The sequence below is a fragment of the Perca fluviatilis genome, chromosome 6 (genome assembly GCF_010015445.1).
Source record: "Perca fluviatilis chromosome 6, GENO_Pfluv_1.0, whole genome shotgun sequence".
Classification (NCBI taxonomy): Eukaryota; Metazoa; Chordata; class Actinopteri; order Perciformes; family Percidae; genus Perca; species Perca fluviatilis.
In genome coordinates, this window is record NC_053117.1 from 9,856,953 (window position 1) to 9,913,226 (window position 56,274).

At 40.2% G+C, this 56,274-nt stretch overlaps 1 protein-coding gene across 1 annotated transcript; it reads right to left on the bottom strand.

The window, feature by feature from the left end:
- Window positions 1-18,363: 18,363 nt before the first annotated feature.
- Window positions 18,364-31,581, bottom strand: sfrp1a (secreted frizzled-related protein 1a). Its single transcript, XM_039804472.1, has 3 exons — window positions 31,062-31,581; window positions 27,724-27,804; window positions 18,364-19,765 (listed from the first exon to the last, which is right to left on the bottom strand). The coding sequence occupies exons 1-3, from the start codon at window positions 31,579-31,581 to the stop codon at window positions 19,440-19,442; spliced, it is 927 nt and encodes a 308-aa protein (XP_039660406.1). The 3' UTR covers window positions 18,364-19,439.
- Between the last annotated feature and the right edge of the window lie 24,693 nt (window positions 31,582-56,274).

The following is a 56,274-nucleotide window of genomic DNA, read 5'->3' on the forward strand; positions in this document are numbered from 1 at the left end:
GACGCACACCAGTAAGGACATACAACATCCAAAAGATAAAATAAAAAAATAAACAAAGTCTAAGCTGGCGTCTAGTGGAGCAGACCAGAAGGAGCTCAGTCCTCCAAGTCAGGAGATAAGCTGAGGGAGTCAACGAGTTCTAGGAAAGGGTTCCATGTCTCTAGGAATGTCAAGATAGAGCCTTTCAGTAAAGATCTAAGCTTCTCAAGCTTCAAATTGTTGAGCACCTCTTTAATCAAACGGTCGTGTGTAAGGGGGGGAGGGCGGGAGAGACTCCAGTTGAGCAAGATCAGTCTCCGGGCTGGCAGAGATGTAAACGCCAGGGCCCGCCTTAGTGCAACAGGGAGGTCAGCGTCAGAGGAAATGCCAAAAAGGGTTAGGGGGGATAATGCAAGCATATGTCATATCATGGTGTCAAAAATGCTCATCCAAAAAGTTGATAATTTAGGGCAAGACCAGAACATATGATTATGGTTGGCAGGAGACTGGTTACACCTGTTACAGGCGTCCCGGACAGTGGAGTATACTTTGGACAATTTTGAGTTTGTATAGTGGACTTTATGAAGGACCTTGCATTGGATTAAGCCATGACGAGCACATATGGAGGAAGAATGAACCATAGCCAGAGCAAGGTCCCATTGCTGGTCCGTAATAGTCATGTTCAGATCGCTCTCCCGTGCAGATTTTGTCAAAGTGCGAGGGTTCGTGGAGGCCGAGCATAATGGATCGTACGATACAGAAACGCATTTCTTTCAGTTCGGGTCTGTCGCTAGGAGGGAATCGGTCAGGGTTGGAAAAGTGGGGGAACGTCTACTTGACAAAGTGCCTAATCTGGAAAAAGGTGTGAGAGGTGTGACTTTGGCAAACCATAAAGGGAAGCGAGCTCTGTGAAGGACGCAAATATGCCATCTTTGTATAGGTCTTTGACACTGACGACACCACAATTTGTGGACTTCAAAATGGAATGAAGGGTTGGAAAAGTTTGAGAAAAAGTGTAGAAGAATATGTCAATGAGGCATTGCTTTCTCTATAGTGTGTGTGTGTGTGTGTGTGTGTGTGTGTGTGTGTGTGTGTGTGTGTGTGTGTGTGTGTGTGTGTGTGAGATGAAACAGAGGGCCCCAGGGATTTTTTCCCCCTTAAGTGTACTATATAAACAGATAGAGCTGGAAAAATCCTCCCACTGGAATATCATTCTGACATCAAATTTCTGAGTGTTTTCTTAGCAGCTTGTGATTTCAAGTTTATTTAATCAGAGCAAACACAAAGGCCCAAATCATCAGACATGTTGTGAACAAGCCACTGTCAAAAGCCGTGCCCAGACTTGATATGCTCATCACAGGGTGCCAACCAGCCTCAGGTTCTTTTTCATGAGCTTTGACTTGGCAGCGACTCGTATTGTTAACAATGGTGGTGGTGGTGATGAACAAACCCTAACAAAATGAAAATAATACATGATTTTGTGTAGTACAAATTGAAAAGATGACACATACGTATCCTGTATGAAATAAAGTTTTTCACAAGAATAATTGAGAAAGGAAGTCATATTAGGTTTGTGATTGTTTGAAGAATGTTAAAGGTGCAATATGTAATAATGACAGCAAGCGTGGTGTATGGTTGTAATGGTTACTGCAGTCCAAATTCAAAATACTGGAGAGAGTCGTCTCCCCCGGCTCCTCCTCCCCAGACTCGAAGTTTACGGGTGTTGCCATGTTGAGAACGCTGGACCCAATGTCCCACAATGTCAGTGTTAGCTAGATGCTAGTCTTGCATTGCCAGACATTACTACACAGCGCAGTGGAGTAACCAAATGCTGGCTATGTTGACAGTCATAAACAACCGCTTAACCTCAGAGTCGTCTGTACCCAGGTCACAAGTCACGTTTCCATCAACGTATTTTTATGCGCATTTTGAAGTATCGCATTAGTAAATGTTGATGGAAACGGCAAAATTCAAATAAAAAAACTTCCTCAAATTTGCAAAAAAGTGTTTACGCTTGCTTGAGGTGCTTTTTTACCTTTTTTGAAAAAGAGTTAATGCGCAAAATGGGAGATGGAAACAGCTTTGCCGAATAAGTTGTGACGTAGCAAACATGTAACTCACATAACTATAGTCCCGGTACCCATCGGATGGGGTCCCATCCATTGCACCGTACATTGGTTGCACAAGGTACGTAGTGGAGTTGCGGTGTGCTATTGCCTGTGCCTCAGCCACTTCGGGTAAATTGACGAATTGGTTCAACAGCTTGAATCGTATGGGCCATGTAATTCGTATAATTCGCTGACACCAAATGTCTCTGCCACGACCCTGTATTCTGCACAAGTGGCCAACTTGTACAATGCTACCTCTCTCCATTTAGCTCAAGAACTTCTAAACTATAAGCAAGCTGGTTTGCAATCTACAACCATGCGTAACGTCAACTTGTGACGAAACTACGCTTTGCGTAGTCTAGTTTATTCGCTTTAAACCAGTTGATGGAAACGATTCTAATTCGCATTTTTTTTCTATTTTACGACATTTAAAAACTTTGCTTAAAAGTCGCTTGACAATTAGATGGAAACATGACTACAGTCACTGTTTCTCTGCTACGGCTGCTAAACAGAAGTGGGGGAAGAATTCCGGCAGGGGGGAGATTTTCAGTGCTATTACTTTCCAAACCCTGTTACAGTATGTGTGTGTGTGTATGTATATATATATATACACAAAATTAAATAAACATATATGCCTTTATTCCGATTGGAACTTTTTCTACACTTATATGTAGATGAATACAAATATTTGTTGTTGCATGATCTACAAAATTATTTACCAAAAGAAGCTTGTCACTGTACATTACTCATTATGTGTACCTGCTCCACCGCCACAATCCCCTCCGTAACCTCCGCTCCTCTGACACAAACCTCCTCTCTCTACCACTCAGGACCAAGCACGGTACCTGGTGTTACAGAGCTTTGAGCATTGAATTACACCCTGGGCGAGACCCCCTTCTGCACAAACAGTTATATTTTATTATAACATTTGTTGTCATTTGTTGACAACAAATTACATGAAAAGACCAAAGCTGTCTCTTAATACTTTCCAACATTCCTAAGACTAGGGTTGGGCATCGAGAACCGATTCCTACTTGGAATTGTTTCAAAAATTACGATTCCATTGGAATCGTTTCTTTATTGGAATCGTTTGGAGGATTTGGTTTCAAATCTGATCGTGGGTTCCAAATTTAAAATGCGCAAGTTTTGGTTTCCGAAGCGGCCAGGCGCTTGTTGTGTTGCAGCCATGGGGGTCTTTAATGGGATTTATTGATTAAAAAATCAACAGACTATCACCAGCCTTAACCTTAACTAAGCTTTATTTATCTCTCTGTATAATGACAGATTCAAGTAACATTAGTTACATTAGTTACGAACAGGGGCAGGCAGGCACTGAGCTGTCACTCAAACTCACTCCAAAAACTCATTAGCCAATGGGAACGCACCCCCCTGTAAGACCCGCCCATGCGAGATGTTTGTGTCAGAATTGCAAACAAAGACTTTGGAAGCGCAAACGAGAAAGCTGGGAGCAAAACTGCAAATGTGATGGAAAGAGCAAAAGACTGATCCTTGAGAAAGAAGCAGAGGGAACTGTAAACAAAAGGACATAATATCAAGCGAATAAAATACACAAATGTTTTGTTTGCAAGTTTTAAGTTTTACCTTTGAAGTGACAATTGTTTTTTGAGTTAGTGTTTTTTGAGTTAGTGTTTTTTGTTTGATACTTGAGAAGTTTTGCTTGGAATTAAAGGCACAAAAATAATCCCATATAGGTAAATTTTTAATTACTATATATCTATGTACTATATAATTTTGACTCACCATTATATCATTTTGACTTATTATTTCTCAATTATGACATATCTTATAATTTATTTTTTATTTGTTTTTATCCTTTTCCTGGCAGAAAAGGGTTTCCATAGCTTTTGGAGCATTACATTTAGAGTTCCTGCTTAGCAGTACAATCCACATCATGACTCACACAACTGATCCAACCCATGTACAGAATCATAATATTAGTTTTAATTTGCTTCAAAAATCACAATTATAGCCCTCAAAAATCTAAATTGTAGGCCATTAAGCAAACAGACACTAGACTGTCTTTCTACCATCACCTGCAACCATTATCAACCATAATTTACAAAATTATCTGAGTGTCTGTAATCAAACAATCATATCTTTGCCCTTTCACATGTCTCTGAATGGTACAAGAATCCACTTTTTTTAATTGAAGTTTTTACAGTGACTAATGAAACCTTTGGTCCTTGATCCTGCTTATTGTTGCACGGTTAAACATACAAGACATACATGATCTGAATGCTATAATTTAGATATACTAAATGCTGCAAATTAAACATTTATTTCTCTCACCGTTTCGAAGTGACTTATGTAAATTGTTTGTTTCCTGGTAAGAGTACATTCAGCGTTACAGCTAGTAAATAGGTGCATTCTTTTCAAAGAACACTTGTACCTTCAACATTTTCAAAAGGGAACCTTGCCAGGAAAACTTAATATGCAATGTGTGTTCATTGCAGGTGGAAAACCCCTATAAAGCTGTCTTTTTTGCATAAATATATCATGATAACATAATAAGTAGGCAGCCACAGTTCAAAGCCACCCCCTGGACTGAGAAAATCAACCCAGAGAATAATCACTTATGTGCTGGAGTTACAAAGGGCATGATGGAACAACCCTGGCAGAAAGATAGTAGTCAGTGAAAGCTGCTATTATACATGAGTAACTATCCTTCAATCACTGCTGGCTTGATGGATCTACTGTTAATTTTCCAGTAGGCTGTGTGAAATAATCAAAGACGTATAGTCAAGGGATGCTTGGTGTGTGAATTTTCTCATTGATGTAGAGTTTCTGAACTGCCCTTGCATGAGACACTTGTCAATTAATCTCACATTGCCAGACCTATTTCCACAGCTTGTGTGCCATGAAATCTTGAACAGACATTCATACATGACTTTGGTGATCCTCTGACCTTCGCTCTGACTCTACCTCCAGGTCAGAGTTTACACTTAATCTAATATTTCAACATCTACTGGACAGATTTGAAAAGAAATTGGAACAGACATTCATGGTTTCCTGACAATAAAGCCTATTGATTCTGGTGAACCCCTGACTTTTCCTCTGGCGCCACCATGAGGTTGACATGTGTGAAGTGAAACATCTCAACAAAAATTTGATGTATGCCATACTTACCTCAGGATGAACTCTCATCTAATCACTTTGGTGGACCTGACTTTTTATCTAGTGCCATCATCAGCAGAGGTGGAAGAAATACTGTACTCAAGTATAAGTACCAATACTTTGATGAAATATTACTCAAGTACAAGTGAAATTACCTATCTGAAACATTACTAAGTAAAAGTAATAAGTAGTTCATTTAAAATGTACTTTGAGTAAAAGTTACTTAATTACGTAAAATAAACTGTAAAAAGATCTCTCCCATGTAGTGAAAATAGGACAAGGGGTCATAAATCCAAAACTATTACACACCTAAGTAGCCCGTATGAGCTAATTAGATATATGTGAATTAATTTAGCCGGTGTCCTACATACGTTGTCCTACGGGTTGCTAGTACTAGACAAAAATTTGCAATGCCACAAAACATGTTTTTTGGCTTTTTAAATGGCAATTTGCTATTAGTCATGAAAACTTAGTTTGAAGTAGGCCTACCAATGCACAAATACTTACCAAAACATGCTTCTGCAGATTAGATGTGGAGTCATTGAATGCTGCCAGTTCAGTCACCTTTGGCAGGCACATCTGGCATTGCGTGATGATATTATTGGCCCTCTTGAATTTAAATGAAAAACTTTCAACTTTCAAATGTGACCAAGGATTTTCGTCGTTTTGGGCAGCAGAATTCGATGTTTCACTTAGCATTTCTACTGAACCATCGTCGTTCACCTGATCCACCTCCTTCTCGTTCTCAATCTCCTACAGAAAGACTTTGCGCCTGGTAGGCAGCCTAGATGCTGATCATTCGACACTGTAGTGGCTCTGAGCGCAATTGTTTTTCTTCCTTTCAGTTTTCGTGAGTCAAAGTTGTTTTTTTTACTCAGTAACTGGTGGGATTTGTAATGTAGCAAAATACAATACTTCACTCAAAACGTATTCAAGTACATTTTAAATTACTGATTTTAAAAACTACTTGAAAAATACAAAATACACAACAAAACAGTAACGTGAGTAAATTAAAAAGAAATGACTTTCACCAGCCTCAGATGCACTTTGTTTGTGTACTATTTTTCGCCATTGAGCAAGTGTAGGATGCTAACATGTTAAACTTACAACCTAATCTCACAGAATTCCGTGAAATGAACACTGCCCCTTAACTCAAAATCTGTGGAAGTTTCACGGAATCGCAAAAATTTCTGTGATGGGCCCACAGAAGAATTCTGTGAAATGAACATGGATCGCCCAAAATTCCATGATGGGCCCACGGAAGAATTTCGTAAAATGAACACAGCCCCTTAAGTTAAGGAAAAGGTCGTGGGTGGGCTTACGTTTCCATGACACGCGGGGTTTAGGAAAAGAAGAACGGGATGGTCGGGTTTAGGAAAACAATAAACGGTTGGGTTTAGGAAAACAATAACGGGACGTGGGGTTTAGGAAACGTGACATGATCCCCGGTCTCCTGGGTGAAAGTCCTTTGTTTGATCCATCCACCGCCCCAACCAACCTCCCAACGCAGATTTTCGGGCTTTCATACTACCGTAGTCGCTCCTAATGCTACGTCATCTTCTCATTGACTTTACATTGGCATTGTTTTCCGTGGTTTCCACACAGAATTTCCACACATTCCGTGCCACCACCACGTAATGCGGTGTTAACAGTTTGTGATAATTTCACGGAATTCGGTGAGACCAGGCTATAAACGTAGATGGTGAATATTGAAGGAGAAATACGGCCAATTTTTACTTTAATCTTGATCACTATAACTATGCGTGTACTTTCGATACCCGACCCGAATCGGTGCAGGCAACACGGAGTAGCTGCAGCTACATGTACACTCACCTAAAGGATTATTAGGAACACCTGCTAAATTTCACGTTAATGAAATTATCTAATCAACCAATCACATGGCAACTGCTTCAATGCATTTAGGGGTGTGGTCATGGTCTAGACAATGTCCTGAACTCCAAATTGAATGTCAGAATGGGAAAGAAAGGTGATCTAAGCAACTCTGAGCGTGGCATGATTGTTGGTGCCAGATGGGTTGGTCTGAGTATTTCACAATCTGCTCAGTTACTGAGATTTTCACACACAAATATTTCTAGGGATTACAAAGAATGGTCTGAAAAAGGAAAAGCATCCAGTATGCTGCAGTCCTGTGGGCAAAAATGCCTTGTTGATGCTAGATGTCAGAGGAGAATAGGCCGAGTGATTCAAGCTGATAGAAGATCAACTTTGACTAAAATAACCACTCGTTACAACTGAGGTATGCAGCAAAGCATTTGTGAAGCCACAACACGCACAACGATGAGCTACACCAGCAGAAGACCCCAATGGGTACCGCTTATCTCCACTAAAAATAGGAAAGTGAGGCTACAATTTGCATGAGCACACCAAAATTGGACAGTTGAAGACTGGAAAATGTTGCCTGGTCTGATGAGTCTCGATTTCTGTTGAGACATTCAGATGGTAGAGTCAGAATTTGCCGTAAACAGAATGAGAACACGGATCTGTCATGCCTTGTTACCACTGGGCAGGCTGGTGGTGGTGTAATGGTGTGGGGGATCCCTTTTGCCTTCAAAACTGCCTTAATTCTTTGTGTCATTGATTCAACAAGGTGCTGGAAGAATTCTTTAGAAATGTTGGCCCATATTGATAGGATAAGGTCAAACACGGTATTAGTATGGTGTTCCTAATAATCCTTTAGGTGAGTGTATGAGCTTCCACTGAGCTAAAATGGCAGTTGTCGGGGCAAGTTTTAGAGTGCCTTTGTGCCTCTTAACAGACATAAAATGCAATTAAAATGTCCGTGCAACATGAACAGGGCCCTTACGTGACAACAAGATGCGCTTTTACGACATAATTTAACTTTTTTTACCTACTTCGATCCTGCCCGGTCGCTGCCGTGCGTCTGGTCAGTGTGTTCATCTAGGCTTCTGTGATAATCATCCCGACAACAATCCACAGAGCGGTGGTGGTGTGGCGGACAGGTCATATCACGTCTTGAAGTTTATTCCCCCCTAAAAAAAACAGTAGTGTGGTAGTAGCTGCTAGCTGCTAGCTGCCATCCGGTGAGTGTGTTCAGCCAGGCTGTGATAATCATCCCGACAATCCATCGAGCGGCGGTGGTCTGGCTATGTCCTCCAGAGGACAGGTCATGTCAAACTTCAAGATGTGAAGTATATTATAATTTTTTTTTTTACATGTTTTAGTAGAAACAAAAAATAAAAGTATGAACCAGAAATTGTATATGTCCCCTTTAAGTCAATGACAATAACAAAGTGAACTAAGTGCTAAAGCCTTCAGTAGATAAAAAGGAAGAAATGTAAAATATGTATTGTAAATGTATTATAAGTGTATTTTTAGACAGTGGTGTGATGACAGGATTGATCAGAAAATGGAAAGTTCAAAAATTTGCTATTTGACACCCGTCTGTGGATCTGTTCATATTATTGTGTTAGTAGATTAGTAGGAATGTGCACTGTCAACAGCGCCACGTGCATAACATCAGTCGTATCATAGCGCAGCATACAGTTTTCCCCTGTTTTTTCCCCTTGACTAGCTTTGAGGTTGTTAAAATGATCCACTGACAGCAATATATACATTTGCTTATACATACAGAGTGTTCCAACTCTTCATTGAAGCTCCAGGTTCTCCTGGTTTAGTTGGTAACTTTGGAAACCTTGGCATTGCCACTGAGAAATGAAATATAAAGTTCTGTGGAATTGAACAGAGTTATAATAATAATACATTTTATTTGTATTGCACTTTACACGTGAAGGACACATCTCAAAGTGCTACAGGTGCACAGATAAAAACAGTAAACGTTTAAAACAGTTAAAAACAGCAAAAAAACAATAATTATATTAAGAAAATGCAATACAAAATAAGTGGGTCTTTAATTTATTTTTAAAAACCTCTATAGACTGTGGTTCCCTCAGGTTGTTTGGGAGGGCATTCCACAGTCGAGGCGCAGCCGCCTGGAAGGTCCTATCTCCCATAGTGCGGAGTTTGGACTTGGGGACCTGGAGTTTGTGGCTGTCAGGGGAACGGAGATGTCGGGTTGGGTTATGTCTATTGGTAAGTTCTTTAAGGTACAGGGGTGCGCTGCCGTAGATACACTGATAGGTCAGGAGACAGATCTTGTACTCAATCCTGAACCTAACAGGAAGCCAGTGAGAGTTTGGCTGACTTAATAATGACTGGCCCACCACAGGTCAGTGGGGGGTTTTAAGAGGTCAAAAGACACCACTTCCTGTGCAGCAGGAGAGGTTTCGAACCATCAAGACCTATATGATATGTTTACAGCAAACTTGCTTACAGTAGCAAGTTAAACCATTACTGTGTTTTTGCGATCAGTAGTATAGAAAACAAATGGAATATTAACCCTGTATAAATGAATAAAAATACATTAAAGAAATTGCTCAGTGGGATTGCAATTGTTCCAAAGTTGCAATTTGATTGACATTTGTCTGCATAATTTCTTAAATTATTTGGGTGGGGACAGAGCCTGGACCTATTCAAAAGGTAAGGCTCTCCCAGTGTTGGTTCCCACGATGTCCCTAGATGACATTTTTACTACTTTGGTGAACCTCTTTTCGGACCTTTCCTCTATCACTACCAGCAGGACAAAGTTTTCACTTTTCCTGTTAAATATATATAATGTAATAAATATAAAATACATCTACGAATAGATTGGCACATTTGGAACAAATAATTATTGTGCCCAGAAAATGTATCCTGCTAACTTTGTCGTCTGACTTTTTCTCTAGCGCCACCCAAGGTTGACCTCTTTAGTTCTTTATTGAAATAACTTGACTATAGAATGGTTTACTGTGAAATTTGGTGCAGACAGTCAAGGTCTCCAGAGGACGTATTTCAATAACTTTGATCTCCTGACTTCATCTAGCGCCATTATCAGGTCAAAATTTCTTCTAATACCTGCATAGCTTTCCCCTAAGCCTCAGCTCTATTGTGTGTTTAATGCTAATTAGCAAATGTTTATATTCTAACACACTAAACCAACACGGTTAACATGATAAACATTATTCTTGCTTAAAGTTTTGCTGAAACTGACCCTACGTTTGAGTAGAACTACATGAAGCAGGTAATAAAAATAAACAAATCTGGCTCCTCTGGCACCACCTACAGCCTGTAGTGCGATTTGAAAAAATCCACAGCTCCCTGTTGAGATGCACCAATCAGGGCCAGGGGGGTGGTGTCTAACTGCGTGTCAATCACTGCTCATGCACATGCATTCATTCTCCCTTGTGGGGGGAGGGGCTTAGGAGACAGTTTTGGGCTTTAGCGGAAAGGGGGAATGTTCAAATTTTTTGGCTAAGTCCTGGATCTTCGCAATCCTACCTACAGCACCTTTAACATCAACATGCTAGCATTATTTTTGTAAGCATGTTAGCATGCTGATGAAGGATTTAGCAGCCCCACAGAGCCACAAGCCTGGGTTTAGACTCTAGTCTTGTTTTACAATAAAACTCAAACAATGTATATTTCCAACAGTGATTTATAATGGTTTAGAAGGCGCAGACAAGTGATGTTGTCCTGTTGATACAGGTGTCAGATAATAAAGCACTATGTGTCATTCCCGAGGGCATTGACAAACAAAGGATTTTGTCGTTGAGGACTTGTGGTCCCTTCAGCAGAAGCAAATACACACAAACCTCCCCCTTATTTTGTATATATTGGGTGGATTTGAGATAAAACTGTTAATTTTGATGTGAGATGTTTGCAATCACATGACGGTATAAAGAATAATGTGCATTACTGGAAAGTAGGTAATGAAGGTAATGACGATGCATGTCAGAGAAATGAGTGCAGTTAAAACCTGGTGAAAGTGAGTTTGGGTGGGTTTACACTCCCCGACATCCTGGTCATAACTTTGCTAAGTAACAGATGCTTGTGGTTTATAGGGGGAACAATTTATGAAATTCACTTAAAATTGTTGGCTTTGGAAGCAGGAGAGGCATTTTCGAGAGCAACAACTGAACTTTTAACAGGCTGTCAGGATGGATTTGGATGATTCTGAGCTGTGGAGCTTTCTCCTCATGCATCAAGTAAAGCACTAACACAGCCAAAGAATTTATTGTAAATGTGCCTTTTGTGTGTTGCAAACAGGGAAAACCTATCCAACTCAGTTTGCACGCAGTTTTACTTGCAGAATAGTTTGCTATGTTTTAAATCTTTATAGTGCGTAATAGCAAACTGATTGGCGTTATGTGAATTTATGGTATGTGAGAAAAGGTTAGACAAATGCTTTATGGAAATGTAGAATAGATTCCTTTTGTTTTTGATGACCAATTGTTAATTCTCCTCAATCATCCAAAAACATTTTAAGATCAGAAACCGAAGCTGCTTCCGTTACAGCACAACTTTGAAATAAACTCTGTGGTTATTTCTGACAGGTCTTCATGGTTTTTAATGACCAGTCATAAATTCTCATTTTTTCACCAAATGTTTTTACAACGTGTGGCTGGTGGCTGGTCACTGGTGATAGCTAGTGAAGTGCTCCCAAAACAGTGCAGCCATGTTGACACTGGCATCAAACAACTTTATTTGCTCAAATCTTTGCCCAAATTCATAGACAAAGAGGATACGACTCAGGGAGAGGTTTCTAAAGATGAAGAGGTTTAATTGCTTGCTGAAAGCTTTGAATTAAAATAGGGAGTGAATAAAAAATCTACCACTGCTGGAAGGAGACCTGATCCCCCCCCTCATCCTTGAGACCAATCCCTTATGCAACAAAAGCCTGATTTGATTATAACTTTACTTTATTTATAACGTTATGCGGCTGAGGTAATACACTCGCCAATGTATCAATGTTTATTGCAAATATTTGCTCACCTTCCTTAGTAAAGAATAAGAATCATGCATTGCAGGAGTCATTTCAGGGATCTGATCCAGGACTTTAGGAACATAGTTACTGGAACAGCAATCGTACACTGACGTCACCCTCTTAAAACTAATGGCTATTATTCAAAAACATATGGCTGCCTGCCACATGTGTAGTCTATCCCCACCCCCTCCTCTTGCTCACTTGTGGTCTGAAAAAGAAAACAATTGTTTCTCTGTTTCCTTTTCCTTTCAGGCTATTCCCTTTTCCCCCCTGGATTCCAATGGTTGATATAGTCGTAATCGTGTGCTGCAAGCTGTACTACCGAGAGGCAAACAGCCTGAGGTTTTGGCCGTTGAACAGCCAGAAGATTGATATGATTAATCTTTTGATTTGACTGTGATCACAGAATTCCAGAGGAACCTGGTCTCTAAAAGCAGTGTGCCGACTCATCCCTCTTCCTGAATCCTGCAGACAAGCCAGAGACATTAATGGTTTGCTCTGTAGCACAGGGTCTGCAAAAGAGCCAAAAGATCCTGTTTTTATAGTGCATTCCTTTTGTACTTGGAAATCGGATTTTCCGAGGTCAAAGTTGGTAACGCCCCCTGACCTCGGATTTCCGAGCTCGGAACTCGGACAACCTCGCAGTACCCCGAGTTCAAAATCCAACATGGCTGCCACCTGCGTCAACAGTTGTGAAAGCTGTAGTAACATACAGTTATAAGCACTTCTGTCTTATTTGTGTCTTACTAAATCGGTCGTACACACACTGTTGCCCATCTTCTATCTGTGGACATGTTGTATGCACAAAAACAGCGTAATGCGTTGTTAACAACTGGTATTGCTAACAATGGCTGACCTGGCTAGAGCTATCCCCCAATGAAAAATCCGACTTGTAAATGGAACACATTAAACTCGGGTGTGACGTCATTCCCAGCTTCGGCCGAGGTAAATGGAACACACTATTAAAAGGCTTTGCAAATGTTTGCAGTCACATACTCTGAATGCTAATGTTGTATTTTAGAATTTCAAAACCCAGTCCAAACTGAGTTAAAGAGGATGTATTTCATATGTGTAACTACAGGAAATCCTTTAAAAGTTACATTCTAACTGTGATTTGTATATATGTTCCTGATTTACGATGGCGCATAATATAGCTGACTGAGCTGCCAAAACAAAATCCTCAAAAATGGCCCTTTTAAATTGCTGACTACTGGTGGTGCACCATAAAACAGAGAATACAGCTATACCATTAAATAAAAAGGATGGTTTTATAGCAGTCGGGGCAATGGCAGCAGCTTTGAAGGCATATACATGAATTAAGAACAGAGAAGTGCCTCACTTTTTAAAACCTCAAGACATAGCCATGGTTCAGAGATCCATAAAACTAAACATTTGGACCTGGTGAGGAGAAATAAAAAAATAAAGTCATGTTAGGGTGGCTTATGTGCTGCCAATATTGCACTATACGTCTTAATAACACTTTATTGTTTCCTCCTGTTAATGTGAGGATGTGAGTTGCATTTAAATGGACAGTGGTGTCTAAAAGTTATCCAGATGTGTCTTTGAAACGCAGAGGGGAGAAAGATGTAAGTAGAGCCTCCTGTATGGAGTTATTAGTCCCAGACTCACTGTGATCTCAGAGGTCGGAAAAGTCTTTGGGAAGCAGTGTTCTGAAATGTTAGAGTGGTAAAGTTTTTATAGGAAGTACATTTAAAAATGTACAGAAAATGCTTCAACACTTGTGAATAATGTGGAGAAAATAACACCAACTTCTGTACACATTTAAGTTATAATAGGATAAGCCCAGCATTATTATATTGTTCTTATTGTAAAAACTTACATGAAAATACCCAAAGTGCATCAGTCCTTTTATTAGTATATTGTACAGTAGCCTATCATTGGTTCCTAATAAAGCTGTAATATATTTTTTTTAAAGTTCACAAATATAGTTTCATTTAAAAAATAGGCTCAGTAATTTCCAAAATCGCTGGGCACTGTAGTTTTTAGCAAATGTTACACAAACAGGAATTTGGCATCTTCAATTGGCATTTGATGCTCTATTGAGTAGGACTATTAACTGGCAGCAGGACGGTATATGTGGGATTGAGTCAAATGTGTGTGTTCATGGTAATTAAGGAACAGTGTGTCTTACAGATGTGTTTGATAGTTTTTGGACAACCATGGAGCTGCGGCACAGAGGAATAAGATATATAAGGCTTTAGATACACAAACAATACTAGTTAGTAGGACCAATTTATTGTTGGTTTTGGTATTTTCATGGGAGTTTTGAAAAAATATAGAATATCTGCTGTGTTTTTTCCACTGCATGGAACAATTTGACTTAACTAGTTTTTGGTTTACAAAAGTTGTGGATAGTACCTGATAATTAGGTGGGTTAAAACAATTTGAATCGTCACGGTGTCCTGTGTCCTCCACAAACTCACCATTTTTAAATAGCCAAGCTACCCAAATAGTGACAGCATTTGACTTAGATTTTTTTTTAAATGGCAGCCCAATGAAACTTTCCTCTATTCTGTTGCCGAAAAGAATCCAACGAGAGCTGCCTCGTGCGAGATGATGTTACAGCCATTTCATGCGTCGGCGCTATGACAATTAAGAATCCCACCTACATTGACGGAATATATACAGTATGCAGTGGAAAACAAATTTTAGAAATGTAAGTGCTACCAAAAGTGAGTTGAGTAGAGTCGAGTCGAGCTGTATCATGCAGTAGAAATTAAGCATTAGTCTTTGGGGTTTCAGTTTGGCAACAGCGGTGGCTACGAGTTATTATGGCAAGAGCCTTTTGCTACAACAGGTCCCAGAATTCTGTCAGACATGCAACAGAAAAAGAGCATCTTGTGTATCTAATAAAGCAGATTAAGAAGGACAGTGTTGTCTGCAGAGTTGGGAGGGTTACGTTAAAAATGTATTTCAATACAATTATTAATTAGGCCTACCTGTTGAAAATGTAGTCAGTAACCTAATCCAAGTATTACAGTATTAAAGTAATGTAACTAGATTACTTTCCATTACTTTTTGATAACCTTTATTACAAATATGCAAATAAAGACAAGAGAAAATAAATATCAATAAGATTACTTTTTTTTATTTAAACTTAACAACAAAACAATGTAACCTTAGAAAAGAAAATAGGGAAACCAAGATTTTTTTGCATCAAAAATATATCCTCTGCTCTGTGTATTTTCAAAGAATATAAGCCAAATTCATGACCGAAAGAACGAGATCCAGGTTACAAGCGGCCGAAATGGGTTTCCTCAGGAGGGTGGCTGGCGTCTCCCTTAGAGATAGGGTGAGAAGCTCAGTCATCCGTGAGGAGCTCGGGGTAGAGCCGCTGCTCCTTCGCGTCGAAAGAAGCCAGTTGAGGTGGTTCGGGCATCTGGTAAGGATGCCCCCTGGGCGCCTCCCTAGGGAGGTGTTCCAGGCACGTCCATCTGGGAGGAGTCCTCAGGGAAGACCCAGGACTAGGTGGAGGGATTATATCTCCAACCTGGACTGGGAACGCCTCGGGATCCCCCAGTCGAAGCTGGTTAATGTGGCTCGGGAAAGGGAAGTTTGGGATCCCCTGCTGGAGCTGCTGCCCCTGCACCAGTAGCTTAGACCTACAATGAAAGTGCGCAACACAAGACCACATTGGTCTCTCACTCGAGACCAAATTGGTGTGAGACCCATGAAGTATTGTAATGGGGAGAAGCTGTAATGTGCTGCCACTGACAATGTGGGAGTCAATAAAGAGTTTGTCATCTTGGTTCAGACTACCGAGAGTCTGTGTTATAATTTTATTACCTTCAAAAGTATAGACGAAACTTATAACCCTTGACTACAGTAGTATGCCATTTTTTATTTAAAAATGTATTATAAAATTGTAAACCTATTTATGAACCCCATTTTTAGTAAATGTATAAGTAATCCGATTACGTCTTTTTTTATGTAACTTATAATACAGTTACCTTTTTTGTATCCTAAATACATAACACCTTTCCATGTATTCCATTACTCCCCAAGCCTGGTTGTCTGACACAGTAACACTGAACTAATAATATAATAATAAATATAGTCTTCTGTGTTACATTAACTAAGCACATGCATCAGCTTTTGTCTTCCACATTGCTCTGGTATGTGCACACATTCGTCTGAACTCATCGTGAGTTGGTTTGCAAATTAAATTCTGACAGGAAAGGTAAAAGATATATAAAGAGACAATCACAGAATGCAAATACATTAAATGGATACTGTTAAAAATATTCTGGCTATAAATAGTGTGAAAATGGTGATTGATACAATGAAAATCGTATTAACTGATTTTTTTTTGGTCACTTGGGGGCAGCACAACTAGCTTCAAGCACAATATTGCCATATTAACACCTTTTAAAGTTCATATAGCGACCAAGTGAGAAAGCAGTGACTTATTTAAACATCCAGAAGACACAGAGCAAAATTAGCATTCATCTGGAGTAGTGTTTCTGTCCACCTGACAAATGTAAGTCCTATATATTTAAGATGTTGTTGTATTAAATTATATTATATTGTACAGGTCTCCACCCCTGAACATAAGAATTGTCATTAAAATTAACATTAGTTTTCGGTACTTTGCACGTCATTTTGCATTGATCACTCAATATTGGGAGCTACATTTCACACTATATTATTAACCAGCTGTTTAGCAGACAATAAAGGAAGGGTAGGTTTTCATCAGGGCAAAGGTATTTGCTTAAACAGAAGCACATTTATGCAAGTTCTGGTGCACATATACCTGAAAGCTCTCTATCCAATCACACTTTCCAGTTGTCAACTTAGCGTGCTATCACACAGACTGTATGTAATGTAAGTGTGTGGTATTAATATTGGAGTGATAATTGAATATTTTCCTAGCCTCCGAGATGGAAACAATCAAAATAGTACTTCATCAGCTTTGTCAATTTGAGGTTTTCGGTGAGACGACGAATCAAACAGGAGTTTTTTTGCAGATCTCTTAATTGTACAAAGGGGTCTCTTTTGAAGGCAGCTGAAGTAATGATTGGAAAGCAAAGTCCACATCTGAGATATATTTTCCAATACCAAAGCCGTTATTGGAACCAGATGGGGCAAGATGTTGGTGCGTTTGATACTTCCTGGATTTTAACAAGCCTTTTTATTGACAGAATGGTTTCATGTTTTGTTGTTTTCGCTTGTTGCACTGACATGATAGATTTCAGCTTGTAAAAGTTCACATCAAAACATTCATCATCGATATTACTCAAATCTATGTTAGGAGGGGAAGTACAAGCCTTCTCTGTAACCGTTTTGGATTCTGTGCACATTTGCATGTTAATGTTCATAAATCAAATGAAATGGAATGGGAAAGTCATGCCTGTTTAGCATGGAAACCATATCCATTAGCACAGACTTTGTGATTTTTTTTTTTATTTGACAGTTGATTAGACAGTGCTGCTTTTTGGTTAAGAAAGCATTGGAGTTCACTATCAGCATGTGCTGTTAATGATGTATATCTCAGGATTAGCATTTACACACCACATACCAGACACCAACAGCCTGTAAAACCACAATGAACCTTCCGAGAGATGGGGGGGGAATGAAAACATGCATGGAGATCTGGCAACGCCATACTTTATCTTTCCAAAACGCATGAAAATGTTAGTTTGGCACAGCTCAGAAAGATTGCTCTCTGTTTGACATGAATGTCAAAGCAGAAGCTGGCTGTTTATTAATGTTTTAACAGCACCGCACACAGCACATGCAAAGACCGAAATGATGGTTCACAGAAAGAGAAGAGGTTGGAAGGCATGGGCGTTTTTAGACCCTTTTTATTTCATCTAAGCCCCCCTAAAAATAATAATATTAAAAAAGTTTTCTTTTTTTTTTATAAATTTTTGTGCTTCAAGTTAGAGTTTGCGAACTTGTCTGTTAGTGACATAGGGCAAACAATTACAGGTTCAAAGGGCTTGAACACTTTTGCATGCACTATATCCGTGTCACATTCTCATTAAGGGCATCTAAAAGAAAAAATCCTATCAGATGGGACGCCCTGGGACGAAATCTTATCAAATGGTGGTCCATGGTCTAATTTGTGTGAGTTTTGGGGTCCTTCACATGAAAAAGTTTGGGAACCAGTGGTCCATGAGCCACAAATGTCTGTAACAAGTTTCATTGCAATTCAGCCTGTAGTTGGTGAGATATTTCACTGGACCGGTGGACCTACCAGCCAACCAACATTGCCATGTCTATAGATATCCATGAAAGAAAATTCAATCATATAACAAATAATATAAGAGACACCAATCAGTTTTCCATATTTATGTAAAATTTTGTATGTACATGTAATAGGCAGCAATGCACCACTGACATTCAAATCTGAAACAAAATAGTGCTAAAACAGACCAGCAACAGTTGAGCAAAACAAACAGAACACAGAGTTGGCAATATTTGCAACATGACCGCAAAGCGTTTTCCGTTACCGATGAACACTGATTACTGCAGTTAGACTGGATCTAGAGAGACAGAAAAGTGGTAAAAAAAAAAAAAAAAAATGTAACAAAAAAATAAAGGTTAGCCAAGTGTGACAACACACAACAAGAAAGGAGGAATCTGCCACACAGACCTACATGTTATCTCATGATGCAGATTGATGGTTATTCTCTTAAGGTTGTTCAAGTAATAAAAAGAGAGGTAACAATGAAATGTAAAGGATATGATTAAAATTATTGGTAGTGCAGTCTTTGACAAAACAATCAGCTGACGGCAGCACTCTCTCATACGTCTGTCAATACGTTATTCAACAGGAACCCTATGGGGAGCTGCTCTGTAGGCCTACATGTGGTTTTTGAAGCTCCAAATACCTGCAACTGCCAATTATGAAGTCTAATCACTAGTGTTATGATTTCTTATTATGATCACAAGGAGAGAGATGTTAAAGAATAGTTGAAGATTTTTCTTGCTTAGAGTTAGATGAAAAGATCAAAACCACTTTCATGTCTAGAGAGGGGTGGTATCAATCTACTCATTGAGCTCTCAGTAATAAAGCAAATGTATATTTCTCAAACTACTTCAACTATCCCTTTAAGCAAAATCCACTGACCTGTTGAATGAAAGTGTAACAAAGTATCTACATACGTATAGTGGAAATGATTTCAGTGAGGAAGGGCTTTTACTACAAGAAGCCCAACCCTTTTATTGTGGTGTCATCACTCACCACGATCAACTACAACTTAAGAAAAGACATTTCAAAGTATATCTGTAAATATACAAAGATATATAGATATATAAACAGGACAATAGAAAGCAAAGTTTGGGATTTTAATGCTTGTGCAAGTTCATATGTAGGATGAGATGCAACCAAAAGAGGAAGGGGGGTCATATTATTTGAAGACGTTGTCGAAAGCGGGACATTTGTGGGTCTTGAGTTTCTTGATGGCCTTCTTGAACTCTTTGCTGGACTTGTCCCACTTGTGGATGCCTGTGAGCAAGTACTGCTTATCAACCTTGCGGCCCATGATTAGATACTGGTTTCCCAGGTTGTCCAGCTGCTGACAGGGGCAGTCTGCGCCGTTCTTCAAGTACAACACCAGCGTCTTCATGTCCTTCTTGCTCACGTTCCCCTCTTTCAACATCTTCTTTCTCTTCTGCAGGATCACCTTGCGGTCCATGTTTTCTCTCTTCACCTCCCTGATCTTGGCCTTGAAAGCTGTCAGTGAAGAGAAGGAGAAAAAGCGGTTACCTCGTGCTTAAAAGTGGATGAGTTCTTGTCCAAAATGTTTGGTCTAATAAGGCACGTTGCCTTTAAAATTTGATATAAAAGTGTAGCAGCATCTCTTCAGAGACAATTCGTAGGGTGCTAATGTGATACTGTATAGCATGGGTCGGCAACCTTTTTAATATGAAGTGCTATTGTTATTCTTGTAATCAGTGTGCCATATCAGCATTAAGCCTGTTCATCTACCAAGACCGCTTAGCCAGTGTTTTTTTTTTTTATCCTTCGCGCCACATTCTGTGAAGAAGGCAAAAAGTACTAGCCAATCAGAGGTAAAGTAGGGGAATGCAGATGGGGAAAACGTCAGTCATACTACCGTAAATAACAGTCTGTGCTCCTGCCAATGGCGGTGAAAGAGATTATTTGGCATGCGGTTTGGAAACATTTCCAAAAAACTCTCTTGCACACTTGCTACATGGCATGCGTGCCTAAGGTTGCTGACCCCTACTGTAAAGCATCCGGACCGAATGGCAAGTCATTCCATTGTTATTATAGAGAGAAACTAGGCTACTGAAAAAAGGTACAGTTGGGTACCAAATTCCAGGTACCGGTACTGGTATTGGTACAAACGTTGACAAGAAAAACCGAGTACTGGGTGCCAGGTAGCTCAGTTGGTAGAATATAGAGGTTTACTCCTCGAACCAGCAGCCGTGGGTTCGACTCCTGCGGCCCTTTACTGCATGTCATTTCATCTCTCTCTCCCCTTACATGTCTTCAGCTGTCCTGTCAAAATAAAGGCCTAAACTGCCCAAAAAATAATCTTAAAAACAATACAATGAGTACTCAACTTGAATATATGTTGCTTCAAAGTTATAAGTGAGTTGATCAAACTGTTATTTTGTTATTGCCAATTGTTTCAGACCTCCAACCTTGAATCAAAATCAGATGCGGACCTGTGAGTAATACATCTGAGAACCCCTGCTGTAAAAGTTACACTGGTTTGGTAAAACAATCCACCTCCACTGCAACATTTCGTTTACTGTCTTTTTTTCTTTTACAATTTATTTTCCTTACTCTTCACATCAAATGGTTTGAGCATGCACTCCCTTCATCTTGACACACAGTCGATTCCTTTCCGATTGAGCGCCATTCAACTTCACCGGTATTTGCACACGTTCCCACCACAACTGCTGATGGCCACCAAACACATCCACTGGAGTGCCTGGCTCAAGGGAACCTCCATTATAGTTGTGTAAACAAAAAAGGAGTTGACCATTCACTGAATAGAAGGAATCACAAACCTGACTGTGCCTTTCTACACTACAATTAATGAGTCAAAGTCTATTTATTATTTCATGGAATAACTAAACTAAATGATTAATATAGATACTAAAATCATGCATTAGCTAGATTGTGGTTGCCCCCAGTGTGTTATACTAACTTTCTGACATATTGCTTTACTGCGTTGGTGACTGACATTATCTAAAGCGAGACTGGCCCTTCACTGTTATTAGGGTGTGTAATATGAAGGAAATTCTGGTATATATCCTGGTATAATGTAAATGTATATCCATAAATATTGTGATATAATACATTTTCTGGAAAATCAATTGTGAAATTGCTGATGGATCTGTTTCAGAGATGGTCTGATACTAAATCATAAATGTTCTGTCTTTCCTTCACATGTAAATGGGTTGGCAGTAGCTTGTGTAGGGAGTTGGGTTGGGAACCGGAGGGTTGCGGTTCAAGTCCCCATTTGAACCAATGTATGATGGTGGACTGTTAGCTGAAGAGGTGCCAGTTCACCTCCTGGGCACTGCCAAGGTGCTCTTGAGCAAGGCACTGAAACCCCAACTGCTCAGGGCGCCTATCCATCAACAGCAGCAGCCCCCTCACTCTGACATCTCTCCATTAGTGTAGGTAGTGTATAGGTAGTGAGCATGTGTGTATTTCAGGCCTGTGTGTAATGTACATTTGAACAAGAGAGTGAACAAATAACTGATCTTTCACTAAACTCTGTTTAACCTTCTAATCTCTCTGTTTTCTCCAGTTCCTGTTCTGAAACAAAGCACGAGTCAGACTTTGGTGGTCCAAATCTCCATATGCCTCCACGTATTACGTTCTCTCACTTTCCACTGACATACAGTGATGTGTGTGCGGCACGGACAAGCTTATGACACGGCAACGTGAGGCAAAAAAAGCGCCGGTGTCGGGATAAATCACAGAGTCATGTCGGAGACAAAGTCTTGTGACTTCAGCGCAGGGAACAGCCTGATTGAGTGTGAATCGTTTTCACACTCCAGCAAAGCTTTGGATAAAACAGTAATTTCTGTCGGTTTTTTTTCTACAGTCTTACTTCTCACAGAATCATGCTTGACAGTAAAACCTGAATCGGGACACTAAGAAACTTCCAAACGTTTCATCTCTTCTTTTGCGCTTGTATCTTCCATTGCTAATTAAGTGTTACCCTGTTTTTTCCCAGTATTAAGAGTGCACATGGTAGGGATTAAGACTTTTATCCCCTGTCTCTAGTCTCTCAAACGGTCTCTGTGAGGAGGCTTAGCGTTCAGTGAAATCAAAATGGGCAGCGTTCATAATTAGTGAGTCATAAAAGAGAAGGCCTGGCCCACCCCTGAAAGGTCTTGATAAATCCTCTATCCTCGATAATCCTTTGACGCTATGAACTTTCTTTGCACCTCGTGTTGTTTGAGAGCTCAATCTCTTTAGGCACTGCATTCAGTAAGAAGTTAACATCAAATAAATTAACTGTTAAGCTGTTAACAATTGCTCACAGCTAGTGAAACTGTACCTCTAGCCATACATCTATCTATCTAGCAAACAACTATTTTCCCTTTAACATGAAAATCCATCCAGTAGGTGGTCTTAAATGCTGTTGCTGCTACATCGGTATGCTTCTTTTATGCTTGTGCAGGATGTAACAAACATATAAAGCTCGGTAAGCTGCTATTGTTATTGCGCTAGTGTGACCAACACAAAGCTATTGTACTGAGGGAATGAAGGCATCAACAACTCAAACACACTTAAAGATATAACTAAAAAAAACAATTCTCCAGTATCAAAAAAGTGTGAACATGTGAAAAATGTATTTGAGTTTAAAGTCATAATTCTGAGAAAAAAGTCATAATTCTGACTTTATTCTCAGAATTCTGACATACCGAATTCAGATTTCTTTTTTTTTATGTCTAAAATTGTTATTTTTTAAGTAAAAATAAATCCGAATTCTGACTTTAAACTCTGAACTCAAATACATTTTATACATGTGGCCCTAATCCTCCTCCGTAAAAAAGTCAAGTACTACACTTAGGTACAATTTTGAGGTACTTTAATTAACTTGATTTGATAGCAAAATTTTTGAGTATCAACCAAAAAGGGATTTTCCTTCTCTGATTATTTAATTTAAAGGAGTTCCTCAAGCCTGGAGGGATTATTGTAGTCAGTATTTCACAATAAAAAATTATAATTTTTCAAACGCAGGACTTTTACTTGTATTTTATAGTGGTATATAGTGTGGCATTGCTTTTAAGTAAATGACCTGAATTCTTAAACAAATCAGATGTTCCTAACCTGGGGGGGTCATTAACCCGCAGTAACCCATTTTGCTACATTTTGATTACAATTTGCTTGGAATTATTCATAAGGAAAACAGAATTCTAGGGGGAAAAAGATAACATATCAACGAGAAAAGTGCACTTAATAGAGTGCAGATCCCTTTCTCCCTCTGCCCTTCCTGTCTCCTTTCAGGTCAGGATGAATGCTTAGATGACACAAACGGGGATTTATCTGTCATTCCTAACTTTAGTGGATCATAACTTATCTGATATGGAATTAATCTGCAGATGCTCCTCTTCAACATTAGGCCAAACGTTTTTATGGATGGCAGTTTTTGAGCCTAGCCAATTGTTGGAAATGCCTTTTCAAAATTGTAAAGCAACACAACTGCAAGAGGTCCTTGAGCATACAGTGATAAATGTGCACAAATAATATTAGGCTGATAGGTCCAGCGAGATTAACTGCGGACAGACAGAAATACACACACACACACACACACACACACACACACACACACACACACACACACACACACACACACACACACACAAGAACAAAATCTTACTCCTGGCGGAGATAATCATGATACTTACCTACTAAAAGTACACAATAATTCCATTAGTTGTCTAGTTCTGCATTTCTGCTGCTTTCAGCATTCTGCTAAAATTCAACAAATTGCTTGTTGAAAATGATATATGGTGCAGCCCTAATTTCTATCAATAGAAAAGTCAGAGTACATCTTACATTAGGTTTTAAGCTCGTATTTTGTGGAACACAGTGTGTATGTAGTTCAAATGCCCATATTAACTTATTACAAAAACTAGATTTAAGTATTCATGTACTGTTAACTTGACTCAAAAACTAGATCTCAAAAACTAGATCTCAAACACTAGATCTCAAAAACTCGATCCCAAAAACTAGATCTAAAAAACTAGATCTAAAAAACTAGATCTTAAAAACTAGATCTAAAAAACTAGATCTCAGAAACTAGATCTCAAAAACTAGATCTCAAAAACTAGATCTTAAAAACTCGATCTCAAAAACTCGATCTCAAAAACTAGATCTCAAACACTAGATCTTAAAAACTAGATCTCAAACACTAGATCTTAAATACTAGAAAACTAGATCTAAAACACTAGATCTTAAAAACTAGATCTCAAAAACTAGATCTTAAAAACTAGATCTCAAAAACTAGATCTCAAAAACTAGATCTTAAAAACTAGATCTAAAAAACTACATCTCAGAAACTAGATCTCAAAAACTAGATCTTTAAAACTCGATCTCAAAAACTAGATCTCAAACACTAGATCTTAAATACTAGAAAACTAGATCTCAAAAACTAGATCTCAAAAACTAGATCTTAAAAACTACATCTCAAAAACTAGATCTCAAACACTAGATCTTAAAAACTAGATCTTAAAACTAGATCTCAAACACTAGATCTTAAATACTAGAAAACTAGATCTCAAAAACTAGATCTTAAAAACTAGATCTCAAACACTAGATCTTAAAAACTATCTCAAATCTCATATAATCTCAAATAATGCAACGCTAAAACGTTATATGGTGTGGGGGGTTTCCCTGACCTGATTTACTCCACCAGTTCAGAGGCACAGACAGACAGAGGACCTCCAGCTCCCAGGGTGTCATAAACCCAGCAGGAGGGTGTGTACTGCTCCCCATTCACAATAATGAAAACACAACTGATTCCGATGAGCTGAAGTGATCAGTGCAGGGCGCAGGGCAACCCTGTGGTTTACTGCATTAGCAAAGGAAAGGAGCAATTTGGCAATGACAACAAAGTGAGTTGTCCGAGGCAGAGGAGAGATTTAATTGAAGGGTGCTGGAGTTTTTTGGGACAATGAGGTACCGTAAAACCTTAAGCACAGAGATAAATTGTGGTGGGAACAAAGTGTTGAGTGGGATGAGCTGTAAATCTGTTACCAGCTGAGTGCTGCAAATAGGATGTGTGCGTATAGGCATGTGTGTGTCTGTTAGAAGGAGATTCATCAGGGTTTCGGAGAAATCGGGGAGTGTCCGTTCTCGAGAAACTAAACGTGCTGGACTGAGAGCCTGTTACTTATTACACAACTGCGATGTAGACGCTTGAAAGCCACATCTAACTTAGAAAAATCTTTCCTCCTCTGCCATATCCTCCTCCCATCCAATCACCTTAAGTCAAAAGCTGTCTTGACGCGGCATTCTCTGCTTTTATCAGGGTCAAACCGCATGGAGAAGTCAAAAGCGCTTGTGCAATTGATGGGAAGCAATTATGCATGGCGTCAAACTAACAGAAACACTATTATCACAAAAATACTACTTCACACTTTTACCTTAACTGAGAACAGACCTTTCGCAACTTCCAGTAAGTAAGGTTTTCTGTGAACAAAAATGCTTATTCTCTGCCAGAGTGGGATATTTTACACATTATTGGTCCGCGCAGATTAATAAAGACTTCAGTGCAAGTCACTGATTCATTCCTCAAGCCTCTCTGTGGTTTTCCACGGAGAAGAGCAGGAAATCAATCTATCATATCTTTTTTTTTGTGGGCTTGTCCAAACAAAAAAGACAGGCATGTCTGCTCCTAAAACTGCTGCTACCTACCGTGTCCGTACACTCTCAGTCAAAAGCAGCAGGATACAATCAGAATGCTGGTCTTATCTTTCGTCGTTGGTGGGATAAAAGACATCATGATTAAAGCTTCTTTTTTTTTTTTTTTCTCCATCTGCATGTTTTCTTTTTCCTCAAGACAAGACATTCACTCATGTTTGGCTTCAGCTGCTGTCAGCTATTTTTATAGTTGCAGTTTTCGCCCCAGTCTACAAGTGAATTCCATCGGCCTACTGGAAAAACAAACAAACAAGCACATCTTTAGCCTAGCTGGTGATATAACCTGTGATGCTATCTCTTGTCAGGCAGTGCATTAGATGTTTACCCGCTGCAATCAACTCCTACGCCACGCTGAAATCACAGCGACGTTTGTTGCATTCCGGAGGAGGCCGGCCCCTTGTGGGTTCAAACCTGCAACATAAGCAGCGCAATGTCTCATCCTCAGCCTGGTACTAAATCTGTCTGTGTATCCTCACATGTCAGCTGGTTAGGGGGCTTATGACAAGCAAGCAAAACAACATCTGTCTTCATCCGAGATGAAACAAGCCAATAATGTGCCACTCTCCTCTTGGCAAACCAGGATGCAGACTAAAAAAAAGGCGAGTCCCATCACCGCAGCATAAACAGCAAGGCAATTCGTTAAACAAATGTAACTTTAAACTTTTCCTGAAAACTGGAAGAAAGTCTGTTTCCAATGTGCATCCAGTCTATGTTTGCCCGAACTAGCACCTGGAATTCAAGCTGCCACAAACTTTGTCCCAGCCAGGGAATAAAACATGAAAGCCTAACATCTTGCATCTTGTGTGCATCATGCACATATGATTCCTAGACGTCCTTGTGACTGCAATTCAGTTGATGTTGGTTTTTAATTGAATTCAAGACTTTGGATCGCACTGGGTTCCTCCTGCAAAACTTCCACAACTATATCAAGTGCCCCCATCAGCTAAAGACGTTTCCTCTCAACAATAGCCTAGCTTAGTGAGAGGGCAACATGGCATGCAGTGGGTTAGACAGACAGCAACATTTTAGGAACACCCATCCCTTGAGTACAAGACATGGCCTGTTGCGCTTTTGCATTGTGAATTTGAACAGATCAGATTTGATCAACGAAAGAATTTCTAGTAGCCTAAGTAGAGCCATTCACCTAGCTCATTAACCAACGCAGGCTCAGGGTCAAGTAAAGTACTTTTTTTTTTTTTAAATATATATCATTTTCCATCAGGATAAAAAAAAAAACACACATTTGAAATAAATGTTATTGAATAAAACACAAATACATAGTTTATCATGAACTTCTTCATTAAGAAATGCATTTAATGACCCCATGTGCAGAAGGTATTCTGTAACCCAGACAGCAGAACAAACATGACCTGCCACATAAAGACTTTAATGACCCCAATTCATTAGTCACAGAACATCATCCTCTACCAAACCAGACAGGCCTGGTACATCTGACCAAGAGATAAAAGCTCACATGCAACCTTTACATAAAACCTGGCAACATTGCTGGCATGTAAGAAATTCTATAGAGTTCACTGGGGTGGAAATGGCCAAGTACGGCCTGATACAGGGTGCACTTTTGGAAGAAAAATGCAGCTTTACATACTGTGTTAAGACATTATGGACTGTTTTAAAGCTTGAAGCGTGAAGATACAATTGATGCAATCTCATGCGGTTCTTCTGATTTCATGGAGCGCTGTGATACATGTCAAGGCATATTAGAGTGTGTAGTTTGCATGCTGTGTTGGCGCAATGGATGTCAAGATGCTTACCGAACTCGCTGGCACACATGTGCTCAAGCATGGCATCTGTTTTCATTTCATTGTCACATGGAGGGCAGATGGGAGAGTAACCTGTGGGGGGGGGGGAATGAAGGGATATGGTTTGGAAATTAGTGGAAAAGAGGCAAATATTAAATGCAAGTTACAATGATATCAGCTATGAATCATTCACATAGCTTTACACTGGAATAATTAACATCACAACCCACTTGGGATGCAATGAAAAGAACAAAGAAGGAATCAGGAGCACAATAAAACATTTTCATTTGAAATGAAAGGGGAGTTAAACTCAATTCATAAAACAACACACCTAACCTCTCTCTGCATGCAGAGATCCTATTTAGTGTCTGGTGTCAGTCGCCTGGTCTCTTGGGCTTCGTACGCTCTGATGACCTAACCTCAGTGAGGAATGTCTTCAGCTTTTATAGCCAGCTGTAACTAAAAGCCGCAGTAAACACTCTTCCTCACTCTCTGTTACATTTAGACCGTTTTCAAAATGAATCGTTCCATAAAGGCTCAGCAGCGACATATACACCTTAAATGTACAAAAAAAAAAAAAAAGGATTTGAAATGTGGAAGGAATAAATGGTAATGATATTCGATCCGAGTTTAAAGGAATGCTCTGACATTCCAAAAAAAAAAAAAAAAACGAAAGACAATAATAGCCGGCTCAGAGACAAAAGCCCGACTGCAGACAACGAGCCAAAATGTGTTTTTGCCAAAAAGTAATTCAGTCTAGAGGCATATCTTCGAATATTTTACAAACATGATTTTTCTATTTTTTTCCAACTACCGCAAATGATTGCTTCATGCCAAACAGCTGAGATTACTTTCCAAACAAACTTGGACCTGCAATGTGGACGCAGCATCCTGCAGCATTTAATTGAAACAGACTGCATTTCAATGTCACAGCGTGGATCTGGATCGATTGAGCAGATGGGGGGATTGGTGGGGGGGGAAACAAACTCCCCGTTGCCAGTTGTCCTTTACATGTGTTTAACGAAAGCTTGTGAAAGTAACACCCAGGTGTAAAGAGCTTATGAAAACAGACACTGTTTACAGAGTCACAGGGTCCCTTTGCCAATTTGAGCTAGGTTCTCCTTTAAATCAATTATCACCAGCCTGTGTTCAGCAGTGGCGTGGTAAGCACTGTTAGCTGACCTCTATTAACAACCATTAAGGAGAGGATTAGGCAACTTTTGGTTGTCTTTATCAACTTCTAGATCAGATATTGCTACTTTCCCAGAATATTAATGGCCGAATAGGAAATTCCGTGACCATCCGAGTAACAGGCCTGACTCTGTGTCCTGCCGGAGAACGCCGGCTTTATTTATCACCAGCGCTGACAACGAATGATAACAGTTGAAGGCAGGAGCTCTGTGTGGTCCCCCTAAACCTTAAAAAAAAAGGAGTCTTTTTCAGTAAAACGGGACTCCGTCCATACCACCATGTCATTCAGTGACACCCACCCCCCATACACACACGGGACATGTTACCTCTACAGATACAGTGAACACTGTGTAATTGCTGGAAGAGTCACAGTCCCCCCATTTATGGCTAATGTCTTCAGCAAAAATGTCTTAAAGTCAGGATTGAAATATAAGTAGCCTAAGTTGATGATGTGATGATGGAACCCCCACCCCCCTCTATTTTATGGTTAAAGTGAATGAGGTGGTTGTACTTTCCTTTCCCTGGTGTACACCTCACATAGGCCACCAGCGAACACTGAACCGAAGTTTCAGACCAAAACTATTCGGAATCAGGCCGAGCTATCTTCCCCAGACTTTCTCTGGTATTTGTCAGCTTGGCCCATCCATTTTCTGGACCATTTTTATGTTACCCGCAGCCTTCACTGATGCTGCATGAGGTGTCCGACTCTGTTTCATGCCAACACGCATTATTTGGACAGCGTGTTTTCCAAATTATGTCTTTGTCTTTCCATCTTTCGTCAGTTTTAATGCATTTGTCAGTGATTCCGCGGTAGAAAATGGGGGTTAATAGATGCAGGTATTCACTTTTTGCTGCTGGACTTCCTCCCAGCATTGTACTCCAGCTCAACAAACAGTTTGGAATAAATCACTACCATCTGTTAGAGCGTTTTCAATATATAACTCCAAGTCAATAACAAGCAGCTTCACATTCACATGGAAAATAGAGTTTATGCTTGCAGCTTATGGATCGAAAAGAAAATGTAACCACATAAGACTTTCTTTAAGAAGCACAAAGGTGGAGGTGGGTTGACATTGTTAAAATGAGATCAAATCCAAGGTTTCACAGCTGATTTCCCCCCAAAAGGTTATTTGGTTCGTTTGTGTTGGGATTTACATCTGCAAACACACCTTCAGCCCTGAAACAACATTCTCAAGCCCATTTAACTGCATGGGTGTCATTTTTTACACAGTACCAAAGTGGTGGCTGTTTGTTTACTCTGACTTAGGTAGATAAGGCTTGGTTATATTAAGCAATCCCAAATGGTTGCATTGTGGCCAATTGATGGAAAATTAATCACTGATAATTTTTACAAATTGATTAATCATTTGAGTCATTTATTAAGCAAGCGATGCTAAACATTTTCTGTTTCCAGCTTCTATATAAATTGTGAGAAGTTGCTGCTTTTCTCTGTTTTAAACCCAATAATATATTAAAATGGGACTACTTTTAGGCCACTTTTAACTCGTGGCAGTGTGGAGAAGGTTTTGAAATGGCATTTACACCTCGATGCGGGGAAATCAAATTTACTGAAAATATAATTGAGTGTCTGGTCAAAAATATTCTGGGGGAAACTTTGGCACATGACCTCAGCATTTCTAAAACTCTGGTTACAGACCTGGGCATTGGCAACGTTTGATGGGTTTTTCTAACTATTATCTGGGATTTTAGTCCAAAATATTAACCAATTACATGAAGAGCAGATTTATCAATAATGAAGAAAATATTATTAGTTGCAGTCATAGTGAAAATATTCCTGCATTAGTTAGACTACTACTACTACTACTTTTTTTTTGTCTTTTTTTTTTTACATGCACTAGGGACATAGAGAGGGGAGATCCTTTCTGATCAGAAGCCTTCTTTTATCAACTACCATTGATGTGCTCTTGAACCAGGCATTAATCCCACAGATGTCCCAGTGGAGCTGCCTAGTGACCACCACAACACGTGCTTTTTACTGGCCAACTATATTTAAATAATGGGATATTTTGCTGTAAAATGGCATTCACACTCACTTGGCTTCTCTTGATAGTAAATGAATAATTAACACTTTTAAATGTAAGAATCCATCAGTGAGACAGAGTGAAACAGTGAAACCTGTCAACAGTGAATTGAATTACCTATGGGCTTGGTGGCCTCGGTCGCATTGGGCTGCGTCATGGCAATGCACACGTCGTCTTGGGGAAACTTGTCACAGGTGAGCATCTCCGGCCAGGGGAAGCCGAACGCCTCCATGATGGGGGTGCAACCGTCCCGCACGGCCTCGCACAGCCAGCGGCACGGGTAGATGGGTCGCTCCAGGCACACGGGCGCAAAGAGCGAGCAGAGGAAGACCTGCGTGCCCAGGTGGCAGTTCTTGTGCACCAGCGGCACCCAGCTGCTGGCCTGCTGCTTCACCTCCGCCATGGTCTCGTGCTCCAGCAGGTTGGGAAGCAGCATCTGGTTGTAGCCCACGTTGTGACAGAGCCGCAGGTCCTCCGGGATGTCCACGCACTGGGGCGGCTTGCCGTAGCTGGGTCCGCCGTGGATGCCCGTGTTCCAGCTGAGGTACTCTTCCTCTAACGCTCGGCACGCAGACATGAGCGCCACTGTCACAGCCAGCCGGATCATCCTCCAGAAGGATTCAGAAGCAGACATCATGTTCTCTTATTTTATTTTTTTTAGCAATACAATTAATGGAACTCAGCGCGGCTTAGACAGACGATTCAACGCTCACTTCATTAAGAAATTCTGAGTACTAACAAGAGTAATAACAAGAAAGAAATGTAGAAAAAAAAAAGCTGAGCTCTGCTGATCGATACGCGTAAAACGTGTTGAGTTTCTGGTTTGGGTAAAGTCCACAGGCACTCTCCTCAGGCTGCAGCCCCCTCGCGCTCCTCTGGTGCGTCTGGCTGCTGCGAGAGTTTGGGGAGGTAAAGCGCTCTGCCTGTGCGGGGCTTGGAAACAAGAGGAGATTGTAAAGTGCGCTCCGGCCAATAGGAACGCGTCTGCGCCTTTTGGCACTCTGCTGTCAGTCAAAAAGCTTAATTACACAGTGTGTAAAAACTCTCCAGGAGCCTCCCTACCCTTCCCTTTACTCCCCTGCTTGTACTTCCTTTGTCAAAACAAAATACTGAATAATGACAAAAAATAAATAAAATAGAGGATGGCAAATGGAGGCACACAAGGTACTATAAACCTGAGATTGTGACTTCTTATGCAAGTTGCACAGAATAAAAGTGTATGGAGCACTTCTTTCATTCCAATTCCCAAAGTGTGGTACAGGGAACAACATGAGTCACAGAGGATGATGGAAGTTCCCCCCAGTAAAGTAAGGCTAATTTAATTCATATGCATTAACTAGAGATATCCCTACAAGATAATATACACAGAGAATGGCCTCAGTTTGTGCCTCTGTTGTATTACTATATGGTCTTATAATGCATCCATGGTTGTATTACTATTACATTCCACTCACAGAAGTAAGCTTCCGTTTCACTGAAAAATAAATAGAAGGTTGTTTAACAAAACTTAACAACATAATGTTTATCTTCAGAACCGTAAAAAAAAAAAGATTCAAACCCTTTTCTCAACTTGTGATTGATGCTCTTTCACAATCATGTTTTTTTTTTAAATATAATTTTAGAAAGTAACATCATTATAGATGAATAAAAATGATGTGAAAAATGTCATTTCCAGCTTCCGTCTTTGTTTGGATTAGAAAAAAGAGGAACAATTTAGGAGAAAAGGAAAAACAATTTTTTTTTTTTTTTTTTAACTCAAATGGTAGAAGAGTCATTGCAGTTTGTAGACCCTCTATTTTTTTGGTATTTAGTCTGAGGACACCGACATTTTTTCCCTAATATTAAATCTGTCCCTGCAAAATAATGTTTTAGATCAAGTTGCTTTGATCAAAGTTTTAACTTTGTAATAAAGTTTAGAGCCAAGTCTTATCTGACAATAAACAGTTGTCTTGGGGAGTTCTTGTGGACATTATTTTATCGAATGGGGGTTGCTGATCTACTACAGCTCTGTTTGTGCTTGCACAAAGTTGGGGGAGTGCTTCCTTATCCAACTTAATTACACACTACAGGCTAAAGTCAATTTGCTGAGCCCCGAGTGTCCATCTCCTCCCGGCTTTGCCTTGCTCTGCGACAAGACTGAAGGTGTGAAATCCCTCTATTTAAATGTGGGCCAATTTGCATTCAATTGTGTTGGTAACAGTTCTTGCAGAGCAACAGATAACACAAAGCACTTAATTTGATTTTAAGTGTTAACGCAGCAAACACAGACCTTTTAGAGTAATAGCTTTGTTGAACGTATTTATCAAACCAATGTGTTTTGCAGCTGTCTCCACCGTAGAGGACACCACTCACCTAGACATTTTCTTTTCTTCTTCTTTCACTTCTTGAACGGAGGCCAGGAGAAAACATTCTGCAACAGTATGCAGAATGTTAAATGCATTATGCAGTATGGATGGATGGTGATAGATGGCACCATTATCAAAATGGGCTCGGTGCAAAGGCTGAAATGAAAAAATTAAACTGTCAAAATATTGCTGTTAATCATTTTTTCAGCTATAATCAAATCAGAATCATGAAATGTTGAAATGTTGAAAAAATAGCCTTAGATTGCTCATCAGTTAAATTATCATTAACTAAGACCTCTGCATAGCAATCTATATGCCAAAGTAGTGATGTGTGTTAAAAAGAAGGCCAGTTGATTCTCCAAAGTGCTTTAAAGATGACACCTCTGTTAACATTTTAAATTAACGTGATGGTTTAATGAGGGGGGGCTGTGTTATGGCGATGCTACACAGGCTGCTTTATGGGCTGATGGCATCCAACAACAGTTTGTACATAGATGGTTGCTAAGGCAAACTTAAAATTTAGGAGACAAGAGTTTTTTTTCCCTCCAGACTAGGTCTGGCTTTGCTCAAATGCATGTTGGAAGCTTCCTGTCAGTAGGAATAGGCCTGCTAAAAGCCACCAGTGGGACAACAACAAGCCAAAACCTCAGCGAGACAAAGAAATGCAGCGAGTGGAGAGGTTTCATTCCATTTCCGTGTGAGTGTACAACAGAGAAATGGAGAAAAAAACCTTCTGCTAACAAAAGCAGATATGATTATTTAGGCGTAGATGTCACTGTTATCACTACCACTTTCACTTTCCAAACGTTGCGCTTTAACAGTGTGTGACTAACAATAGAGAGACTAAATATTTAGACTTGCAGGCCTCTGGGAGGACGGAGTTTGCCAAAGAAAGACTATCCATCTATATTCACTGTTTAAAGTCTCAATCTCGCATACATGTGCATGTATTGCCATGAAAGGGCATTTTGGTCCTGGCAGAACGAACATGTATGTCATTAAGCATCTGTCATCAGCGAGCGCTGGCTAAACACTGGATCTGCTTCAGAGCATGACGTCAGTCGTAGACGAGGTGTGTGTACATGACGGATGCTGTGGGCGAAAAAGCCCTTTTATAACCTATATGTTAAAATTAAGAAATGACAAGCACACCTGCTTTTAGTCAGGTAACACCAGGAGAGTGCAGAGAGCGACGCATATCATTGCTTTTTTTATTCGTGTACTATATGGCATTGTTTTATTTAGTGACGTATTGTATACTGGTTCCATTTTGTTTTCTCTGAAGTCTCTTGAGACATTCATTATGATGAAAGGACGTGTTCTTGACTTGACTTTTCATGAGCAGCTTGTAAGAGGGGTTGTCATGGAAAAAAAACAGAATTGCTACATTGTGGGTGATTGGCAACAGACTTGGCTGAAACTGTATGATTCTTCACATTTAATGTTGAAACGTGGATCTGGTGAAAGTTCTTTTGAGGTTATGACTTACCTCATTTTCATGAGTGTTCCTGATAAAGTCATGTAGATCTCCTGTCACTCTTCCTTCAAGCTAATTGACCTTTGACCTAATTGAGTTCTCCTAAAGGCATCGGTATGCCTAAAACAAATTACTTGTTGGATTGCCTAATAGTGTTGAAACCTCTTTTCCAATGGTGGAACACTGACATAAATTCAATTTCAATGAAATTGTTTTTTATAGTGTCAAATCATAACAGACATTGTCTTAGGATACTAGAGACAGAGATGGGTGGTTGCGACTGGTTTAGGATGAGGGGTAGGGGGGAGAGAGAGAGAGCGAGAGAAAAAGAGAGAATACTACCTTACCACAATAAATATAGAAATATGACTAATAGTAATTATAGCAGTGGGTATAATGGAATAATGTGATGAGCAGTGGTAATTATAGTAACAGTAAACATAATAGACCTATGACTAATAATAATAGTCATAGCAGTGGGCGTTGAGCAGGACCACGGCAGCAGCTGCAACCATGATCAAGGTGCCACCACAATCCAAGGAAATCAACCTCCATCATCAATTACCTTTTAAGTTGATATGGTGAACTTGTTAGCAAACAGTTGCATTTGTACACATCTAGCAGTTACAGAGTAATGTTATCATTCATTTGGAGTCGTATTTCTGGACTCCTGAAGTTCGATATTCACTAGCCCCTTTTACACAGCCTGTTCAAGGCAGGAATGTTGCACTGTTATTCGGCCTTGCTGTTCTGTATCAAAGGTACAAACATAAAATAGGGGGACAGAGTTGTTCCGGCTGTAAGCCAGCAGCGGAGGACGTAGTCACACAGCCAAATCGACGTCTGTGTAAAAGTAGTCAGGACACTCTAGGACTTGAGTAGATTTGGGTCTTAGCCCGGACCCATTTAAATAAACTTAACCACTTAGTTTATATTCTATGTAACTATACAATTTAACTTATATTGTCTGTGTGCTGTCTTTTAAGTATTTTATGTTGCCAGAGTGCCAAAGATGAATTTCCAGTGTATGCAAATTCAGTGGACAATAACATTTTTATCTGTCTATCTATCTAAACTGAATGCAATGCAACAATATTGGCTTGCCCAGCTTGTTAATAACCAGTGTATGTTCATTTCAGCTGCCCAGTTTGTAGATGTTAGTTAGATGGCACCAACATTTGGCCTAATCATAACTGGTCTGGCAACCATTTTTTAACATTAAACACTTCATTTCCTGCATTTTGGTGAATTTGTATGCACCTATTTCTACCTTTTTCTGAATCAATTTATGCTGGAAATGTCTTTATGTAAAGGGAAACAGAGATTACAATCCAAATATAAAAACATAATGGAATATATTGCAGTAAGGCTGTCAGGCATTCTGTATTGCATTCATCTATTTATTCTCCTGTAGATTGGCTTTTCTAATTATATCTGAGTCAGCACACATGTAGCCTAGCATTATTTACTCTTCCCTCCTCTTTTGCATCTTTTGTTGAGGAAATAACCTCCTTAAATCACTATATTTCAGAAAATAATCTACGTGCACCATAGTCCGCTGTGCATTACGTGATTGCTCTGCTGATACGGCAGATCTCCGACCTTCTGACAGACTCAGAGCCCCGTTTGAGACTCTGGTCTCTGAATGACACAAAGTTTAGGGGAGTGGCTGTACGCCGCTCTACGTCTCTAGGTGGAAAACTGAAACTACGGCAGAAATACACGGAGCTCAAAAGCAACACATCTGCCGCAGCATGTCCACAGCAGAGCGCGTCCATTATAAACCTGAAGCTGCACAGACCATGGAAGGCGCGCTGCTCATCTCTATTTTTACAGCGAGAGTGGACACTAAGCAACCCACAGGTCTGCTTCAGAGCTCCGTGTGTTTGAGTCTGAACCGTAGACTGGAAACGTCACGGCACGGGAACTTCAAACTAAATCATTAGTATTGCCCTCCTAAAATGTTTGTTAGTTTAGACTTTAAACATCAATGTATTAGATTTGGCTTTAATTTCTCTGAAAATTACACCTTTCACAGCTTTCCTCAGTTAGAGACGGTTGCTAGGTGATAGCAACAAATACGGCATGATGGTCAGACCCCCGCACGTAGCTGCCTGTTCTATTCGCCTCGAAAAAATAAACTGGACAAAGTTACAGTTCTACCATGAGTTCTAGCACAATGAAATAAGGCAACTTATGATTTTGGGGGTTTACATAGGCTATTGTCCGGTTTCATATTTGTCAGTCAACTTTTCAAAATACATTCGGGGCTACACTCAAAACATTCGGGGCATAAGCCCCGGCAAAATCGGCTGACGCCGCCTCTGAAAGTAGTCTATATCCTTTACGTTCCACTTCCGGTATTGCTTCATTTAGGCCGGATATCAGTTGCATTTTAAACTCCGGTGGATTTCTGAGGACTATGGTTAACTGCTCCTCAGATCTCTGCAGGGTAAATCCAGACAGCTAGCTAGACTATCTGTCCAATCTGAGTGTCCTGCTGCAAGACTAAAACAACTTTTAAACGTACACATGTTCCACCAAAACAAGTTCCTTCCTGAGGCTATTTTGCAGCGGTGCTTAGCACCGCTCACAACGATTGTGATTGGTTTAAAGAAATGCCAATAAACCAGAGCACAGTTTCATCCCCGAATGCTAAGTGGAGTAGCCAGACCCTCCTCCAGCACGCTTTGGAGGAGGGTCTGGCAAAGTGAGACTAGTGTTAAAAGGGACAGCCAACATCGCGGGATTATGTGCACACACATACACTAGACGCCAACGCTATTAGATTACACTTTTTTTTGGTTTAGTTTTTCTTGACAGGATAATTCTAGATCAGGCTCTAAGCAGTTGTCTAGCAAAAAAAAAAACACTTAAGCAAATCTATCAGATACAGCAGATAATGGTGTAAATCACAGTTAGCAAGCCAAAGATGAATATCTGCATCAAAAAGTAACAATAATACTCCTTAAAGCAAATTTTATTACCCATTATCTTTTACCTTTATTATTTTATTTTAATTTAATGAAGTTTTGTGCCAGGTGAGGGTCTGGGTTTACCAATTAACACCCCTGGTGTCACCACCAGGTTAGGAGTTGATTAGTCTCGCTTTGCCAGACCCTCCTCCAAAGCGCGCTGAAGGAGAGTCTGGCTACTCCGCATAGCATTTGGGATGGGAGGAAAACTTTGCTCTGGTTTAGTGGCATTTATTTCAAACCAATCCGAATCATCATGGGCAGTGCAAAACTCCGCACAGAGCCGCTGCAAAATAGTTGTGTGAGAGAAAACTCAGATTGGACAGATAGTCTAGCTAGCTGTCTCAATTTTCCATGCAGAGATCTGAGGAGCAGTTAAACATAGTCCTCATAAATCCACCGAATTTAAAATTCCAACACAAAGAAAGCGGAACGCGAAGGATATAGATTAGGAGTTGATTGTTGAACTTACAGGAAACGACTTTGACTCTGTCTTTTAACAGTAACTATTTGTTGACAGAGAGTTAAATCAAACAGATTCCACTTAAGACAGAGTTAAATTATCTCTATACTGTGAGATTGCTGAAACTCTCGCAAAACAGTGAGCCACAGTGCTTGGCTGCCTGTGATGACTTGCCTGGATGCACTGCACTTACCGTGACTAATACAGGCAATTTGTGACATTTGGTTGCAGACGAGGAGAAGAAGAAAAGTGAGAAGAAAACACGCTGCAGTTACTTTAGCCTAATGATGCTTCTGTGTGCTTGAAGGCTGAGGCCAAAATGCCTCTCACATAACTCATACCTCATGCTGGGGAGGCAGCATTATTACTGCTCAGCAGGGGGGAGAGTGAATTCTTATCTGGCCCACAGAGAGTCAAGGGTTCTACGCAGACAGCTCAATGTAGGTTTCATGATGCTTCATCCCGCACTAATATATGTTTGTTTGTTGAAAGTTAGCAGCTAAACTCTTTCATACTTGATTTGGCATGTACTATTATCAGACTGTTATATTTGATAAAGCACAGAGGAAACCTCAGTGTGCTGCATGGTCATATGTGCTGCTTCTTTAGCTCTCACCACATATTCACCCACATGTTTTCTGTCTGCAAGCCAGAAATGACAAATTGATTTGTATCAAGAATGATAAAACAGCCAAACAAACATGTCTTTGCATGTCCCACCATATATATATATATATATATATATATATATATATATATATATATATATATATATATACTGATGCGATGAGCAAGAATTGCTTATCTGCAATTCCGCAAAACCACAAAACTCAGAAAGCAGATCAGGCCCACCCACTCTAAATATGTGCATTCCTTTTTCAATTTGCAGATTTATACATTCTGAGCCAACCTTTCTCTTCAGGTGTTAGCCATGTCCACAGTTGTCCACATGTAGCAGAATCGACAAAATGGTTCATTAGGGCCCAAGCGGCGACAGCGGCTGATGGAATTCTTCCTTATCCGGCAAATGAATCGCCTTTTTGAGGGGCTGAACATACGCAAAAACTCACCAAATTTGGCGGTCGCATCAAGTCTGGTGAAAATGTACGTATTTTAAAGGTTTCGCGAATAGGTGCACAAAAATGGCTCGCTAGCGCCCCCTACAAAATTTTTTAAATTGAGCCCCTGCAGTACGTTTAACGTAGACTAATGAAGCATGGTACACATATGTAGCATGTCAAGACGTACAAAAAAGCTCATTGGAGCCATACCCTAAATGCCACAGGAAGTCCGCCATTTTGAACTGAAAGTTTGAAATTCGTGTGATTTTGTCCATTTACACATGTCGTACTTTAACGAACTCCTCCTAGAGATTTTATCTGATCAACTTCAGGTTTGGTCTGTGCCATCTTAAGATCTTAAAGATGAAAAGTTATTAAAAGCTTGAGTTTTCGTCATAGGGCCTAGCTGTGGCCGGGCGGCCATTTTGTGCGTTTCGCCATCGAAACAGGAAGTGGGTGTAACTTTTTGTAAATTGACCAATTGGCTCGAAACTTTTCAGGATTCATAAGAGTCCAACGCTGAGGACGATATTCACTCAAAGTTGGCGGCCATTTTGAGCATTTATCGATGAACGAAGAAGTTGTTGTAACTTTGTACATTGTCATATCGGCCCGAACGAAGAAGTTGTTGTAACTTTAGTGTACATTGTCATATCTGCCCGAAATTTTTCACGATTGACAAGGGTCCCGGCCGGAGGTCCGCCAGTAACGCCGACGTGCAATGAGGTGTGAGGGCCCGTCCAACGCTGCTTGCAGCTTTAATTGTGATTAAATTTGTGCTCTCAAACCTGCGAGCCAAATTTCCATGAGAACATGAGAAAGCCAATATGAATAATCATTTTATAAGACACTAAAAACTGAGAAATCACAGTGAAGTGCTGTGAGACTATGTGGTTGGGAGAGGGGGACTTTAGCTAAAAGTCATCCATCTGTGTAAAATGACATGGATTTGATTTTAGCTTCAAATTATCCATTCATCATCATATTATGCCCATATTATGAAAAAAACACTTTTTCTGGGATTTGGATTTTGTGTCTCTGGTGCTTCCACACGCATACAAGCTATGAAAAAAAACAAACATCCATGCTGTTTTGAGTGAGATGTGGGTTTCTGAATGTAACCTGCCTTCAGTTTCCGGGTGAGCTGTTCAAAATCTGCAGGGCTTTCTACGTCACTAGCTGAAACGAAGGGGCTAACCGTAGCATGCTAGCTCGTTCTCAATGGCAAAATACTGCTACAACACACACTAGTTCACCATAATCTACAAAAGAACTACTTACATGTCCCTGTTCTGCAGGTATTCCACGCAAAGTTGGAAGTGCTCGTTTAGAAGAAGTCTCCCGGCTAATCCTGCCTTGTAACTGACCAAAGTTGTTTAAACAGCTAGCTAAGTTAATCAATAAAAAATCATAGTAACAGAGCTGACCTTTGAGGGAATATCCAAAAATGTTAGTTGATCATATGGGCTTTGAACAAACCTACCAGCCTAGTAGAATATATTTGGAAGAGAAAACAAAGGCAACTGGTAAAATGATTAAACTGTCAGTTCTAAACATTCATCACAGTTACAGACACAGAACTTTCTGGTTAAACTCTGACCTACTGTACTTGCCGTACTGTGCTCAAACGAAAGGACAGGATCAAATAAAAACAGAATTGGGTAGGATGAAAATTTATTTGAAAGTTGAAAGAAAAAACTGCTGCTAACTTACAATGAACGGCAATGAAAATGACAACAGTACACAAATTACCTAAATAAAAAAAAAAAAAAAAAAATTCGACAACATAAACACACACACAAAAAAAAAAAAAAAAAAAAAAAAAAAAAAAACAAAAAAAAAAAAAAAAAAAAATAGACACACACTCAGCCTGACGCATTGACTGTCAGAGTCATGTACAATGACAATGGTGTCCTGTGTGGGGGGACGTTACATCAAGAAAGCTAACACCAGGAGAACGCACAGCACAGTCACATCCAGAACTGGCAGCCTCTGACCTCACGACAGCTGCAATGGGGAATTCAATCCAAGTCGCTAAAGTGGGTACTTAACATTGTTGTTAACGTTACCAGTTACCAACGCCTCTCCTAATGACAGGTGCATCTTGTCCAGCAGTTACTCCAACTTTTAGACACACCAGGAAGCAGGGCCGTTTTGGAATTTGGTTGTGCGCACATCGTTTTCATTATGAGGCACCATTGCTTACATTTCATGTGAACACACTTTCAAATTGTAATCAGTTTAAGATTAAATAAAGTGGTTTAGATAATCTGGCTCAATTGTCAGCTTGTTTACAGCCTGTCTAACTGCTTGTGCTTCTTGCACTGTCAAACTGAGTTGTATTGTTGTTGCCATGTTCCCAGGTCAGAGCAGTTACTTAGAGAAGTAAAATATTATTAAATAATAAAAACAATGACCAGAACTACAAAATAAGACCCAAGTTGTAATAAAGCAGAACAATCCTTTAAAGTCCTTGATAGTAAAATGTCAGCAGGACAGCAGGATTGAATTTGGCCAGACAGGGGGGATTTCAAGGAATAGTTTGACACTTCTGGAGATTTATTTGCTGTCTTATGGAGGGTTAGATAAGAAGTTTGATACAATTCCCAATGACTGTGAATATAATGCCAAAGCCAGAAAGACTGGAAACAAGGGGGACAGCTCACCTGGTTCTGTCCAAAGGTAACAATATCCACCTACCAGCACCTCTAAAACTCACTAATTAACACTCTATATCCTGTTTTTCCTTGTAAAAATGACAAATTGTGATTTAACAGGGGTTATGTGCCGCTCTATTCTTTGGCTGGGAGGAGTGACTTATTGGAGTCTCTGCTATCTTATGGTGATGACAAGACATAAAGGTGTGCTCAGAAAGAAAGCAAAGCAATATCTCACCTCCACTGGACCGCGTGTGCAGTCCATGTTTATACAGCCCAAACCGCCAATGTACCAACTGTAGCTATAAGCTCATCGGATGCTCCGACTGTTGTTTGGGGGAGTGGGACTGTGTGTTTGTGTTCAGCTCACCCTCTGACTAAACTTAGAACTCCAGAATAGAGTTGAAGATCTTAAGTGGGTTCAGTTTTAATTTCTATCATTTTACACGGGCTTGGGCCAGGCTCGGGCTTGCGCTCCGGGTTGCGCGGTAATTGAACGGTCAGGTGATGCGTTTCGATTAGCGTGAAAATGGATGCTAAGGAGGGGAAACGGAGGCTGGCCTCTGGTGATTACGTTTTGGTTGCACCGGCAAAGAAAGCAAAGTCTGAGGTGTGGAAACCTTTTGACCATGTGCATAATGAGAATAATGAGCCAGTGGGTTATGTGAAATGCAAAAGATGCATTCTGTTAGTACGACAGCAAAACAACAGGGAATTCGTCACTAACAAGGCATGTTGATCAAAGCTGTTCAACACCTGCCAGTGCCCAGGATCAACCTAGTAAGTGTATGCATAGGCCTATTTAGAGTGCTGAGATGTTACGATGTTACAGAGGACTTATTTTATTTCTTTGTTCCAACTTCCAAGTGGCCTATAGCCTACGTTAGTCATGAATAAATGATGTTAAAAAATGAGGTAACACTTTACTTGAAGGTATCTACATAAGAGTGACATGACCAAATGGCTAATGAATGTTCAAATATTACCAGCCATTCAATAGATTACCATTGGGTTTTTTGGCTGGTGAGTGAAGCAAATCTACCAGCCACTTGCATATTTCACCAGCATTTGGCTGGTAAACGGTGCTAATTTAGAACCCTGGACATGACACTCATGAACCCTAACCCTACTTTTTAAGGAGGTTTTAAAGTGTTTTAATCACACCAGTGGTCCCCTTGTGCCTGTGCCCCTCGCAGCGCCCATCCCGGGTGTTGCGTTTTAACCCTAACCATAACTTGTCATGACAAAAACCAAAATGACACTTACCAAAAGGCAAAAGAGCTGTGTGCGTGCGCACATTTGAATAATGTCTCGGGCCTTGTCAGCCCTTCTTCAGAAGTCCAAGTCCTATTATTTCCCTCCAGTCACCTTTTTCGTCTTGTCTCTTTGCATTCATGAAGCAGATTGATAAAGCCCTGGGATACGTGTATATTTTTCACTTAAGTTTAAGCATTTTCAACTCCCATGAACACGTATTTGCGTCAATTCATGCCGCCACAGGCAAATTCATGTGTACTTCCACTGACTTTGTTTGGAAATCGTGCTGCTTCTAAAATTCGCTTTGTGTTTTATCCAAACACACAGTTAGAAGTACACATGAAAGTAGTTGTGTAAAGAATGAAAAAAGAGAGCCTGGTCAATTGTGTGAAGTGGGCGTTTTGGTCGGATTTTCGATTTCGGGAAAAACATTGTCGAGAACAGCCTCCTCAATTCTAACATTGGAAAAGGGTTGGGGGAGGGGTTTTCAGGCACTGCATACCAACCAGACAAGCACTTTGTTGAAAGAATAGTAGCCCTGTTACAGTCTATTACTTAGCAATGATGGAATGCTCTCGCAATCGCTCAATGTTGTGATATGTGACATGATGTCTATGGTTGTAAGTATAGGCTTATAGAATGGGTTTATATTCACATGTTAAATACAGCTTTAACACTCTGTTTTCCATTTTATGTGTGACAATGTGTTCCAAATTGACTTGATGTCTAAACATCGTGACTCAAGAAAATTATTTACAGCTGAGATGGATAGCAGTCTGGAGTGCTTTATGGGGCCCTTTTAATAACTTTCCATCTTTGCAGCACTCTCCCAAGGCAGGTAAACCACTTGAGTGAAAGCAGTCGAGGACCTTTCCAATGCACTGGGCACACTGTGCTGTGGACACAGAGATGGGCTCTGTGGCAACCAGCTCTCCCATACACCCACACACCGGCCTTCCAGGCTCTATGCATGCTGTTCGTTTGACACAAAGCAGGGCTCACAAGGTGTTCTGGCTAACATTAACATGCATAAACATTACAATTAATGAGCCTTTGTGACAGCACAAGCTAAATGCCCCCACCCGCCCTCTCGTTAACAAATTTAGAGCCATTTTTCATGGGATCGATTATGTCCCATCCTTCACCTTGAGAGTAACTGTGTGCGACAATAAACAAACCCAGCTGCACTCCCCCTCCTCCCTCACACACGCACACACATACACACACACGCACGCACGCACACACACACACACACACACACACACACACACACACACACACACACACACACACACACACACACACACAATCCTCAGCTACCATGGCTCTGCTTCCTACCCAAATAGAGACTGTGTGGGGCCTTCTCTTCTTCTCACTCCCACTGAAGAAATGGAAACTGCCCATACTGTGGTCACTGAGAATAGCCAATAGCTTTTCAAATGCTAAAAAATGTCTACATCATTACTACTGGTCCTCCAGCTCACATGCCAGCAGCAGATGAATCATGTAAAACGAGCACATATCAGTAAGGCCACAAATTGCAGTTCCAAGCTACATATTAGATTAGATTAAGTTTAAGTTAAATGATCCATCTGGTTGTTGCAGCATTGAAAAACAGGAGTCCGCAGAGATAAGCTACAGTGGTGGGCATAAAACCTGTCCCAAGAAAGGGCCTGTATGCCAGCAGGTTTAACTGCATTTTATCATGAGCCCACAGCTTCGGGTGATGCAGGCCAAATGCATCATTTTCATTTTAGAACAACCAAATGGGAATCCTTCCAGTTGTCCCCCCACCCAAAAAAAAAATAACCGATCCCAGTGTGGGTTCAACAGGAACCCACTGCAGTTAATCAGGAAAGCATGTTGCCCTGAGTTCAGCCATCCTCCACAACTGGAGATTCTCTCCACAGCTCCACCCTTTCCCCTTATGACACTCTTGTTAAGAATGTGTCAAATTCTCATTTGAATACCCCCCTCCCACATACCCTGCTTATCCCCCAACCTAAAAACTCCTGCAATTCTATTAATATTTCACACAATAGTACACAAACTTGTACTGGAGTGCATATGCTGTCTTATTTATGGGTAAAAATATAATGTTTAAAGAAGCTGCAAGGTCCAGGTCTTTGCTAGCAGTTTAATTTGTTTAAGTGATCGATCAATCAAACATCAAAAGCAGTGCTTGTTCATGCCTAATTGAAGTGCAACTTCTTTTGCCTTTCATCACATGCATGTCTTTATTTGCATTAAAGCTGCTCCAATTTTTATTTTAACAATAGATAAAATGACTACGTATCCTATGAAAGGTGTGACTCATCAAGATGATGATGTTGTTGAACTGTTGTTGGACAACTGAACCATAATATAATCACACATAATGCTATTACTGCAGGCAGATATTCCCAGGCTGCTGCACTGTGGTGCTTATTTTATGATCAAAATGTCATTTCATGATACAGAAATACATGTTAATGACAACAGATATGCTGTGTGATCAGCTATATTGCTATTTAAAATGAATGTTCAGAGAGAAAGGTAGAGACAACCAAAGGTTTCCCCCGACGATGAATGGGCAGGTTTATGTGTTGGCTGCTGGTGTTTTTAAGGTTTGAAAAAGCTCCCAGATGGAGTGCTAAAACAGAGAGAAGAAGATGCAAATGAAGACAGCCTAATGTTGATGTACTCTGTACTTAAATCAAGCTTATCTTTAACCCAAAGTGGCTTTGTAAATCCAAGTACCAGAGGCAGAGACATGGGGATGACTGGAGCTATTCCCAGGCATCCAGTTCCCAGCTCCTACAGCACCATGGGAAAGCCAGCCAAGTGAGCGTGGGTCAGGTCAACCTTGTCTCCTCGCCTGACTGTCAAAATAACAGTACCTTCCCCTCCGGCTTCCAGCACTGTCCCTCAGAGGGCTGCTGAGAGCTGTGGCACAGAGGGGTGGAAAAGCAATTAAATCAAACATGGGTGAGTAGCTGCAGGACAAATGCCTCGTCAGCGTATTTCAGCTCAGCCAGAGAAAATCTGGTGTTTTGTTGTTGTTGTTTTTTCTCTCTCAAGAAGGGGTATTGAAAGAAAGAGTATTGAAAGTGAAAAAGAAAACCCTCTAAAAGAGAGCTAAGACATTTTGTGTCACCGGGTGACCAAATGCAGGAGTAAGTTAAAGGGTTAAGAGAGACATTGGCCCAATTCAGAGCTTCTTTCTTCCCCAATGATGGCCTAAAACTTGGGGTCAGACACATACTCCGACCCCTGACCCCCTAGTCCACGTCTCCTCGTAATTACCTTTGCGCATCAACCCCTTAGCCACCCCCACCCAAAGACAATGTAACAATTTGTCTTTTCAATTGTCTGTCAGTCACTCCCTTACAGGCCTTTTCAGTGGGCGTATATGGTTTCTTTTTCCATTTGTATTTATTTATTTATCTTCCTTGGAGAGGTGGGGGTTGTCTGGCCCCAGAAACAGGGAGTCTTTGTTTGGGCTGGTTTCACATGGATATAACCCCCCCTCCTCCTCTGCTCCCCCTGCCTTCTATCCAGCTCCCGCTAATCAGACCCCGTGGATTTGTTCGGGGGCTCGAGGGTGGCTGATCTCAGGGTCATTGTAAATGGCATTTCCATAACCATTCACCAATCAATGAGACTTTTCTCTTTCCCGTTGACCACTGAGTTGCTTTTTAACTGCTCCCTATGAGGTACATACCGTCTACTGTTAAGCCCATGCTCAACAAAAGTTTACCTGCAACAAAACCGCAAGCTGCCCACATTCTCCAAAGTGATTTTGTTACATAATATGTGTGGGTAGTCGCATCACATGGTCATGTGACCTGTCGCCAATCAAGAAGTGATAAAAAGTTTACCAGGTTCAGTCGTTAGTCCCTTACCTCTCGCTGGGTTAAGTAAAGTTTCTTTGTATGTTTCAGTTTACCACTAACATGACTACCAACGAGCTGCTGTGGCTGGAGAGCTCTAGAAAATACTGTTAAACGATATACATGCTTTTGGGTATTTTATTGAGTTTGAGCTTTGTGATATTTACGATGTGTTCTTTTATCTGTAGCGTTGGAAACTCCCTCCTCCTGCATTACTGTGCTACAGGAGTTTGTGTGTTCTTGCAAAGTAGGCTTGTATTCCTTTTATCAATGTTTTAATAATTATTTGCAAGACACAATAACTTTGGGACTGGCAACTAATGTGTTTTGTTTGCTTTCTCCAAGGGGGACCAGTCCAGTCACTGTTTTCAACGGTTATTTTACCATTTTGTTTCTTTTGTTGACTTGCTTTGGTCAATGCTTTACTGTGCTTACACTTACAATTGGTCTGCTGAGAGTCATATCGTTGATGGTAGTTTTAACACAGGTTGCTCTCCTCTCTCTGTATATCCACAGCCTGAACCTGTAGAAGGATGGGTCCGTGTCGATGCACTGCCTCCTTGTGGTGAGACTGCACCGAGTGACACTGTTGCGATATGTATGTAGCCTCGACACTGTATATTTTGTAGTGACTTGCATGACACATTGTTGTGAATCTTGCATGATATGTTGTAGCGAATCGTGTAGAAATAAGTATGTAGTGCATGTCCTTGTCGGTGCTGGGCCTTCGGTTTCCTCTTTCTGCCTCCCGGGGTGGTGTGTGCACGCTGACCGGACCTTCCTACTTTGAGGAGAGTAAGACCAAATGTACCTGCCATCTAATTTATTATTTTACTAATATACCCCTGCTATTTTAATTGGGATTTTTTTTAACTACTTTGTTATAAAACCAAACCTATTTTTGTACAAAAAGCTTGTGGGTGTGTTTGCAATGAGCACGTAATTTACATACTCAGCTCTGATTGAGCGCTTATTTTCGCATGTCGCCACAACACTGATGCACAATGAAGTGGTTCATTTGCAGAGAGTTTGTTTTATTCATAGCTCATTAAAGCTATATCATGGAGTATTAGGAAGCCATTGATGGGAACAATCTGCTTTTCTTTCATGTTGTTTAAAGTCCTTTTATGTGGTTACGTAATTTCGCATCTGTTTCACAAGGGAATGAAAACAAGCACAATTGTCATTTGTTGGTCATTCCCGCACGTCTGAGGACGTTGAACTTTTCTGAACTTCTGCCAAATCATGCCACTGGACACCTTTTGTGTTCTTAAAGGACAAATCCGGCGGAAAATAAACCAAGGGGTTAATAACACGTGTACCGAGTCGACCGTTCTCTGGGATATTTTCATGCTAATCGAATGTGACCAGTTTTATCGCAAACCGCTAATTATCTTATAAAGCTAGTCGTTGGGGCACGGGTAAAGCAAAAAGAAATCGCTATTTCTATACCACTAACAAGGCTCAAAATATCACCACACTTCCACGGTAGCATAATGAGGGTCCCTACATGTAAACCGAAGCATTGAGAACTTTGTAAGTGTACAGACAGTTTATTAAAAAGATTGTTTATAAAGACTGTACCGTTCATGTATACATGCAGGCGCCATCTTGGGAAAACAGTCATGACCAGTCTGCCGTGCAACCAGTAAGCAGTAACATAGCTGAAGCATGGCGGAGCAGTAAATATAAGGATACATGGCTGTACCTTTACCAGTTACAGTTTATTAGATTCAATAGAGCACTTAAGAAAAAAAGATTATCTTTAAGTACTCTTAACGTCATTAATGAATAGGAATGAAAAAAACAAATGATCTCAAGATAAAGAGGGGCTTCTTGAAGGATGGTTGTTTATAACAATAGTCCCTAAGTGAGGGCGCTCCGACACCAGGTTTTTCCAGCACCTTATTGTTTGGCAATCACTGCATGAAATTACATTGAACGTACCATTTCCCCACAGAAGACTCAAGCATTCCAAGGCGAGGTAATGAAAGCCAGAGGGGTGAGAAGATGATTCAATCTTGGACCATGTGATGTCACGCGGTTTTTGAGGGATAAACACGATCGGTCTTCTAGACAGCTTGGTTTGTGCAAGTTACTCATTCTGATTGTCTATCATGTTTCTTATGAAGCTCATAATTACGACAGTGTTGGGAGGGAGATCTGTACAAAGACTGTGGTTGCTTTGATCAGTCTCTTTCTCTGTGAGAGGGGTGAGAACTTTTGGAGTGGTTGCAGTTGGTACGAGTAGAAACAGAGCAGTGAGAAGTCCAAACAATGCAGTGCAATTATTCCCTTGTGGTATTTCAGATTGTGCAACAGGTATACATTTACTGTGCTGGCTTAATGTTCTCAGTCCGTCACATCTGATGAAGGACAGGAATAATGTATGAGTGGTTAAAGCATTGGGGTATTGAGGGTAAACTGGGACAGACTGACGTTGTACTTCTACAAACAGAGCTGCTTTGGTGGCCAAAGTAATCCCATTAGTTGATTTATACCACAGACCAAAACAACTATAGATAAAATAGGAGATGTATTTTTTTAGATTGGGGCACAAAAGCCTTTTTCGCTTGCCGTTAGACAAAAGACGCAATTCTCTGTAAATTTTAAGCCATGCTAGCTCTAATAATTTATTTTTAGGGATGACAATTCAGTTGGTCAATCCTCCATTAGAGACTGAAATATCTCAACATCTATTGAATAGATTGCCATGAAATTAAAACTAAATAAAAAATTTTATGAAAGCCCGAAAATCCACATAAGGAGGTTGGTTGGGGTGGTGTATTGGTCACACAACACAGGACTTTCACCCAGGAGACCGGGGATTGTGTTCCGTGTGTCTCGTTTCTAAACCCAACTGTACCGTTCTTCTTTTCCTAAACCCAACCGTACCGTTCTTCTTTTCCTAAACCCAACTGTCCTGTTCTTCTTTTCCTAAACCCAACTGTCCCGTTCTTCTTTTCCTAAACCCAACCATCCTGTTGTTGTCCCGTGTGTCATGGAAACGTAAGCCCACCCACAACCTTTTCCTTAACTTAAGGGGCTGTGTTCATTTCATGGAATTCTTCTGTCGGCCCATCAAGGAATTTTCGGCGATCCCTGTTCATTTCACAGAATTCTTCCGTGGGCCCACCACTGAATTTTTTGCAACTCCGTGAAACTGCCACAGATTTTGAGGTAAGGAGCCGTGTTCATTTCACGGAATTCTGTGAAATCAGGTTGGTACATTCAAAGGTTGTTTTATTCGTGCAACAGAAACCTCCGATTGGACAGATAGTCTAGCTAGCTGTCTGGATTTACCCTGCAGAGATCTGAGGAGCAGTTAACCATAGTCCTCATAAATCCCCCAGAGTTTAAAATGCCAACACAAAGAAAGCGGAAGGTGACGGACATCCAGCCGAAATGAGGGACATCCAGCGGAATTTCCGGCGGCACCTGAACAATCCCGGAAATGAAATGTCGTCGATAGAGACTAAATAGGGGTACACCCTCAAACCTCTGCAGTTACGTAATCCTAATATTTTAAACATTGAGGTTGACTGACTCATTGGTCCGTGTGATCCCCCCAACCCAATTACTTCCTCTTCCATCTTGTTAGAAAACACACAGATAATCACAAAACCAATGGCAACATGCAGTCGCTATAGAATAGAAGAAGAGTCATGTATGGCTTTGCCTGTTTTATTTTTCTACAGTGGCTTTCCTAAAGAGGTGTTTACAACGCCCAAAACATAGATTAAGAGCAATGGCAACTCCCACATGAACAAGGATGTGGCTTGCAAAAGCATGTGCACATTAATTTTTGCGTACATGCACATCAGAGGAGATGCTGCACGGCTCTACACACAGACCATGGTGAGAGCTTTAGTCTTGTCCCTTTTAACATCATCACACATCTCCATCATCAATAAAGGCCCTGTCACAGCAACCTGGCCATAAACTAGCGCAGACAAAGACTGATTGATCAAACACTTTCTGTTGCCTTACATCCTGTGTTTACACACACTACTACAGTGACGGCCAACCGGTGAACAACATGCACGAAGCCTACATTCTGTGGATGCATGAGAGAAAATAACTAGCCGGTTGATCTTCTGTTTGCACATAGAAAGTGAACAAGGTTTAGTTCTTATACAAGAGTTAGGCAATGCCTTTTCATTCATATCTATAGGTTTTCTGGATAAATAAGATGTGACATCTGAGTTGCTTTGCCCACATTTTTCTACAGTCTACAGAAGGAGTGGAACTGACACTCTAAGTAAAGATGCCGACATGTCCAAAGTGTCTTTGTACACAGAACAGTACATTCATAGTACATTCAGTACAGTGCAAGTGTGCAATGGTAAATGGCATGCTAAAAAAGATAGTAATGCTGGACTAACAAGAAAAGATGTGGAATGTTGTATTGCAAAAACAGGCGTATTATAACAAATTAAGCTCCTTGCTATATTGGTTCACTAAACATGCAAAGAAACTCCCACACTTATATTAGTGACATTTTGCAAAATATGCAGTCATGTTACCTGCTGCAGGGAACTGCTGGGAATTTTAAATGAAAGTGAAAGAGACAGTACAAACAAGACATTTCTGTTGCCGATCGAACATTTAATGGGACAATGCAGCTCTTGATTAAGAATATGTTTTTCAAAGTGGAATCAGTTATAGCACAAAGTCTGCTTTGTTAAATGGGAGGGCAAGCATGCTGCCATAGGCGACAACATTTATGTAAAACATGTGTGTGTATCTAACCAATCAGCACCACATGATTGTTTGGTCTCTTCCTTGAGATACACTGCCAAGCTTCTCATTTCTGCCTTCTCTTTTCAACTAATTGCAATAGTACTTCCAGTTTAAGGATGAGTTCTGTCTTGCAGCACATGTGTGTACACTGTAAACTTCAAATGCAATATTTATATTGTAAGCATCTGATCAGACCAAAAATTCTCCTTCCAAATGTTTTTAAATTGTTAAAATCATTGCAGCAATATGGCGGTATAGTTGATTTATATAAGCTTGCAGGTGGTAAAATAGAGGCATTTTAAGCCACACAAACATGTAACATAAACACATTGTTTGAGAGAGAACAACAAAGTTTTTTAAACAAAGTTATTAGTAGATAGAAGATGAAAGGGGATGAGACAGAGAGGACAAGGAAAGAATCGAGCTTGGCGATAAGAGAGAAGGAGATATCAAAAAACAAAGATTAAGGTGCAGCTCAAAGATTTGACCACTAAGAGAGGAGAAAGAGAAAGAGACAAATCACAACAATGTACATAGTTCAGAGAATGGCCAAAGTTGGAAGAGAGCGAAAAAGTGCAATCTGAGGTAAGATGCGGCATCCACCCCAAAGTGTATGAATCCCCCCATGTGAAGCATTCAAAGGGGAATTCCTCGCCATTTTGAAAAGTGAATTATAGGCATTGTCATCTAACATGGCATTAAGACCCTGAAAACACTGCCAACTTTAAATCAGTGCATTGGAAACAAAGTATGGTTCTTCAGTTTGCAGATGGTGGAATCAGTAGCCAACTGTTTTAGATCTTTTGTACTTTTAATCACCTTACTATTGCTTTATATTCAACAAAACCAGACAAGCAAGACACACACGCACACACACACACACACACACACAGAATTGAAATTACTTTATTAGTGAGAAAGTTTTGGCCGCTGCTTTTGTGAAGGAAGGTTTTGGTCATTGGAACTGTGAAGGAATGCCCAGCTGCAAAGATTTCTGCTCAGTAAGTTGGACATTTGGGTACATAGGTCTTAAGTGAGCTGTAGAGTTATGTGTGGTTATAAGCACTCTCACACACACAACACTATAAAACTGTCTCGATTTAACAGGATGATTAATGCCTCTCAGACTGCTGAATGAAATATGAGGTAATCTGACTCCCCGATCCCAGTCAAAACATGCCCAACATGAGGGCAACCCCCATCCTGCTATGAATAGGGAGATTTTGCCATTCTGTGTCATATTTTGAGATTAGCATTTTTTGCCAGCAAAAAACAAAGTGGATAATGTTAATTTTAGGTGCAAAAATGGTGTGCATCAGCATAACATACTATGTGAATTCTGTGATAGATCATTTGTATTTCTTCAAGGGCCAGTGAAACATAGTGGCAAAGGAGGAGGGGAACACTGGTACCATACAGGAAACGGTGACTTAACCAAGGGACTTAATAACACCAAACTGATAAAATACACCCTAAACAGGATATTAAACAGCTAATAAACATTTAGAGGCATGTATGTTTCCCTTTAAATCCTTCCCAGCCATCTTGAGGAAAGTGATTGTTTGAATTTCCACGGTCTGTTGAATGCATGCTGTCAACCACAACTGATGCAAGTGACTCATATAGGGGTGAGGTAATAACGTCATGTCATTAGACCAGTCATTTGGGGTGGCATGAAGGACTCCTGTCTGGTACCCATAACCCATGTGTAACTGTCGCATTCATGCATGAAAGACAGCACATTTCTCCATTGTTTAATTGAATTTCTATGTAGCCTGGAAAAATATCCCAGCTCTTAAAATGTAATGTAAGCCTAAATTATAAGATTAAATGATTAACCTGGAGTTAAATTGCTTGTTGTCTATGGTGGTTAATGTGGTTGTTGATAAATGCCAATGATTAAATAGTTATGTGGGCAGGTGCTGAGATTTCTGCTTCTCATTTGCCTGATTTGGACAAAAAAGTCCACACTTGCTGCAATTTCAACACACTCCTCCACATAGCCTACTGACATTTTCAACTGCTCAGCAATAGAGGCGGACTATGGAGGATACCATTTTTTTTAAATAAACAAATACATAAATAAATGCAAGAACATATAAATAAGCATGGCCATTAATAAATAATGAATACATTTCTTCTTTTATTTATTTATTTTGTGTCTAGGCCTATATGTTAATACAGTAGGTTGTACTAACTTTAATTTAAAGCAGTAGAAATAGCTATGTATAAATAAATAATAAAAATGTAGAAATACATAAATAAATACATGTAAATGTGTATATATGTAGACATAAATTAAAAGGCATGTCCTGGTCAATTACCAACATGTATTTATTTAGGCATTGAATTATTTATTTGTGTGTCGATTTCAGCCATATTTATTTGGACATTTCTGTGTTGATTTCAGCATTTGTTCTTTTATTTATAAATTGCCATATTTATTTGGCCATTATCAATTAATTAATTACCATATTTAGTTATTTCTATAGCTCAACATTTCCATTTGTATTTATTTATGTATTTTGTCTTTTTTGTACTTCATGAGTGACATTGACAGTCACTCATGGTTGACAAAACCTTTTACTCAAAACAAAATAATAAGCTCTGTTCTAATGTCTCACTCATCTTCACTCTGAAAAGGTTCTTGTTCAGTTCCATGCCAATACGTGCCAGATCTATTCAAATTGTTGCGGTTCCTATGGGCTGCCAATAGAGGTCCCTAAAAGGCACAGATTCCTTGATACCTCTTTACAATGTGAATGTCATTAAATACCTATAACAAATGTGCATGCTGGCTGCTGTCAGAAACAGCTCAGCACTATTTTGCTGCTGCTATTCCTACTTGGCTGTCGGTGCATGTTCACAGGGAAGCAGTTTGGAGCTTTGGGGCCAGAGAGTACATTAAGGGATACAAGTATTTCAATTAGCAGCACCAGAAGAAGCTATAACTTTCTGTCAAGGACAGAAACATGGCAATGCATTCCACTTGTAGATCCTTAGTTGTTAGTCATATGAGGCATGAAAAGGCTTCACCGTGATGTGGATCACTTCAAAATGATTAGTGGGAATAGTGAGGCCGGTATGCATTCTTAGTGGTGGAATAAGTATTGAGGTCTTTTACATAACTAAATGGTCCAATACCAAATTGTAAAACTACTCCATTACAAGTAAGTCCTGAATTCAAAATGTTACTTAACTTACTTCAGACTTAAGTCAGACTCCACACAAAAATGTGTTTTGCTTATTGTTACTTGACTTGGATGTTTGAGTTTTTACAAACAAGTGTGATACACTGAGTTTGTTAAAATGAAGAGCATTTGCATAGTCTGTCTGGACATGGGGTTCACTGCTTCATCTACTCTTCGGTGCACAGTAAGGTGTTTAATTTGTCTCTACCTTTAGTGACACATGCTCAATGCTTGAGTCAATCTGTGAGTAATTATGGTTAAACACAGGCACTTCAGGCAAAGTCATCAAAACAAAAAATTGCCAGAAAAAAATTAAATTGTAATTGAGCAGATTTTCCTTCAGTTCCTACAGACTGAGGTTAACCCCTACCACTAATGTTCACACAATGCTGTTTGGTTGCCAATTTCATTCCACTTTGCGGTATGAGAGTGCATGTTTTTTTTTGCATTGGCAAAACACCTAGCCTTCAGTGTGAGTGCTATGCTCTGCCTTTTGTTTGCAGTGGCCAGCATAGCATGGAATTGGATTTGTTATGATTTGACACTATACATAAAATTGAATTGAATACCTGTTTTCAGTTTTGACATGATTTTCACATTATATAGTCCCTTTAAGAGTGACATTTACTGGCTGAATGATCCAGCTGCGGTTTCTCTCTAATAATAGCAGACTGGGGCCAAAGTGGTCATCTAGGGAGGATGTATAGTGTTCCATTAGAGAGCCACTTCAGCAAGAGCAGCCTGAGCAGCAGTAAAACTACTGTCGTGTTGGCCTAACCACTTGTTGGGCTAAAATTAAAGGCCAACGCGCTTGTTATAAAAACAAGTGCCAGTGCAGGAGCAATAGTTGGATTTTTACATTTATACATATCCAATAATTAGCCCCTGAAAGCCAGGATCAGGCCTTGTGATGCATGGGATGGCTGTGAAAAATGCATTCCTTATTAGAGTGCGGTTCGGGCCGTATTTTTCTGTCCGAGCCCGGCCCGCCTCCGACAGAGCAGTAACCGAACCCGGCCCGAGCCCGACAGGCATTAAGATATTTATCTCCGAGCCCGACCCGAGCCCGACATAGTTAAAATAAAAAATTTTTTCTCATATTAATGACACATGTATGTTTGTTTGTGTAAAGCCCGCTTTTATTAAGCAACTGTAGGAAGGCATTCGTAAATGTCAACAGATGAGCGCATCAGCGCACACGCAGCAACAAGCGCACGTTAACACAGGCGCGCACCTATATAGGCCTAATTAAGCTGTTTTAAATTTAAAATGTTCACTGCCTTATCGCG

Excerpts from the sequence above, each read along its gene's own strand:
- sfrp1a (XM_039804472.1), bottom strand. The coding sequence starts at position 31,581 with ATGATGTCTGCTTCTGAATCCTTCTGGAGGATGATCCGGCTGGCTGTG. Across the intron at positions 27,805-31,061 it reads CGAGGCCACCAAGCCCATAG|GTTACTCTCCCATCTGCCCT; the intron begins GTAATTCAATTC and ends CCCCCCCCACAG. Across the intron at positions 19,766-27,723 it reads CATGTGTGCCAGCGAGTTCG|CTTTCAAGGCCAAGATCAGG; the intron begins GTAAGCATCTTG and ends CTTCACTGACAG.